Genomic DNA, 72,089 nt, shown 5'->3' with positions numbered 1-72,089 from the left:
ACTACAATGTTACTATCCGGTATTGCAGGTATGATGTCCAAATTTTCACTGGAAAGAAGATTGCATTTATGCTTGCTGCTTATTCGATTAGCCGAAAACTTGAAATTTATACGTATAATGTGTCTATTCTTTAACATGTAGAGGAAATGAACCCCGAGGAAGGTGAGTTGCGGATACTTCCGTATGTGACAGTTTTACCCGTTTTTTATGTTGTGGATCCGTCACTCTAAGCACCTGCTTCCAATAGCATCTGCTTTCAATCCTTCTCTGTTTGTTGTCACGCTGCAACCATATTTTAAGAATCAGGTAATAAGTTATTTTCTGCTAAGTGTTTGTTGTGCATACTCTACATCATTTCGATTGTTTTTGCTTTAAGATTATTTTTGTGATGAGAACTTCAAGAAAACATGTTCATCTATTTATCTTAATTTGATGGTCTAGGTTCCAATGTCTTTTGCAAAAGAAACTGACCTATATTTCTCACAACTCTTATAGATCTATGGAAAAGTAGTAAACATATAAACTATGATTTTGGAAAGTCAGTTATGAAGGGTTTGAAACCATTTGCTTAGGTCATCATACTATGGTCTTCAAAGTAAACTCTTCTCAAAATCTTCACCTCACTTTTTTTACTAAAACAAGTTAAATTTTTATGTCATGGTTCAAGTGGAATACCATTTTTCTTCTGCAGCTCCTTCTCTTCAAATTGAGAGAGCATACTCTCCGTGTTATTCGAACAAAGAATGCGTTTTTGGGTTATCTAACCAAATTAGTGTTGAAGCATCCTAAGTTGAAAAGATTTATTATATACACTCTATGCACTTTCTCTTATATATTTTATTTAAATTTCATTACATTTAACAAGTGACCTTTGTGGGCGCTTAACAGGTTTCTTGACATAAATTGGTGTTTCTATTGTGTTAGCTTTGGTATTTATCTAGAAGATATAAATTATCTTCTATGCTGCTAAATGTTCTTTGCATATCTGTATAAGTCTACTCTGTATAAGTCTATGAAACACTGGCATCAATTTAATTTATCAAGTCTGTCATTTTCACTCCTACAATTAGTCACCACTATTATTTGTTTCATAAATGGCTAATTGGTTCTCACGTCAAATCAGGCTTTTGGTGATGCAATGGGTGGATTGCTACTGGTGTTCAAATTGCAGGCAATTGGTTATTCGGGTGAGGAATTTGAAAGACGAAGTGTCAGACTATCAAGGAAAGAAAAAGTTGCGGGAAGATGGGATCGAAAGCCATCGATGGTATTATGAGAGCAAGCTAACTGTCCTAATTGTCCAATAGTCAAGTAGTATTTTCTTTTTCCTTTTTTGTTGTTGTTGTTCAATATTCTATTCTTTCGTCATCGATTGTTAATCAAATTTTCAGAGTAATGACATTGACGGATAGTAATTCAAGAACGAGGGATGGGGAATTGTTGAAAAATAAAGGTGGTGGAAGATTGGAGCATTGTAGTCATTCTGTCATTGTACCGTGTTAGTATTATATATGTAAATATCCATAACCCTGTAATTTTCAAACAAATATGAATATAATGTTGAGTATTACTTTTAGCTTGCTGATTATAATTGATTGAATTTTTCAATTCAAATTGATACACAAATTATACTAGGCTTGCAGAAACGCGGATAGCTATAGCAAGATTAAGCCCAATAGTATTTTATTAGATGTATAATTAGAGAACATAATGCAAAACAAATCATTGTAAAATTTGAATTGTACATCAATTTAGTTGATTGCAAAAAAACAAAATAATAATTGAAATCAACTTGTACACGGAGTACGAAAAAAGTACAGGAGTAACTGAGTCATTATTTGTAACTACGACAATCGAGCTAAGCATGACTAAAGGGACTAAGATGGTGGAAATTGAATGAAGAAAGAAGGCATGTTGCGAAAATACTAGCAACAAGGTCCTTTATGATCGTTATAATATAAGATTTGAGAGCTAACATATGGGGATTTCTTATAGATGGACTAGTTGTTACTTTTGCATAGGTGATGCAAATCTCCTCACATTTCATGATTATTTAGATGTTCTTGGCATGATTATCTACGTCGAAGAACATGCGCGAACTATTACAACAAGATGATAGTCAGAAACGTGAAATTATGGTCCGCAAAATTAGCATAGTTTGCCCCTTAGTTTTAATTAAGTGTTGCATCTTATGGACCAATGCCTTTTGATACTAGGTTAAGTCCTTGTAATATATATATATATATATATATATATATATATATATATATATATATATATAATATATATATGAATACATACATATATATATATATATATATATATATATATATATATATATATATATATATTATATATGAATACATACATATACATACATACATAAATATATATATGAATACATACATATACATACATACATGAATATATATATATAATAATATATTATATATATATATTATATATATATATATATATTCATGTATGTATGTATATGTATGTATTCATATACATATATATGTATACATATATACACATATATGTATATGTATACATATATATGTATATATATACACACACACATACCAAGGCCATTTTAGAGCTAATTCAATCTATTACTTAGGGCCTGTTCTCCCCGGCTTATTTTCAGTTCAGTTCAATTCAGTTCAGTTCAATTCAGTTAAGTTAAGTTAAGTTAAGTTAAGTTCAGTTTAGTTAAGTTCAGTTCAATTCATTTCAGTTCAATTCAACTCTAGACAATACGTTTACTCTCACATATCACTATTTATTTTAGTTCAATTCAATTCAATTCAGTTCGGTTCAGTTCAATTCAGTTCAGTTCAATTCAGTTCAGTTGTTTTATGCCGAAGAGAACAGGCCCTTAGCTTATATTCTTTTATTTTTGAAGAATACCCAGCTTATGTTCGTAACTATCAAGTTTAGATGCATTTGTTCTCCCTATATAGATTATGCTAATGCTTAACATTTAGTTATTTGAAATTATTTTTGCTATTGCGCGCGGTCCAACAACTAGTTTTAAAAAAAGTGGGGGGGGGGGTTGAGATTTTGACATTAAAAGGTTTGGAATTGAGTGGACCAATTACATTTATGTCCTAAAATTGTTAAAAATTACATTAATAACTAATAAAAGGTACAACAATAGATTATGCACATGTCCTTATTGGTCATTTTACACAACGATGTAGCAATCAGATATCATCAGCTACTTACTAAACACTTTTATACAAACAGCTAGTACAATAAACTAGTCAAATAAGCTAATACAATCAGCTATAAGCTAATACAATCAGCTAACAACTAACAGTTATCCGCTATTTGCCAAACATGGCCTTAATCAAACGAGTCTGAATATTGTGGAGTCTCTAGATCTGATTAATTAAGTGGGTTGAGTGAGTGTTAAAGGTTTCATACACCTTTAATATCTTCATTATACGAATTTGATATTTTTTTCAAAAGTTGGTAAGATAAAAGACGCTACTGAACAGACATCTCGCACAGGTATAAATAGGGTAGTTCAAGGGCGGAACGACCCGCTAAGCCCACCCAAATCGGCCCGGGAAAGTTGTGGATTTGGATAACAAATTTTGGCAATTTTTCTAAATGGATGGGCCAAGCCCGACCTGCTAATATTAATGGGCGGATATGGACAACCTCAAACATATCGCGGGCTAGCCCGTCTGGCCCGTTTATCATAATATCTATTTTCTATGAAATTTAATTTTTTAATTTTACTAATTTAGTGTTGATTTATCTTTTGGAATATATAGTTTATTTGCACTAATATAGCTTTGGAAACACATAAATATCTTTATTCTTACCTTTACAACTTAATTTGTCATCCTTTAACATTTTTTTTACGAAAATTTTTAACTTTATCTTTATCTTACATTGTGATTATCAACCTTTTTTTCTATTTTGACCAAAATTATGTTTTAATCTATATATATTAAAGGAAATTAGCTAGACGTACGCATTTGAAAAAAAAAAGGTATTAATAAGCCTGTTAGGCCACAGGCAAGCCCGCCCATTTATTAGGACGGGTCATGGACAAGTAGTTTATCTCGCATAAAAGGGCTTGGACTAGACATATTAGGCCCGATGGACAAAAAATGAAGGTTAGGACCGGCCCACAACCCGCTCAAGTCCGCAAAAGGTACTCCCTTTGTTTTTTAATTTATTCTTCTCACTTTCTTGTGCGCATCTCTTAATGCACATATTTGAATTTAAATATCTTTTATTATATATTAGTAAAATTATAACGCTTGAATATTAATAAAGTACTAATTGAGAGGAATCAAACAAGACCCCACATGATTATATTTTACCTTCTAAATTGATTTTTTTTTTTGAGAAGATTCCCTTTATATATGAACAGTGCCAAGATTCCATGTGAGAAAAATATAAAAAATAGAGAGAGTGAGAATTAAAGTATCTAGGGATAGAAGAAATATGAATAATTAAATTTTTAGCCTAAATGAAACCTAAGATTTCATCCGATTCGATATAGGGATAGATCATTATTGTTCCTTGCATTAGGAATTTTGATATATAGTAGATTTTTCGCATTCAAAATTTGTTAAAATAAACACTTTTCATATTTCGGTGTTTTATATAGTTGCAACATTTCTTTCTTGGTAAATATTTTTGAACAATTTGACCATTTTATCCTCACATTACCTACCCCATGTGCAAAAAACGTGGACAATTAGGTCAAATTATACTCTTTTTCCTCTTTTCTGAATATTTGTACAAAAAGATATTTATTACAACTAATAAAAAAATAGAAGTAGTATATGATTTCAACCTCTTGAAAGTTTATGATTTTTCAAAATCCAAATTGTGCTAAGGCTCAGTGACTGAGACATTTGAAGTATGACGTTCAGTTTCCATTACAAAATTTACAGAAATTGTCCTTCACTGAAAAAAGAGGAGAAAAATGATTCACTTTATTAACTTGATTCATTTTCATTCCCTTTATAAAATATACTTAGGGAAACTCATAAATTATTTTCATTATTTCTTGTTACATTAGACTCCCAATGACTTTTTCAGTAGCTTTTGATTTTTCAATATAGTCGAATATGACATAATATTATAAAATGTATGATTAATTGCTTTTTTGGCTAGTTATAAAAGCTAGGTTTTCGGGAAAAAAACTAATCTAACTAGCTCTTTAATGTTGAATAGAGGTGATCATGGGCCATGTCGGGTCGCATCACGTCCAAAAAACATTGCCCATTAGTCGAGCCGTATTTGGCCAAAATTTTGTGCCTAAAGCTCGCTATTTCGGGCCAAAATTGGATCGCGCCAAAAAATAGACTAAAAGGTCATTTTTAGTTTGCTTAAGCCCGCCCGAAGCAAAAACAAATTCAGACCAGGCTCGACCGCGGGACAAAAAAATTCTGCCCAAAACCCGCCCCAATAGCGATCTGGGCCAAAATGATCAGCTCTAATGTTGAACTTTTTTTTTCTTTGCAGAATTTTAAAGAAATAATATTATTTTTCAAAGACTACTTTTCATAAAAGAGCAAAAACTGATTTTACCAAACATATTGATGAACATTTAGGGTTGCAAATGAGTTAAATTGAGTTTTTGCATAATCGTGTTAAGCGTGATAATTATTGTAAAAGTGTTCAATTTCGAGCTCAAATTTCATGTTTGGGTTCAATTGATATAAATTTTATTTGCTCAAGCTTGCTTATTCTTTTTTTTTTGGCAAATGTGTAATATATATATACCAAAAAAATGTGCATCATAAACAGATCACATGAGGCAGACAAGCAACAAAACAGAAAACTAGGAGAATTACATCAGTAGTCTACTCGTATCTTCATCAGAGCACCTAGTAGCAACTTTAAAGAAGATTTCTCTAAGTATTACATTAGTATCTTTACAACTTGCTTTAAACACTTTACTATTCCTCTGTCTCCATATGGCATAGATGCATTCAGTAAAGAACATAACAAACAACTTCACTGCCTTTTTTCTTGCATGATTGCACGCAGTAGAAATAGCTTCTTGATAATTACATCCTTAATCATCAAAATCCATCAACCTACAAATTTTCCGCCATATATCAGCTACATATTCACATGAGAAGAATAGATGTTGGATAGACTCGCCATCATTTCTACACAAACTGCATCTAGCATCACAATTGATACCCCATCTACTAATCCTATCCACAGTAGGAAGTCTGTTATGCAGTACTAGCCATAGAATAAATTTACTCTTTGGAGTTGCATAATTATCGCAAATCAGGCGTTTCCACGTCACTCTTTCCACATTTCTAGTCAACAGCTTGTAATCTTATTTTGTAGAAAATTTGTTACCAATGCTCACTGAACTCCAGCCTCCAATGTCACTCAAAACTTCCCTGGTATTTATTATCTTTCTAAGTATCCATGATGTCTGTTACTCAGATTGACAGTAAGCACTCCTTGTCTTTTGATGTAATAGGAGTGAATCTGTTTGACCCAAAGCTTGTCTCTTTTAAACTCAATAGCCCACAAGAGCTTGATCATTGCAGCTTTATTCCAATGCAGCATATTAATAATATTCCACCCTCCACCACTTTTTGGCAACTGAAGAGTTTTCCAAGCAACAAGAGATTTCCTAGATTCCTCAGTACTGCCAGTCCATAGAAACCTCCTGCACACCCTCTCTACATCCTAAATAATTTTCTTTGAGAGAGGAAAGATGTGAGCCCAGTAGTTTTGCATAATACTGAGGATACTTTTAACCAGTTGAAGCCTTCCAACATAGGAGAGAAAATGAGCCATCCAGGTCTGAGCTCTATTGGTGATCTTTTCAACTAAAGGTTTGCTTTGAGCATAAGACAACTTCTTTAAGGTAAGAGGTACCCCAAGATACCTAAAAGGAAGTTCACCAATTTGCATATGCATAATATCAACCAATTCTGTAGTTGTCTCCTCAGAAACACCACACAAATAAATGTTACTTTTTCCCATACTAGCAGCCTACCTAGAAGCTTCAGAGAATGTTTGAAAAGCTTTAAACATATGAGAGAGTGAACTCTCATTAGCTCTACTGAACATCAATAAATCATCTGCAAACATCAGATAAGTTATATTCAACCTCTCACATTTAGGATGGAAATTAAACTCAAGAATGTTCTTCAATTCATTCAAACATCTACTCAGGTATTCCATACTTAAAGCAAAAAAGAAAAGGAGAGAGGGGATCTCCCTGTCTTAGCCCTTTTTTTGCTCTAAAAGGATGGGAAGGAATACCATTCACAAGGACTGCATATGATACTGTAGTTACACATTCCATAATCCAGCACACAAATATTCTAGGGAACCCAAATTCATGCAGCAAAGGTTCTAAAAAGGACCACTCCACAGAGTCATAAGCCCTCCTTATGTCTATCTTCATAACACATCTAGGAGACATGTGTGTCCTAGAGTATCCTCTGATAAGTTCTGTAGCTAGGAGAATATTATCTGTTATATGTCTCCCTGGTATAAACCCTGATTGAGCTTCATTTATAACCTCACTAATAACCCCTTGCATCCTATTAGTCAAAATTTTTATATAATTTTGTATAGCACTGTACAACAAGCAATGGGTCCGAAGTCTTTAACCTTTGTTGCATTCTGGATCTTAGGAATGAGTGTGATGACAGTACAATTCAGAGGTGTATGCATCCTAGAGTTAGTGAAAAACTCTTTGATGCTTGTACATACATTATTCCTAATGATAGGCCAACTTTTCTTAAAAAAGTATAAGTTAAACCCATCCAATTCCAGACAAAGCTTTCTCAATTTCATCATGAGTAACATCCATTATTAGGGAATCTTTAGCCTACATTGAGAGACTTTTACCTGCCCTGACCACATTCAAATCAATCCCTGGCAATGAAGGAGCCTTTGAGCCCAATAACTTCCTGTAAAAGTTAAGAATTTCCTCTTTTATCTCCTGCTCACCTGTGATCATTCTCCCATTCTCAAATCATCATTTAGAACCTTTACGTTACTCTGAGCTTCCCTATTACTGTTAAAATCAACTTGATTTTGTAGATCAGAGAGCTTTTGTCTCAGATATTCCACCTTGTCATGAGCTTTGCCAAACTTATGATTTTGCATCATCTTCAATTCGATCTTGACAGCTTTTAACTTCAACCAGACTGACTGTAACCTATAGCTACCATTAACTGAGCTCCAGGCTTTATCCACAATGTTGATGTGTTTTAAAATATACTGCAAGTGCACGGTGTCTGTTTAGCAGAAACTGGCAAATACGGGTCGATCCACAGGGAGAGGAGTTGTACAGATTTGCGCTCAATTATCTAACTACTTCAAGAGAGGAAATGATTGAATAATTAATAACTAAACTAGAATAAACTAGAATGCAGAAAAATGGAAATTTATCAAATAATTAAAAACCTAGAGCAATCGATCGGTCCACCATGCTTATACCAGTTTAATCAATATAATATAGCTCAACAACACTTAGATTGAGGTTTGAATAAATAAAGTATTTCGTTAATCCTTGGTCAGGCATTAACAAATCTTAGATTAACATATGCCAGTACGGTCGCTCAACATAATCAAATCTACCTATTGTAACAAGCCTCTAATGAATACGATCTTTCGATTCTAATTCTTATTAGCTAAACCTAACTCATGATATTGCGCAATTACATGAATTAAACAAGTATAACAAATCAACAGGAATTATTCTAATTCAATCCAATTATTGAAGAACATCAAACCACAATAAAAAAGGTATAAACATGGCTTCCCTCTCTAAGCCCTAGAAATAGACTACTCACTCATGATAGTAATAAACTCAATAAACATAATCAAACTAAAAGAATTCATTAAATTAAACTAAGAAGAGAAGAATACCGAATGATTGAAGAACAACGAAAACGAAATCAATGATCTTTATAATCTTCCAAATAAAAAGTTAACACAAGGTAGCGAGAGAAAAAGTAAGTATTTAGCCCTAAAAACGTAGAAAATAAGATAGTCTAAATGAAAATACTAAAAACCTATTTATACTCTTTTCAAAACCGGCTAAAAAACCCGAAAAAACGCGTCCCGAGAAACCGCCCGGTCAACTGGGCGAAATCCGCCCGGTCGGGCGACGGTGATTAAGAATCTACGACAAGGGAGCAAATCCGCCCGGTCGGGCGCGTAAGTGAAATTCTTCGTTTGGTCGCCCGGTTGGCCGGGCGAAGTGTATGGTGGAAAGTTAGAGTCTCTTGATTCGCCTGGTCGACCGGGCGAGTCCGCCCGGTCGGGCGCGTGAGCGTCTCCTTTCTCTAATGCTGCAGTGGCTAAGTATGGTGGTTCGCCCGGTCGGGCCACACCGCCCAGTCGACCGGGCGAATATGTTTTCTTGCTTTTTCTTCGTGAAATCCGATCGAATCGCTCGTGCAATCTTCCAGATACTCCTTGGACCTTGTGTGACTGTGGAGTTTCCGTCCGCGACTTAGATAAAGGTAAAAAGTGCCTAATCTGCATCAAAACCTGCAAAACACGACAAGAGCTCCAAACACATCAAATCCACAAGAAACGAGCTCAAAAGAGCCAAATCGACTATCTAAACTAAGGGGATTAGAGTAAATAATCGATGAATAATGAACACATCAAATGTCAAGAAAATCAACCTGATCAGCCATAATATTCATAAATTTGAATGGTATGTCCCCTTGCTGACTATCATCCCGCAAAGTAAACATTAGAGGAGAATGATCAGAGATCCCAGGTGCTAGGTATTGCACAACAAACCCCTGGATACATCCTTAACCAGGCATGGTTCACAAATGCCTTGTCAATTCTGCTAACCGCCCTCTCACTCCCCACACTACTATTAGACTAGGAATAGAAGAGTCATGTACTTCTAGCCTCTATCAAGCTTGATTGGAGTAAGAAGTCTTCAAGGTCCTTAGTTTCAACATCTATTACCAGGGTCCCATTTGCTCTGTCATTAGAGTTACATACTGCATTATAATCTCCAATTATAATCCTAGGTTCCTGGTTTTGCACATGACCTAACAATTCCCTCCATGGACATCTCTTGCCTAAAATGGTATGGAGACCATAAACTGCTATCAGTGTCATCTTATGCAGTCCATTTTGAACAGTGCACACCATATACCGCTCCTGAGTGTGTTCTAGGTGAACTTTCACCCAGACATTCCTCTAACCTATCCAAATTCTCCCCCTTGGAGAGTGAGAGTAGTTACAAACCCACATCTAATTCTTACCAATTTTCTTTTGAACTTTATCAGCATTATGAACCCTGACTCTAGTCTCCAGTAACACACATACTACCACTTTGTGCTTGACAAGAAAGTTTTAAATTTCTTTTATTTTAAAGGCGTCATTCATTTCCCTAACATTCCATGAGATGCAAATCATTATGACAAATAAGGGTTAGGTCCCTTAGCACCCCCAGCACCAGCAGCTGAGCTTACCACTCCAGCCTGTAACTCATATTGCACTGATGTTATTGCTGACTAATAAGCTGCTTGCTTACCCTTATCTTTTGTCTTCCTAGTGACAAGTTTTCAGGCTCCTTCCTCATCTAACTCTTGTCTCTAAGTAGAAGATATTGGCATAACCACAGAGGTTACATTAGAAGGATTAGTGGGATTAGTAGGAACTGCATTCACAGCCCCTGTAATCCTATCATCCCCAACACCAACCTCTAAGACTGAATCTGATGAAGGTAATGGATAAGCCTGGGTAACTGGCACCCATTTTTGAGTTACTTTCCTTTTCTGTTGTCTCTTTTTATCTTCACATACATGACCTATTTTTTTGACATTTAGCACAAAAAGGAGGCAACCAATCATACCCAACCTTCTGCTTAAACACCTTCCCATTAGGATCCTCCACACAAATTTCCTCCCTAATCTTCCCAGTTACATCCATTTCCACTAGGATTCTTGTAAAAGAAATCCTAACTTGCTTCGTGGTGCATTCATCAGCATATATAGATACCCCAAGTGTACTACCTATCCTACTCAATGAATCTGGGCTCCAACAGTTCAATGGGAGATTAGGCAACTTTATCCATATTGGTATCACTTTTAGAATTTCCTGATTAAAACTAAAGCTCGGAGTCCATTGCTTTACTATCATAGCTTTCCCAAAAAACAGATGAGGTCCAGAGTATAACACAACATACATATCCTCCACTATTTCCATTTTCACCACAAAATAATCCTCATCATGTTTATAAATTTTAGGTTCAATCGTAGGTCGTGCCCATTGTGATTTACAGTAGTTTGAAATTGCCATTAGACTAAGATTTTGCCCAATAACATATACTATTAGTGCGTTTTGCCAAATTTTCAGTTGCTCTATCAATATCAGCTTTATCCAACTTTGCAACATTTTCTCAATTAACAACACTAGGAGTAACGAAATTTAAAACCACACTTCTCCGAAATCTTACTTTGTGTCATACTCCTCCAAAAATTGTGACTCTTTTGACCAAGATCGCCTCCATTCACCGGCGTTATAGTCACTAGCGCCATCACCTCTGTCCTTGCAGAGCTCAGCACCGTAGTTACTGTTCCATTGCCTTCCACAAAATCCGCTCCCACAACTTGCTTTTGGTTGGTACCACTAGCCTTGATAGAGTTATCGAACCCTTGTGCCCCTTCTCCGGCACCGGAACTCTTCTTTTTCCGTCCCATCCACTACTTGGCTCACAATAGCACTTCACCTTATCGTGCACCTAGAGAGCATTTAGGAGGAAAAAAAATAGCTTGCTTATTCTTAGTATGAGCTCAAGCTTGAACCAAGCTTTGTAAATCCCATAATAGCTCCTCCATTTTATTTGTATTGCATCATTTTGACTTTTACATTATTTTTGTATTAGTTTTGATCAGAAGTTTTTGACTAATATAAAAAAAGGGGTAATTAAGACCGGCTTGTTGGATTGATCTCAATTTATATTTTTAAAATACCAATTTTTTTTATAATTTTTATTAATATATACTTAAAAAATTTTGTAGTCAAAGACTCAAAATAGTGCATTAGTAAATGTGAAACATCGTATGATGCTGTAGAGAAAACAGAGGAAGTATTATATATATAAAACCAATACTTATATATCTCTACTTAACTTATATAATAATAACTTGCCAAACTAACATAAACTGATAATCTTAAAGAGAAGTGAAGTTGTGATTCCTACCAACAACTTATAATTATTAATAATGGACATATGAATAAATCTTAGTAGAAAATAGATAAGAATTATGAATGAGCTTGATGAACAAGCTACAAACGAGTTAGAACGAGTTTATGAACAAATTATTATAAAAGAATTATAATAGAACACGCATTAGCGAGTCGAATACAAAAGTGTTCGAATTCGTCTAATTAATTAAAGAAGTTTGTATATATATATTAAGTCTATTTGTTCATTTACTTAATAAATTTTGTCCGAGTTTTCATCTAATTTGATTATTTTACGAGTAATTTGTGGATATATCGAATTTTTTGCAATCCTATAAACCATTCATAGTAGAACAATCAACATGAATATATAACTGAGTTAAACAATTACCAACCAATAAACAACACTCAATTGACATACATCTGGGTTTATTTTAAGGTAGGACATTGATTGAGTGACCCTAAGGATTGCCAACCCTCTTATTATTGAATTTTTATTGGTTAGGAATACATTAAAACATTATTTTATATCTCTTTCTCTCCTCATTTATTATATACATATTAATATTTTATTCGTATATGTCTAAGAGGGTTGGCAATCCTAAAAGTTACTCAAACATTTTCCTTTTAAGACATGCTCAATTATAAAGCTCATTGGAAGATCATTTTCTCACAAAAATCTTTGTCGAGGTCCTCAACTCAAGGGCACACATTCCATAGCCGTCAATTGTTAATTGTATATTTTCTTTATATATATATATTGAATCAACCAAAGCAGTTAATCACCACAAAGAAATTCGAAACTGAATTTTGGATTGTTCTTCACAATTTCACATATGTTCTGGCATGTGGGGATCAACTTCAACGTACCATAAGCGTGATAGTTACTTGTACCTAACCACTAACCAGGAAGCGCGGTAAAAATGAAAGGTTAAAAAATTCTAGAAATATTTTATCTGATTAGAAATAATTGTACTATTTGTATAGTGTTTACTCTTTACTATTTACATCTTGTACTTTGGTCGTTTTTGGTGATTTATATTTCAGAAAACATAGTCATATAAGATCTTGTGACGTTTCAATGTATATTATTTTAATATTAATTTTTTATAATTTTTATTTATTGATAATTAGAGATATTAATGTTTGAAATAATGTATTGGCAAACATAAAAACATAAAATGGTGCAACTATTTCGAAATGGAGGAAGTATCACCCAACGACTTATACATCCAAGTTTTTCGTAGCGCGGTAAAATGAAATGTTAATTTTTGCTTGTTTTAGAAGGTTCCAAATAAGTAGAAAATTAGTTTGGACGTACTTTACGCAAGGTGAATACAAGCGTGTAATAGAAATTGCACCCTCAGCTAGCTGCAAGATTTTTAACTCCCTCATCAACCAGCAGATATTTTTGTCGTTTTTACTCGAAGGAAGCAACTACCTCTTAATTTCAGTCGCCTAGAAAAAAAAACCAAATTAAACTTGCGGTTTAAAACACGCTAAATGTTCATGCATGTCATTGCAATAATTGAAGTGATATCGTTTGAAATTGGCAGAGATTTCATGCATTCCCCCATGATATGTGAATTCTTATTATTTGACCTTTTTCTTCATCAATCTGGCTACATGGGATGGGCTAAGATAGCGGTGGGTTTGTACCATTTGGTGTTTTGTCATTTCTCTCAATTTAAGATTTTGTGTGCAAATCTCAAACACATGATCATTCAACGGTTGCAATCATAATAGAGGCATCAAGTATATATGGTGCCATCACAATAGAATTTAATTAAGTGGACGGTGAATAGTGGGGAATTGGATCAAGATTATTCCCTTTACTAATTTTACGGTTAATGAAACTTTCTTTGGATAAATTTTACTTCATTAACTAAGCTAGCAATAGAGATGCTTGAAAATAAACAAAAAAAATAATTAATTAAAGAGTAAGTATATTTGACAAATTTTCTAATACTAGGATTTTTTTTGGCCAATTAGAAAATTTGTCAAATATACTTACTCTTTAATTAATGCAGAGTTAGATAAAAGAGTTGTCCTAATTGGATAAAGGTAACTGACGTACAATTGAGGCAGAGTTTATGACTGTTGGAGAATTGGAACTAGACACGATAGATAGGATGGCTAAATTTTCAGTTAATCCACATATGTTAAAACTATGCATTTGTCAATAAAATTCGAACGAAAGAACGACTAGACTAGGTGGCGAGTAATGGATTTGATCACCCACTATCCATGCGCTAGGTAGACATGTCTAGACCTACTTGAGCCTAGATTTGACCTAAGTAACCTGAATTCTTGGGATCGGTTGGGCTCAAGTCAATTCATTCAATGACCATCTCTACAAATTAGAAATGGCCAACAGTGCGGGCCAATCCGGCCATCTAGCCCAACTCGCCTCTTGGGTTGTGTGGGTTGAGCCCACGAAAAGTCTAGTCAAGCCCAATTCGAACAGTGAAATCGGTGGATGGGCCGTGTGCTAGATTTTTTTGGTCCCAATCCATGAGAGCCCGCTACTGAAATCGCCCAATCCGGTCCATGAAACCGGTTTTGCCCGACCCATAAATTGGACCAGCCCAATCCAAGTAATATTGAACCAAATTGTGTATATAGTAATCAAATTGTATATATTTTAATCAAATTTCATTTATTATAATTCAATCAAATTCAGAAATTATGAAATTACTCATTAATATTAATGATTATATATATTTTATTTGATTTTAAAGGTTGTATGTAACAATAATAAATGATTAAATAATTTTGAAAAAAATTCTCATGTTGGCCTAGCAGTCCAATAGGCTCACGAACCGCTAGAACCACTTCGCAAACCGTGAAAACGGGTAACAGACCGATGTGTGTCAAGATTTTTCAGCCCGTGGACCAACCCGCCCAAACCGTGAATTTCACGGTCCGATCCTGAGCCGTAAAATCTCAACTTGACCCAATAAGACCCACAAACCAGCCCACCTAATAACCTACACCAATGGCCATCTCTACTACAAATTGGTATCATTCAATTGCCAAATAAGGCCTCTATAGGAGGTAGTAATAAACTAAAGGTAAAAGGCAGACTAGCCAAAAGCAAAGATCTCTCTTTAACAAATTTTGGTTCTTGTAGGGCCCGGACTTCATGCATGTTGAATTCATGAAAATGACTACTGCACTTCAATATTGAATTCAAGCCGTCAATTTGTATAGGGTCCAGTGGGAAAAAAAGGTAGGTGCATGTTATAGGATCTTGTTGGTATGCTCATAGCCTCATTTAAGTGTGTAACTATTCCTTACTCAATTGTTTTGTTAACATATTAAGGAGATATTTTGCAATTAGAGTTTTGGAATAAAAATAGAGTTTTAGATTATTTTTAAATTTCTGATTAGTAAAAAATTCTAAAAGAGGTATTTGGTAAAAGAGAATTTTAAATAGAGTTTTGGAATAAAAACTCTCAAAATGAAAAAGCTCCTAATAGAAGTTATTTTTTAGAGGATTAGGTTAAAGAATGTTCAATGACTTTTTTTGCCTCTAATAATAATATTAAATATATGTATTAAAATGTCTATAAATGTGATTTTAAACAAACAAATGACAATAAACTTTTAGCAGTTAATTATTACCAAACACATTTATAAAAAAAAATCATCAAATCAGCAGTCAAAGTGAAAAAAAGAGTTAGAACTCTAAAAACGCACTCTAAACTCTAACAACTAAATTCTAAACTCTATTTGTTAAACAAGGTTTAAATATCCTTTCCTAGCTTCTAATTAATAGTTATTCTGCTGTTAAAAATAGTTTTTGGCACAATAGGTCATAGGTAATAAAACTAACCATTAGATCGCCTAACCGCTTTAAAAAAAGTTGTTACATTCGTAAAAGAATTTTTTTCAAAATTGGAAATTTATTTGAAAGGAACTACAGAAGTTTCATATACCCCAAAAACTATTGTTAAGTTTTCCAAATTATTTTCTCAATCACTAAATATTATCTAAAATACTGATTAGCCAAACAACATCTTTCAACTTTAAGTCAAAAATACTTGAAAAATTACTAACGGATATACCCCTTAGCTTGATATACTTTAACAAGAAAATATGACTAAACATAAGATCTTTTAATATCAAATAAGAAAGATGAGTGACATAAACAAGAAAGATCAGTGACATCTCTTTTCTATTTGGTAACAAAAAATATGATAGCTAAACATTAACGAATCAATCACAAAATCAAAAACAACTAGCTTGCAATAATACTTCCTCAGCTTTTTTTTATATATTAATTTTACCATTTACACCTCCGCTATCGCTTACTAATATATAAAAAGAAATTAATGTACCAAGAAAAATAATATTAGAATTTTTTCAATAATAAATATCGATTTTTATATCTCTTTTTCTGGATTAGTAAGATAAATTACCTTATCAAATCAGAACCTTGCACATGTCAATCCAACTCAAATTAAAGGGCTAAACACTTTGAGAGCAAGGAGGGAAGGTAAGAGAAATCTCTTATCTCAAATTGCGCTAGTGGGCATTAAACCCCCAACTTCAAGATTAGAAGGCGTAATATGAACTACTAAACAAAGCTTAGTTTGGTTTTATTTATTTAATATAAATCTCACGAATATATGAGTTGGTGCATAATACACGTACGGCATAACAAAAAGAAAATGAAGGAAGAAGTATAAATGAAGACTCTCTGCCCAAAAGAACCCCAAATAGAAGAGTAAACACACACATAAACCTAGCCTCCCTCTTTCTTTTTTCTCTCTAAAACCCTAGCCTCCCCTACTTCTTCTTCATCAGTTAGGGGCTGCCATGGATGATTATCCATGTAAGCCCCCTTTTTCCTTTTATTTTCAGTTTTTAGTTTATTTTTGTTTGTTGAATAAATCAGTATCTCTTTATGAGATTTCTTCAAACCCTGTTATGGGGTTTTTAGTCTTTGTTGTGGAGATCTCCTTCTCCCTCTATGGAGTTGTGAGTGTGGTTGTTTTGTTTTTAGGTATGAGAAATTGTTCTTGTTGGTTGAAGTTCAAAACTCAACATGAAGGTATTGGAATCTCGGATGCGGTTAACATGGCTCGATCAAGAAGACTCTTCCCAAACTATGTCAGAATGATAGACTTCCTCATCAATAGCTGTTTGATTCAGCAAATACAAGGGGCTGCGCTGTATTGCTCGATCTGGTTCATTATAGTTTCTTCGAAGACGAATTTGATTTAACCTTGTTTAATTGTATCTTGTTTTTCTTTAATATCTATTGTAGATGCCGTTTGGCCTTCAATTAATGAAATTTCTCTTTCAAAAAAAAAAAAAAAAACACACACATAAAAATTAAAATGATAAAAATGACTCGTACATCCCAATTGCCAAACACGGTAGAGAATGTGTAATGTGGCCTTACCTCTGGTTGAACAGCTGTGCAAAAGTATGGACCTCTTCGACAGTTTGACGAGCCGACTTCAACAACCATTCTCTTAATTTGCACATTTCACAATTTTACTACTACTATTCAAACCCAAACCCCATTTTTCCATTTGTCAATTGTCAAAATTAACAGTTACCACCTATTTCCTCTATATAAACCCACTTCTCAAATATTCTTCTCAACCCATTCTTAAAAACCCATCTTCTCAAGAAAGAAGAAAAAATTTACCCATCTTTGAATTTTTGCAAAACTTGAAAAACCCAGAAATTTTACCCTTTTAATTTACTAAAGTTATTAACTTTATAGCTTCATTCTTTCATTCAAAGCTAATTTTCTCTTAAAATTCAGATTGTACACAAGATGTTTGCTACATTGCGTCAACCAACACAATCTAACTCATTAATCACTCTATCTCTTCAAAAACCAGCATTTTGTAATGCAGAACAACACTCTGTTTCTTCTTTTCCCTTAAAAACTGAATTTTCCAACATTTCTATCACTAAACCTTTGCATGTTTCTTCACTTTCAAATTCTTTGTTGAAACAAAGGAAGAATTTGGTTGAGTGCAATGCATATGAGGCAAACCATTCTCAACCAATAGACATTAACATAGAGTTACCTAGTGTGCAATCTGAGGCTGCTCAGAGGGTTAAAATTGGAATTTACTTTGCAACATGGTGGGCTTTGAATGTGGTTTTCAATATTTACAATAAGAAAGTGTTGAATGCTTTCCCTTACCCTTGGTTAACCTCAACACTTTCTCTTGCTGCTGGTTCACTTATGATGTTGATTTCTTGGGCTACTCGTGTTGCTGACCCACCCAAGACTGACTTGGACTTTTGGAAAACATTGCTCCCTGTAAGTTCATTTGTCATGGAAACGATTTCTTATGATGATTCATGTTAGCTGACTCCAAATCATTTTTGGGACTAAGTTAATTTTGACTATATTTTTGTTTGAAAAAAAGTATGCTAAATTTTGATGGTGTTTTACTTTCTTGGTACTGTTGTAGAATAAGAGGTTTCATATGCATTGCAGAGCCAAATTTAGATGGTTGGATGAGGTTTTGTAGTTGAATTTTTCTCATTTTTGTGGTGTTTGGTGGTAATTTATGATGGGTTTGCATGGGGTAGTATTAATGAGCTTTCGGTCCTAGAAAGTTTATAGCTAAATTTTGATGGAGTTTTGGTGCTGGTAGAGAGTTGAGGTTTTGATATGGCTTTGTGTGCCACGGTGTGGGTTTCTTTTACCTGAAATGAACTGAACTTATTAGATCTTATTGGCTTTAATTTCGCCTTATGCTTACACGTGCTTGGACCTGATGAGGCCGGAAACTTATTATTTGGGGTGAAGATAGGGGGGTTTGGTTCATATAGTGATATGGATTTGAAATTAGGAATAAAATTAAGGTGGCATAGGTTTGGAACTTGATATCTAATACAATGTGTTTAGTTTTATTTGGGAATGAAAATTTTTTAAAGGTATTGGTATGAGTCAAACTCACTTCTCTTGGGTTTCTAAGCCCGATATACCTTAGGGGGCATTTGGTTCTAAAGTGGTATGGGTTTGGAATCAGGAATGAAACCAAGGTGGTATAGGTTTGGAACTTGATATCTGATATCATGTGTTTGGTTTTATTTGGGAAGGGATTTTTTTTCTTCTATTTGATACTTGAGGTATTAGTATGAGCCATACCCACCTACCTTCTTGGGTTTCTAAACCCCATACCTTATGAGTTTAAGGTATTGGTTTTAGATCTTTTAATTTTGTAAACAAACACTAGGTATGGGTTTTGCTCATTCTAAACCCATACCTCATACCAAAATCATATGAACCAAACGCCCCCTTATGGGTTTTAGGTATGGGTTTTAAATCTATCAAACTATTAAACAAATACTAAGTATGAGTTTTGTTCATCCTAAACCCATACCTCATACTAGAATTATATGAACCAAACACCTCCTTAATGAGTTGAATTTTTTTTGTTTTTCTTTTAGGGCTAATGTTAGATGGATTTGCATGGTGTTATTTTTTATTGACGAGCTTTCTGTGCTTAAAAGTTCTTTTTTTAGACATTATAAAACTACATTTTGATGGTTTTTGGGTTGATTTTACAAGTTGGTGAGGTTCTATACTGAATAATTTGGGTTATGCAGGTAGCAGTGGCTCATACAATTGGACATGTAGCAGCAACAATTAGTATGTCTAAAGTTGCGGTTTCATTTACCCATATCATTAAAAGTGGTGAACCAGCTTTTAGTGTATTGGTTTCAAGGTTTTTGCTAGGTGAAGCTTTCCCTATGCCTGTTTATATGTCACTTATTCCAATCATTGGAGGTTGTGCACTTTCTGCTGTCACTGAGCTCAATTTTAACATGACTGGTGAGTTTAAACATCTTAGTTAAGATTTTCAAATTTTTATCTTTGAATTTGTTTTTAGATTAATGCTATTAACCTAATCATTCTCTACCAAACAAAGAGGTATATTGACATTTTTACCCTGATTGGTTCTACCATGTTATAATGTGTAAGAATGTCAATTTACATCTTTTAGTTATAGTGAAAGGTCAGGTGAATAACATTTTTCATGGTTTTAGACTTTAGTATAAAAATTATGAACTAGTTAAATTTTGTAATGTCATGAATTTCATCTATAAAGTCCAATTGTAAGAGTTCTTGTGTTGTTGATAACAGGGTTTATGGGAGCTATGATCTCAAATTTGGCTTTCGTTTTCCGGAATATATTTTCGAAAAAAGGGATGAAAGGGAAGTCTGTTAGTGGGATGAACTACTATGCTTGCCTCTCAATGTTGTCTCTTGTGCTCCTTACACCCTTTGCAATTGCTGTTGAGGGACCGCAAGTATGGGCTGCTGGTTGGCAAAATGCAATCTCTCAAATTGGACCAAACTTCGTATGGTAAATTACAAAAACTCCAGCTTTCATAATTTTCTTAATGCTGCACTTATTTTACATCTCACTAATCACTTGTGACTTGTGAGAAACCTACTAATTTTCATTAGAAAACATCAAAATTTAGCATGTAGTATCACAAATATTAATGCGCCTGACTAAGAAAATTTAGCATATAGTATCACAAATATTAATGCACCTGACTTGGAAATGAGGCATGTTACTTTATCTCTGGAGTGGACAAAAACTGAATTTTGTTTAAAAAATTGAACTAATAATTATGTCAAGATAACCTTGTAAATGGATGATTTTACCCATACTCCGGTTAGGCCTGCCACGGCCAAGGAAAGTTCTCATGCCAATTCTCTACAAGAGGGGACTGTGTTTGGCCCAGCCCACATGCTGCACCGGTGGCCTTTCCTAAGGAAGTTTAGTACACTTTTTCCCCTTTTTGGTTAAAAATGAGAGCATGTCATCCCGCCGTGCTCATGGTGGGCTTATGCTTATTTTCAAAAATGATGTTCATGCACAACCCATCACCGTACCTCTCCTGCCATGCCGGGCCAGTAGCATGCTCGTGTTGGCGTTGCTAGCCCAGCTTGTTACCAGCTCTGTTTAAATATCTAATGTCTAGGCTTTACGAGCTTTGCTACCTGTAGTTTTTCTGCATAAAGGACTGTGTTGCTTGACTGATTCCTCAAAATGATAAAAAACATTATTTTTAGATCTAATTGCATGGCTATCAATTGCCTAGGAAGTACTACTTTATAATTTCACCATTGCTATTCACTCATTTGTTCATGTTACTTAATGAAATCTCCTTTTTAATACTAATAGGTGGGTAGCAGCTCAAAGCATCTTCTACCATTTATACAATCAAGTATCATACATGTCTCTAGACCAAATCTCTCCCCTGACTTTTAGTGTCGGAAACACGATGAAGAGGATATCGGTTATTATTTCCTCTATAATCATCTTCCACACTCCTGTTCAGCCCATCAATGCTCTTGGAGCTGCCATTGCAATTCTTGGAACTTTTCTTTATTCACAGGTAATAAGATACATATCCTCTCCTCAATTGTTGAATTCATGTTGCAAGCTTGACTATGTCTATATAATACTATTCAAAAGATAATAGTTCAAATTCACTTTAAAAAAATATGATTGAAAATGTTAATTAAAAATCTAACTCAGCTGGGTATCTTAACTTTGTGATAGGCCAAACTGTAAGAGAGTAAGCAGGCAAATAGTAAGGAATGTAAATTGGTGAAAGTTCGGTTGAGGTAGTGCAATCGGTGAAGACTATAAACAGAAGACTCGGATGATCGTCTCGTTAAGGTATTAGTCGATGCCTAATATGACTCGATGGAATCCAGATTCTCGGTGGGTCGTTCGCTCTTGAAGTGAAATCTTTTTTTGCACCTATAGGCATTTGTTGAATGGTTCGTCTATATGATCCTCCACAAGTTTCCTGCAATGCTTTGTATATGATCACCATTATGTAGTACTTGAAAGCTGAAGCTGAGCATCTTTGTACTAAACTTGTGGATCTGCAGATTACTAATACAGTGCTCTAATTAATTTAGTGAAATTATGAAAAGAAGCAGAATTTAGTAATATTTTTTCCATTTGCTTCAACTTTTTCATTCTTACTCTTCTTCTTCCTTTGAACTTGTGTGATAAAGTAAGCCAAGTAAAGAGTTATAAGAGTACTTTTGGATGGTCACTATACAGTTCTAATAAGATCTCTTTCGACTTTCCTAGAAAACAAGCACTTTTATTTTCTTATGACATGTTTACAAGCATTTAGACTGCTTTATAACATGGAAAAATCAACAGAAGGTTCATACAATATAATTTCCGATAAAGGAATAGTAATATTAGCAGGTCATTTACTTAGCGACATAAACACTGATACAAACAATCAGCTAATTTGCATGAATCCCTCATAGACTTGATTAGCGAACTACACAGTTGATGAAACGTATTTGCTGGTGTTGCTGCTTGTGAACTTGCACATATTCCTCGACTGATGCCATCACTTCTGAGTCCCGATTGGTTAATTAATAAACACCACCCCGATGCGTTTCTGCAAGACCCTGAGCAAAGTGGAGGCTGAATCCAAGCGGCGTACAATGTAGCCAGGGCTCTGAGGACTAGGAGGGGTTGCATTTCCATCATTTTCTGACAAAATAGCTGCAGTTCCTGCATATATTTACAACATACCTCTGTTTTAATCCTCTTATATGTGGCGTGTGTTTTCGTTACGTTAGTTCGATAAGATCTGTCTAAAATATATTTGTTTACTAACTAGATAAGCTTACTTGGATATGATATATACTTACGAGATTTTTCTGTTGCCTTTCTCCTGAAAAATCTTGCTTGATCTTCTTCATCTTCTACCATCGGTTGTGGAGACAATTCTGGTTTCTCCATGCTGCATGCAAAAATACTTCTCAACTTCCTTATGTAATAGTATTATGACAACATGTTATGCAATCTTATACTTCATAAGTTTGTCACATGAAAGGCTCTTCACCATTGAATGAGGAAATATTTAATTTTAGTAAGTAGGAAACACTTCTAATCAGCAAAAACTTATGTCAGAAAATCAAGTGAAGAGCACAAAGCCTTAAAGGTAGCATACCTCACAAAAGAAACTATGTTTTCAGGCATATCTGCTTCTTCACGTTCAAAATTATGTGAGTCATCCAACTTGAAAGACCTCCCTCTAAGTTTAATCATCGTAGTCGCTTTACTAACCACCAACGGCAAGGTCTTGAGCTTCTTACAGTTCCACACAGAGAACCTACGAAAGGCAGGCCAGTCGAGCTCTTGTTGATCTGGACATATGCTCTTCAGCTTTGGCAAATTAATCAAGACTAATTCTTGTATTTTTAAAAGACGGCATGAGGGTACTGCATGTGGGTTATCAGTATTTGACTTCTCAGCTGGCTTAATTATCCCCACAATTGACCAACATTGCCTGACATATATCTTCTCAAGGTTTTGAAGACACTGCAACATCTCGAAGGAGAATAGATAGGTTAAGCCGCAACAATCAAACAGACTGAGGACTTTTAAGTTCTGAAACTTGATGCCTGAGTTCTCCAATGTGTTGTTTGGACTTAAGTTGCTCCTGCACATACTCAAATATAGCTCCATGGTTCCTTCTGGGAGTTGCTGATCAACAGGGTACCCGTCGATGAATGCTATGCTGTTTTCACCCAAGTTTCCGTTAGTGTTGAAGCCGCCTACACAGAACTTGAAACGAGGTGGTGGCATTGCATTTGGAATGGCTTTGACATATTCTTTGTATGTCTCCTGGTTAAAGAAGTTTACTTGCAGAATCCTTAAGCCGTCTAAGCAAGCGAGCTCCTCAATATAGGCTTCTTTTGCGCTTGACCTTGTTTGTTTCGATCTCCAACTGTAAGCCTCAGCATCATTTATTATGAGTAACAACTCTTCCAAACTGTCTAGTGCACTTACTAAACCAGCCTGGAATTTGGCTAACTTGGTGTAAGAAAGGTCGAGACGTTTCAGTTTTTTCATTTTTTCCATCCCTAAGGGAAGTTCTTTTAGAGGTGTTCCGAAAAGGTCTAGTACAATGAGCTCCTCAAGGTTGGACAAGCGAGGTAGGAATCTCATATTATGGCAGTTGCGTAAACGAAGAACTCGAAGGAATTTCAAGTTACATATTGATGATGGGAGGTCGGAAATATTGGTGTCTGACATATCTAGTAGTTTAAGATTTGGGATTTTGGTGAAAAAGCTATCAGAACAGAAATTAAGTGGGTTATTCTGGAGTAGCAATGTGGACAATGCTGGACAATTTGGTTGATTTTTCAGTACTCTGAGTTTATTATACATCAAAGAGGCTTTTTGTATCTTATCATTAAGACCATCCGTTGCTGGAAAATCTATGACATCATTTCCTGCATTGATAAACACCCCCAAGTCTCGTTTAAACAGAATGTATACTGCCATATCATGAAATAAGCCAAGCATCTTGACTGCCTCTCTGGTACCGCCATCTGAGTCTGCTTTCTCTAGAAGACGCGCACTTTTAAGTGTCGTCAACACAGTCCTCCCATGCTTCCTCTTCTCTTGTAATGTTCCGATAAACCTCTCTAGCAGTCCATCCCAAATCCAGTTATCTATCAATTGGTCTGCTTCAATTGGTAAACCTTTTGGATATAAGGCACAATATAGAAAGCACAGCTGTGCAGTTTCTCCTAGCTTCTTGTAGCTGTGTTTCAGAACTCGTAACCTATAAGTATTAGTTGAAGGTTCAGATGTTGTTCGGCTACTCAATATTTTCTCAAGTGCGGAAACCATCTCATTCGAGCTCTGACCATGCAGTTCTCTTATAAGATGTCCCAGCACGATGATTTCTCCTGGTAATCCTGCACAAGCTTCCACTGCTTTCATCACCAAATTCTTTACCTCGTCGTCTAAACTAGAAAGGTCATATTTAAGAGTTCCTTGGAAAAAATTCCATCCTTCTGAAAGAGGTTTGATTTCAATATATTCGTCTTTTGGGATCCTACCACACATAAATTTTGATCTAGAAGTTAATATAACCTTGCAAAGTACTCCCTCTTCTTTCTCCGGGATTCCAATATCTTCAAGGCTGAAATTCTCCCATAAGGAATCAACAATCACCAAACATTTTTTCCTCCGAACAAACTCATTGCGGATCTTTATAGCTCTATCTTTATCATCATCCGTGTCAGCAATCTCAATTTTGAAAGTCTTCATGATCTTTTCTTGGAGACTCTTGAGTATCATATTGTAGCTAGCATCCACCCATACAACATAGCCAAATTTTTCATGCTTATCCTGCAAAGCTTTATTGCAAACAGCTTTTGCAACCTCTGTCTTGCCTACATATGCAATTCCATGAATGCATATGACTTTGATATCATCCCTTTCGCTTATAAACTTCCATATCATTTCTATATCATCCTTTCTTGTATTAAGAACAATATCATCTCTAGACCACTCATATCCTTTCACCAGCGGCATATATTTTCGCATCAGCTTGTCAACCTTTTCGAGTTCTCCTTGAATCGCCTTCTTTGCAGCCCGACGCCTACGACAGTTAGGCAAGCAGCATGCACAAGTTGCTTCCATGTCTCTTTCTAGGCGCTTTATATTTTGATCTACCTCTTCCAGGGTGACTTCCGCTTCCTTCCTCCATTCTATCGCGTCATTATTCGGAACTGCAGTCCCATCTGTTTCTCCAACTAACTCAGCTAGCTTAGATTTTGCTGCTGTCAGTTTCTCTGTCAACTGGTTCAGTTTCTGTAGTTGTAATGCATAGGTGTAAGGAGCACATGCTTCCCCAATGCAAGGAGCGATGATTCCGTTCATTACCGGAGCACATATTTTTGTTAAACCTACTATAGACAGAGCATAGAGGAACGAAAATTAGTATTTACATAACACAAGTCTTATATGCAGGTGAGAAATCTCTAGATAATGCAGGTAAGCTTAGAATCTTACAGCGTGCAACTGTTTGGTTAGTGTTTATAAATTATGGTGATGGTAATGCATTATATTGTAAATTTGTAAATAAAATTTCATGTCATTATCCATGGTAATGCTACTTCATACCAAAATAACCATTTTCTTCCTAACGTCTCATTACTATTCATGAACACTTGAGAATGTAGTATTGGGTGGTAATGAACCCATGTTTGTGATGAAGTTTGAATACCGTGATCATTGACATGAGAACTTTACAAATTAACACTAAATTATATTACCATGTATGACCTCTATCTAAACAGTCGTTAGCTAGTGACATCTAAAACATCCAACACTAATAAACTATGCTTTGTAAATTGTAATTTAACAACCATCATAAAGTTTTGGGTTCTTTACATCATTTCCTTGTGTTTCTTTAGTTTCTACGTTGTACCCAAACCATTTCAAAAATGCAAATGGTATTCTTAAACTTACATTTTTTAATGCACAACTAGTTATTAGGCCCGGGCTATTCCCGGATAAGAAAAAATTTCATTTATTAGTAAAATACTTTATGACTAAATACAACTTAGTCTAGTGGTTAAGACTTTAGTATATGTACTTGAGGTCTCGGGATCAAACCCCTATACTACGCAATTTCTAAATATTTTAATATACATGGATTACATGAACTAAAACTCTCTAGGGAGAATGCCACGTGACACAATTTCGTTTTTATGCACGCCTTTTAATATATTTGTATAGATATCCTTGTCATTAATTAAACATTATTAATTTTGTTTACGTTCTGTTATCTAGTAGAGCTAATCTAAAGGGTATTGTATGGAACTTTAAGAAGGTTGGGGTGTAACATAGAATCCGAGACCCACATGCCGCAAGGCTATAAGATAAAATAACCTTAAGTTTTTTTTTTCTCCCTTTGAATATTGCTCCTCATAAGACCTTGTGGGACAATTGGTTGTTCATCTTTTGCTAGTTTAACTAATGTTAGGGTCGTGCAATGTCGAGGTATATATTTTGAATTGTGTTAACAAAAAGATGACGAGTTATTTTAATAGTTGGATTTGGAATATGACCTTTCACAAAAAAGATATCGTTTAGTGGTAAGATCATGACATTTGAAGTAAGAGGGTGGGAGTTATAGACTTCTTATGAAAATCTCTTGATTATTTTCAAAGAAAATACCATGCTAGTAAAAAAGAATGAAATTAGGTCATTTGATTCATAATATGTGAAAACATTAGAACTTAACTTTTGGTTGCAATAAAAATCCATAACATAATTAATTTTGATAAAAGAAACAATACATGAAAGATCCTCTCTTCCAAAACTTGAGGTTGTGAATTCAAATTTTACACTAACAATCTTCCAAATAAATAAGTCACAAATGACATGATGTCATGTTAGTGTTTGATGGGGAGGGGGACATGTCACTACCTACTCGCCTACATTTCTTGCTCACAGTTTTACTATTTAAAAATATCATTAATGCATAAAGATTTAAATAGTTGTAATTAAAATTATGGTTAGACATAAGAGATATTGTTTGGTGGTAAAATTATGAATTTATTAAGTAAGAGGACATGAGATCAAGACTTGATCTTAAGCTAATCTTTAAATCAATTTTATGGGGAATGTTAGGTGATACATGATGATTACAATGCTTTTTTTGCCTCCCTTTTAGGAATCCGTGGTAAGATAAATTTCTTCTGGATTATCCTTGCACATGGTCACTTATCCAGAGGTCCAACAAGCCCCAAACCCTCCCTCCCCCAACAATATTGAAATTTTGCTTCCACCAAGATGTAAACCTTGGTCTCCCATGTGGGAAATAAGAAGTCATACCATTAGACTTAAGGGTCCTTGGTATGACGATTACAACGCTTGCTCACACGTTTTAATTATATATATATTATAGCTTGTTTCACCGAGGTTGTCATCATTGTATGTGTACATGCAACTTTTTAGTTATTTAATTTTTTACTTATCTACTATTTATATACTTCACTTTGACCAAATTTTTGAACACATACATACTTCTAAAAAAGGCTACAGAGACCGGATTAAAAAAAGGGCTTTGCTAAACGACGTCCTAGATTTTCCTACTAACGCCCTAAATACAATATTTTTATACTTTGTATTTTTTTTCTCTCTCCTCCCCTTAACCCCTCCTCCACCTTGTCATTCTCTTTTTTAGATACAGGGCAGTGATGATTTTTTTTACCCTCCCTCACCACTCCCTCCACCTTGCCACACCACCACCACCACCACTACCACCACCACCTCATCCCGACAGACACACCACCTTCTTCTCTCTACCTTCTCTCTGTTTTTTCTCCCTTTTTCTGAATTTTTTTTTTTTTTTATAAAAAAGAGGAGGCGTCCACCAAGGACGCCTCCACCGTGCCAAGGACGCCGCCACCGGTGGTGGGGCGTCCTTGGTGGACGCCGCCACCGGCGGTGGGGCGTCCTTGGTGGACGCCTCCCCTTTTTTTTTAAAAAAAAAATTCAAAAAAATAAGGGGGGGCCCACCAAGGACGCCCCACCACCGGTGGAGGCGTCCTTTGCAGGCGCCTCACCATGTGGTGGAGCGCCTGCCAAGGACGCCTCCACCGGTGGTGGGGCGTCCTTGGTGGGCGCCCCCTTATTTTTTTTAAAAAAAAAATTTAGAAAATAGGGAGAAAAAACAGAGAGATACTCGCCGGAATTCGAAGAGGTGTCGCCGGAGGAAGGTCCTTGCCGCCGCAAACCACCATTGTTCCTCGCCGGAATTAACCTTCTCGCCGGAGATACTCGCCGGAATTCTTCTTCTCGCTGGAGTATGAGATCTTTGCAAATGTTTGTTGATGAGAGAGATGGAGTAAGAGAGTGGAGAAAGAGTGAGAAGTGAGGGAGGGTCAAGAGGGTGAAAGAGAGTGGGAAAGTGGTGATGAGAGTGAAGGAGAGTGGGAGTATAAGAATACACAAATACAAATCTATGTATTTATACAGGGCGTTAGTATGAAATTCTAGGGCGGCGTTTAGCAAATGAGTAAAAAAAAAGCTACATAGACAAAGAACTTACATAGTAATGGCATTTCTTCCCTTTTGTGGAGCTATAGATTTGAGATTTTAAGATTATAACAAGCCAGTTTCAAGTCTTCAGCACATTTTCCTCCACGAGATATACAACGGAAAACTCGAGTTGATTTGAGCATAATTTTTCTCGCCTTCGCGCAAATGGGGGAAAAAATCTCCTGTGCCCACCAACCCAACACGTTCATTAAACTAGGTAATATTTGAGTCATATTCAAATTTTCCGATTAATGTATAATTTGAAAATTATTTGAATAGTGGAAAATTAAACTCTAATTTTCAATGTGACTATTTAAATATTCCCTCCAGTCTTTATGAATTTACCCGTATTCCTTTTGGGATATTCCTTATTAGGTTACATCTTTCTTTTGTTTCTATTTTTGGTATAAGACTACTAACTTTTCATCACACATACATTCAACTTAATATAAAATACTTCTAATAGTTTCTCTTTCTTTCTATAATACACAACATTATTTCCCCTAAAACTCTATGCAAAAGAAAAGGGTAAACTAATAAAGACCGAATGGAGTAATTATTATGATGATATACTTCCTCCGTTTCTTTTTACTCGCTACACTTCTCATTTCACGGACTCCTAGGCAATTTTTGGAGAAGAGAGAGGTAGAGAGTAAAAAGAAAAGGGACCCATGTGGGAGGAGAGAGATAGAGAGAGTTTATTGCCCAAAAAAGAAGTGTAGCAAGTAATGTGAAACTTTCCATAATGGAAAGTGTAGCGAGTAAAAAGAAACGGAGGAAGTATATTAAAATGAATTTTAAAAGCTAGGAGTTAGCTAATGTTTAGTGTCTCAATGTTTGAGGTCTAAACTTTAAACTACAACGTCATTCCGACCCATTCAATAAAATGGTTTTGCATAGCGGGTGGTTCCATGAATCTTTTTATTTTTACTCACTTGAAATCTTGACATTACTTACAATTAGAGAAAATTTTCTAATTTTTTCTCAAAATATAAGAAAAAATATAGTCTTTTGAGATCTTAACTTATTTAATTCTAATAGTGAATAGATAAGGGTAATTATGTTAATATGTGTAAACTTATTTATATTATAAATAGAGCCAAGTAAAGTGAGAATAGTCATCAATAAAACAAACATAGTATTTGTAACCCAAATTGGAGAGAACAGGAGATTGCAAAGATCCGAATGAATCAATTGCAATGCTTTATCAGTTATCACAATAATGTATTATATCAGTAAAGGGTAAACGATCAGACTTTCCGAATCGACATGACACACAATAATAATGGCTCACCTTTAAGGAGAGCCTTGACACTCTATTTATAATATAAACTAGTTTTTAAACTCGGGTTGTACCTGGGTATTGAAAATTTTCATTTATCAATATTGTACTTTAAAATAATAATATTAAATACAACTTAGTCTAGTGGTTAAAACTTAAATATATGATCTTGAGGTTGTGGGATCAAAACTTATAACATGCAATTTCTAATTTTACGTGACACTGTTCCTTGATTAGGAACACCTCTTAATATATTTATATAGATGGGTTTACACATATTTACATAATTAACCATATATATCAACTATTAGATTTGTTTCAATAAGCAAAAGATGTATAAAGTCAAAAAAATGCATTGGCAAACATGCAAAATGAGAGTAGAAAAAATAAAGAAAAAAAACAGAACAAATATCAACCAATATTGTTTACTCTTTGAATTATGATCATGACATTTTAGGTGCTCATGGCTGAAGTGTGAGAAGCTAGTTTATATTATATAATGAACGTTTAAAATGAATTTAAACGGACTTGGTAAGATCAAGAAAAACATACCTGGAGAAGCTGATGAACTAAGAACCTCACTGAAATTATACTGACCGTCTGAGCCGAGATAGATGGCAAGAACTTGCACTGGGTGCTACGCAACCGGAGAAGGTTATTTATACTTCCTTGAGACATTGAAGTCTTTATTTTATTATTATAATTTGGTATGGTAACAAGGGGGAAAGTCACCTGCAATACAATTAGAGAAAACCCTTCTTTTGTTTTATTCCACCTTGACATTTCCACGTTCATACACAACCAAAGAAAGAGAAGTCTACGCAATTAAACTAAGTTTAAATACCGTAGTTGGTATAGCCGTATAGTTGATAGGGGACAGAATTGCACCTTACAACCTTTACAAGTTCGTTCATAAATTAAACTATTGTATTATTCGTATGTAATTATTGAGGGTGAAGAACTGGAAATGATTTCTCTATTCTTTTTCCTACTTTTAAGATTTATCAATATATAGATAAAATGAGTAAATCTAAAGAGACCGTCTAATGTTAAAACTGACATGAGATGTGATGATTTACACACGTTTGATTAAGATTTAGCAGTGCAATTTATTAACTAAACTATAAAAAATGATAACTGCCAAAATTGTGCAACTATTTTTACAAAATAACTTTTAGTAAAATTATGTTAACTAATAAAGTAAAACTCATAACTATTAACCAATAAACCATAATCATCAACCCAAAACCATAAAATCAACCAAACGACCATAATCATAACCCGAAGTAATAACTATTAATCTGGAAATATAACAAATAACAAGCAAACTATATTTATTTAATATCCAGCAAATACCATATTCTATCTTGAAATTTATAACTAAATAACATGAAAACTATAACTAATAGCATGTAAACAATTACCAATTATTGAATACCATAACTATTAAAAATTAGAAATATAACTATCTAGCCAGAACCATAACTATAACTAATTAATAATATGAAAATTACAACTAATAACGTGTAAAGAATTATTAATGACTAAAAACCATAACTAGCAACCTTACAAATATAATATTTACTCATACACCATGACTAAATGCATGAAAACGATATTTAATTACCAGGAAACCGTAACTACTTACCCAAAACATATATTACAAAAAAACAGTAACTAACTACCTGAAACACATAACTCAGTATAAGAGATACATTAAAGTTAAACTCATTGATAGAGGAAAACATTGAGTTTTGAGAATTAAGAATATACTTACATGATTTTGATGCAACAATGTTGTTGTTTAAGCGAGAGAAACTAAACTTAGTATCATCAAGTTCTCATCATCAAGATTGAAGAAGAGGCAAAAAGGACGTTAGATAAAGTTTCAAATTTCGAAGAAGATTGCATTCAAATCTGACATGTCTTACTTCAGCTTAATTTTACAAAAAATTAGCAACAATTGAGCTAAAACTCTAACAAATATGGATGATTTTGGTATTTTAGCGCTCAAAGGAAAATGAAAGAAAAAGGAAAAAAGAAAGACAGAAAGGAAAGTAGGTTTTAGATTTCAGATTTGATTATATATATAAATATATATAAATAAATAAACATATATAAATAAATAAATATATATGTTTGGTCAAATGGTCAAAAAATTTCCTATGAAATCGTATTGCTGCGGTTTTCGACGGAAACAACAACAATATAATTACTTTATGTATATATATATATATATATATATAATATATATATAATTATATATATATATAATATATAATATATATATATATATATATATTTACGTGATATATTGCTGTGTATGGGTAAAACCACAACAATATCACCACAGCAATAAATAATTATTCTACTAGTGATTTTGTTCATGGAAGGAATATTATGAATAACATTATGGTGATTCAAGACATTGTGAAACATTAAGGAAGGAAAAATTTTAAACCTAGTTGTCTCATGAAAATAGATCTCCAAAAACCTTATGACACTGTGGATTGGACATTTCTTAAGGAAATCTTAGAAGCATTGGAGTTTCCTAAGAAGTTTGTGGACTTGATCATGGAGTGTGTTACTACTCCAGTTTTCTCTTTGATGCTTAATGGATCTATGCATGGTTTCTTCAAAGCTAAAAGAGGTTTGAGACGAGGATGTTTCTGTCTAGAAATTAAGGTTAATGGTCTGTACTGAGCAAGTCCTTAAGTCTGAGCAGAGCTGGTAATCAGTTAACCGGAAACCTGCAAAACACAGAAAACTACCCCGGGGGTTGTTCCGGGATCGCCCCTCCGACGCTCAAGTCAGTTGATGATTGAGGTAGAGAGAGAGTCTAGAGTGAGAAACTCAAGTTTGTTAGGTGAGAATTCAATACCTTTGCATTGATGTGACAAGGGGTATTTATAGTAGTGAGAATTCCTAGAAAATGGTGTGCTGGATGGGATAGCTCACCTAGGGATTGGAGATACCCTCTTCAAGAATGATTCCTGTGGGACCCATGGATGCCCAAATGCTTACTAGCCATGCTGTAGTTGGTGGGACCCACGGAGCTTAGTTGCCGGTGCCACATGGCATGAGGTTCTTGGGGGATTTAATGGCCCCAAACATTTAGCCCCACGCCAGGAAGGGGCCGAAGAGCCGTCCGACCGGGTGAAGCCCATTCGTGGCGTAGATTTCTTCTCATGATCAAGTGACCGACCTCCATTGGGGAAGATTGGAGGGGGACCAGGTCGGGCAGGCGTCGACCAGGTCCATGTTGCCAGCAGAGCCAAACTATAGCAGCCCGACCAGGTGCCCAATTGATACCGGGTCGGCACAGTGGAGCTCCCTTGATACCTGGTAGGGAAACCATGAAGGGGAACCTGCTCGGATGATGGGTTGAGCACCCAGGCTGACCGACCAGGGTCCTTGAAAAGTAGACCAACTCGGCTGGGGGGCTAAGGAGCCCCTAGATTGTCCGACCAGGTCCTTAATGAGGAGCCCTGCTCGGACGAAGGGTAGTCTCAAGACTGACCGACCAGGTCCTTGAAGAGGAGACCAGCTCGGCTGGGGGGCTAAGGAGCCCTTAGAATGACCGACCATATCCTTGAAGAGGAGACCAGCTAGGCTAGGAGGCTAAGGAGCCCCTTGATTGACCGACCAGGTTCCTGATGGACGGGTGCTGCTCGGACTGGGGCCAACGAACCCTGGAGAGGCCGACCAGGTATCCTCTAGCACTTGTCAAATTTTGGCCAAGTGAAGGGAACCAGCAGAGACCTGGTCGGGCAAGGGGTAAGGGAGCCCCAAGTCGACCGGGTTCTGGATTGACGGGCGCTGCTCGGACAGGGGCTAACGAGCCCTAGAGAGGCCGACCAGGTATCCTCTAGCACTTGTCAAATTTTGGCCAAGTGAAGGGAACTTGCAGAGACCTGGTCGGGCAAAGGGTAAGGGAGCCCCAAGTTGACCGACCGGGTTCTGGATTGACGGGCGCTGCTCGGACAGGGGCTAACGAGCCCTGGAGAGGCCGACCAGGTATCCTCTAGCACTTGTCAAATTTTGGCCAAGTGAAGGGGAGTTGGGCAGTCATCTAGCCCGACCAGCATCTTTGAGGTGGCTGCTGTCATGGCCGAGCGGGTGTCATTGAGCTGGAAACTAGTGTTTTGCCACATGGCATTTCTCAGCTGGGCAGTTGAGTTGGATGGAACTTCCCAAAAATTTTGACGTTTCATCTTCTATGGGATGTGTCTTTTCGAGGCAGAAATGGTGCCATCTGGAGGCTTTTGATAGGCTTGTGAGGGGACGTGTCCCGAGGCACGCCTATATATTGGTACGGAGAGGAGAGAGAAATCATTTGCGCAATATTCTCCACAAATCTTCCAAACTTTCTCTCTCTAAAAGCTCTCGCTTCTCTCTAAGTTTCCAAGCATTTTCTTCGGTTTCAATCGCCCGACCAGGTACGCTCTTGCTTTTTTAGTTTTCGCTTTTTACTTTTTAATAACCTCGGCCGACTCCCTTGTCTATACAATAATGGGAGAATCGTCCGAGTCGGTGACACCTCCGACCTCACCTCCCTACAATCGGTTCGAGGAGCTGAGGGGGATGGGAATAATGCTGGTGTCAACCCTAATAAGTTGTCCCGACCCCTCGGCCGTTCCCGACGCGGTTCTGCTCCCGAGCCCCTCATCGTCAGTAGAGGAAGAGGCCGAGGGCGCTGTTCCCTTCCCCTGGGAACTGTCCCTGGCCTTTCCTTCCAAAGCCAGTTACTTAGACAAATACATTGCTGATGGTGTAGTGAGGGTGACCATGTCGGATAGCGAAGAAGCGTCTACATCAGGCCGACCGGAGTTCCTGGACCCAGATCCGAAAGGAGGGCCTGGATCTAAGTTTCCTCTTCCTTCGCTGATGAAGGCAATTCTTGAAGACCCGAGGGGGCAAGCGGCGAGATTCCAAATAAGAGACCCCTACATGTTGGTCCGACCAGAGGCCGTTCATACAGTTCTCACTCCTCCCCCAGGCTGTACCGCAGTGTACTACAAGTCTATGGAGATGGGGCTCCGATTTCCGCTAACTCCTTTTGTGAAAGACCTCCTCAATGCTTATAATCTGGCTATAAGTCAGATCTCCCCGAACTCCTGGGGAGGGATTATTGCGGTTCAGACAATATGTGCTATGCTGAGCGTCCGACCAACCATCACCTTATGGTGCAACATGTTTAAACTGGTCGAAATGTCGACCGAAGAGAATGGTCCGGGTTGGTGGTACTTCCAAGCCCGACAGGGTTACAAGGTGGTGCTTGACCTACCTACTTCTCAGAAGGGATTCAGGAGAGAGTTTGCATTTGTGTTTTATGGAGGGGACTGGGGGATCCCCACTGTCCGACCGGATGTCGAACCCAATCATGAGCTTAACTTCAGGGTTCCTGAGATGTCCGAGGAGGAAGCAGTTGCAGCTATTTATATGCAAACTGAAGCCCAAATCGTTCAAGGAGGGGAAGTCTATGTAGCCAGCAACTGGATACCGAGCTGCCGCCTTTTCAAGAACGAGCATCTGCTGTCGGCGGTCGGGCTAAGCCGGACATTCCCCAAGGGTAATCGGCCGAGGGGGTTACTTTACTTGCTTTATGCTTATGTTTACAATTTTTTAACTTGGTTTTTTCTGCAGCTTGTTCTTTAACATATCTCCTTGAATCCGACCCTGACATGGCTGAAAATTTGAACTATGCGGCAATGAGGGCTGCTCAGCTGAAAGCCGAACTGAAGGCTAAGAAGCTCAGCGTCCCCCCTCAACCTAAGGTAAAGGTTTTGGTGATGTGAAACTCTTTGGCCTTTTTGTAGCCGACTAACCCCTTTGCTGTCTTGTAGGATCCTTCGAAGCCCAAGGCCTTGAAGAAAAGGAAGGAAAGGGCTCCTGAGAAGGTTGCCATGACCGCTAAAGCGCTGGCCAAGGCCCAGGCTGAAAAATCAAAGAAGGCCTGGTCGGTGGAAGTCAATAACCCCCAGCCTGAGGTGCATGCTGAACAGACCGAGGGGACTCGGATATCCCTTCACTCGGATGATTTTCGTCCGACGAGCAGCCCTCAATATACTCCGTCCACTCCTCCTGGTCCTAATGGCGACCCTGAAGAGCTCGGCGTGAACTTGTCCAAATCCTTCGCCGACCTGAACATTCGTGAGTTGGACATGCGCTGGACAAATGCGATGGACTCCCTTTATGGCCCTACTGACCAGGAGCATATCAATACTATAAGTGGTCCTCGGGAAACTGACGACCTATTTCGCTGCTGGGTCGAGGTGAGCTTTGATCAGGTTTCTACCCTTTGCTTTTTTGTTGTGAAAATTTTCTAACTGTTTCTACCCTTGTGATTATGTTTCTCCAGATAAAGGCTTGGACTTGCTTGTCAGTGATGGAGGCGAGGGGCTCGGCCTCTGTCCACTTGGTGAAGTAATCTATGGCAACTATTAGAAACTTGCGCTAACCTGATGCTGGGGGAAAGGGGCCGAGTAGATCCATGCTCCATTTGTCGAATGGCAGAACTGCTTGAATGGAAGTGAGAGGGGTGGCTGGGGCTCTGGGGATATCTGAATGGATTTGGCAAGATGGGCATCTATTCACCAGTTCTTGTGCATCTGCCTTGAGAGTAGGCCAGTAGTATCCAGCCCTTAGAGCTTTTCCAGCTATAGTTCTCCCCCCTTGATGGCTGCCAGATGCCCCTTGGTGTATTTCCCTTAGGATGTAGTTTCCTTCCTCGGGAGTTACACACTTCAGAAGTGGGTGCGTGTACGATTTTTTGTAGAGCTGCTCATCGTGCCATAGGAACCAACCTGCTCGGTGCTTGATCCTTTCGGCTTCCTTGGCATCTGCTGGGAGGATTCCCTCCCTTAAATATCCGACCACTTCATCCATCCAAGTAGATGTTCGGTCTAGAATCAACTGTTCTTTGGCATTTATGCTTGGCTGGCGAAGTACCTCCCACATGATGGTCCGAGGAGCTGACCCCTCTGCCGAGCTGGCCATGCGAGCTAGAGCATCGACTTGTTGATTTTCCGACCTGGGTATGTGGCTGATATGGAAATGGGAGAGCTTTTTGATGAACTCTTGGGCTTTGGCCAGGTACATTCTCATGTTATCCTCCTTGGCTTCGTACTCTCCTGAGACCCGACCCACTATAAGTTGAGAGTCTGATCGGGCCTCAATGGCTGTAGCTCCTGCCAAAATGCAAAGCTGAAGTCCTAGGATGAGAGCTTCATATTCTGCTTCATTGTTTGACCCCAGGAATTCGAACTTGATTTCATACTCCATTTTCTCTCCGATCGGGGGTTTGAGCACTAGCCCCGCTCCGCATCCCGACTTGGTGGAGGAACCATCCACATACAATTCCCACTCTTCTCTCTGGCCGACCGGGGGCCGAGTTGTGCATTCAGTTGTAAAATCTGCCAATGCTTGAGCTTTTATGGCTCTTCTGGGTTCATATTCCAAACCAAAATCGGCCAATTGGTCTGCCCAGTCTGTCATCCGACTGGAGTGGTTCCTGCTTTCTATCACCTTAGGAAGGAGTTGTCCGGTGAGGACTTTGATCTGGTGGGCCTGAAAATAAGGTTTCAGCTTTCTACTAGCCATGACGAGGGCAAAGACCATTTTTTCCACCTCGTTGTATTTTGCTTCTGCCCCTCGAAAGGCATGGCTAATGAAGTAGATCGGGTGTTGTGTCCTTTCCCTTTCGGCCACTAGCATGGCACTTAGGGTGTATTTCGATACGGCCAGGTATATGAACAATGTTTCCCCCGGTAAGGGGGACATAAGTTTTGGGAGTGTTGAAAGATCAAGTTTGAGGGAGGTGAAGGCTTGCTCAGCCTCCTCGTCCCAGGTGAACTCTTTTCTCTTAAGGGCCTTGAAGAAGAAGAGGCTCTTATCAGCCGACCGTGATAGGAATCGTCCGAGAGCAGCTAGACAACCGGTTAGGCGCTGCACTTCCCTGACATTCCGAGGGGATTTCATCTCCAGTACTGCTTTTATCTTATCGGGGTTGGCTTCAATACCCCTTTCATCAACCAGAAATCCGAGGCACTTGCCCCCTTTTACCCCAAAGACGCACTTCTTAGGGTTGAGCATCATACGATACTTCCTCAGTGTGCTCAGCGTCTCCCTTAGGTCGGCTGGGTGATCAGAATGGGCCTTGCTTTTGACTATCATGTCGTCAACATATACCTCTATGTTCCGACCCAATTGATCGCTGAAAATTTTGTTGACGGTCCGCTGGTAGGTGGCTCCGACATTTTTCAGTCCGAATGGCATCATTTTGTAGCAATAGACCCCTTAGGGGGTAGTGAAAGCGGTATGAACCCGATCATGTTCTGCCATCGGGATCTGATGATAGCCTGCATTTGCATCCATGAAGCTTAAGAGGGCATAACCAGCCGTGGAATCGACCAGCCTTCAATTTTGGGCAGTGGGTGGTTATCTTTTGGACATGCCTTGTTCAGGTCTGTGAAATCCACACACATGCGCCAAGCCCCGCTCGACTTCTTCATAAGTACTACGTTGGCTAACCGTTCCGAGTACTGGCATTCCTCGATGAATCCTACTTCGAGCAGCTTCTTCACCTCGACCGTCGCAGCCTTTCATCTTTCTGGGCCTTGATGCCTCAGTTTTTGCTTGACTGGTTTGTACCCCTCCTTGATGTTCAGTTCATGGCACATGATTTTGGGGTCAAGACCGGGCATCTCTGAGGCCTCATAGGCGAACACGTCTTGGTATTCCCGGAGCACCTCCACTACCTGTGCTCTTGTTTCTGGGTTTAGGGCCTTGCCCACCCTCACAGTCCGACCGGGCTCTGCCCCGATCTCTACTTCTTCATCTTCCTCAGCTGGCTGAGGTCGTTCATACTGCTTGGGGTTCTCTGTGATGTAGACCCCCAGGTTTTTTGGTGAGCCTTCTCTTTTCCTCTTCTTCGAGTCCTCTTGGACGTCGACTTCAGTTCTGCTCTTCAAGGTGTTAACATAGCATTCTCGCCCGGCCTGCTGATCCCCTTGAATTTTTCCGACCTTCCCCTCATCTGTTTCGAACTGCATGAGGAGTTGGTACGTGGAGATAGCAGCTTTTGTTTTGTTCAGAGTGGGTCGTCCCATTATTATGTTGTATGGTAGGGGAATGTCGACCACTAGGAAGTCGATCGGTAGGCTTCTGCCCTTGCCTTTCTCACCCATCCGAGTGGGGAGCTTTATCGATCCGACAGGCTGGACAGAGTTACCCCCGAAGCCTATGAGTGGCTGGTCGAGTGGTGTGACATCCTTCTCACTGTACTTCAGCTTCTTCAAGCATTCTAGAGTTATGATATCAGCGGATGACCCACTATCAACCAGGACACGCCTTACCCGGGAGTTGGCTACTTTGAGCTCGATGACCAGGGGGCCATCATGGGGTACACTGACTGGCCGACTGGACTCCCTGAATGTCATTATGGGGCAGTCCGACCGGCTTGGCTTGACCTCTAGCACTTGGTGCTTGAGGTTTTGGAGGTGGGCTTTCCTAGCTCGACCGGTTAGGCCTCCTGAGGCGAAGCCACCTGCGATGACTCCAATGAAACCCTCCGTATCCCCACTATTGGACTGACCGACCTTCTGTTTCCCTTCTCTCGCTTGTGTGCTTGAGATAGCGGTTCAGCTTGCCCTGGTCAGCCAGGTTATCCAATCCTTTCTTCAGCTCTCTACAATCTTTTGTGGTATGACCACATTCTCGGTGGTACTCACACCACTGGCTTTTGTCTCTTCGGTAGGCTGAAGTCCTGATGGGTGGGGATTGGGTAGCATGGATTTATGTTTGATGTCCAGGTAGATCTCTCTCCGATTTTTGTTAAAACGAGGGTCGTTTCCATGATCTGTAAATCTATCCGACCTACCGCCCGTTTTTTGCTGTTTGGGCTGACATCTGTTGCTGCCTTCTTCCTTTCTCTTCTTACTACCTTCTTCCGAATGACGGCAGATATCTGCCGCTTGGATGAATCTCTGGGCCTTAGCCATGGCCTCGGAAAAAGTTTTGACTTCACTTTCTGCCAATGTCCATCTGAGCCGGCCAGGCTGCAATCCGGACATGAGAGCAGCAAACGCCACAGCATCCTGGAGGTCGGATACTTTCAAGGATTCTTATTGAACCTTTTATGTAGTCGGCTAGACTTTCGTTTTTCTCCTGTTTGACTCCCATGAGATGTAAACTCGTCTTCTTTTGCCTCTTTCCGGCCACAAATTGATGGGTAAACATGTCCTCGAGTACCGCGAAATCGGTGATGATTCCGGCTGGCAGCTCTTGGAACCAGTTTAGCGTGAGCCCCTTCAGAGTGGTGGGGAAGAATCGACACCATGTGGCCTCGCAACTGGTCTGTACACTCATCTGGGCCTTGTATGTGGCCATATGATCTTCTAGGTCGGTTAGGCCCGCAAATTGCTCGATCAACGGTGTTATAACTTTCCCTTGGGAAGGGGTGTCAATGATCTCTCGACTGAATGGGGTCATGAACTTTAAGCTTCCATTGCCCAGTTTTAGAGGTTTGGACTGCGCCGAGTCGCCTTACCCTTCTCGCTGAGCTGCCTTGCGATCTAAGAACTGACGGGCATCATACCCCTGACTGCGACGCTTCTCGTTAAGAATGTTCCTAGCATCCTCCGGCTTGCGACTAGGATTTCCCCTTGGCGACCTGGAGACGTGAGTCTCTTCTCTTCGGAGGGCAGTTTCCCGATGGGCCGACCTCTCCCCAGGTGGAGGGCGCTCATCTTGCCGAGAGGGTGCCCTGTGAGACCGACCAGGTTCTCGACCTACTGACCTTTGCCGGTTAGCCTGGCCCTGATTGTGTTCTTCCCTGTAAGATTGTCTTGGGACATTGTTGTCGCGTTGCTGGAGGTTGAGTTGATTCTGACCTTGTCCTTGTTGGAGGGTGGTCAGCATCTGCGTGATGCTTTGTTGCAGGGTTTGTTGCAGCTGGGCTGCTATGAGTGCTATATCAGCTGTGAGTATGGGTTGGGGGTCAACATGTTGTATTTCCCGAGAGGGGGATGGCTGCTGTTCTTGAGAGAGTTCTAAGTTAGGGTCCAGTGTATGAACTGAGGGGGATCGAGTTCGTGCAGATCTCCTCTGTTGGGATGAAGGTTCCCTCTCGGTTCGTTGGGGTTGGGCAGACTGTTTGTTACGGGCGTTCTTGGATGGTGCCATAGCTGACTAGCACTGAGGTTAAGTCCTGCTGAGTAGCTAATCAACTTTTTGAGTGGTGGCGAAGTAACTTTCTGTACTATCCCCACAGACGGCGCCAAACTGTTTCTGTCTAGAAATTAAGGTTAATGGTCTGGCTGAGCAAGTCCTTAAGTCTGAGCAGAGCTGGTAATCAGTTCACCGGAAACCTGCAAAACACAAAAAACTACCCCGGGGGTTGTTCCGGGATCGCCCCTCCGACGCTCAAGTCAGTTGATGATTGAGGTGAGAGAGTCTAGAGTGAGAAACTCAAGTTTGTTAGGTGAGAATTCAATACCTTTGCATTGATGTGACAAGGGGTATTTATAGTAGTGAGAATTCCTAGAAAATGGTGTGTTGGATGGGACAGCTCACCTAGGGATTGGAGATACCCTCTTCAAGAATGATTCCTGTGGGACCCATGGATCCCCAAATGCTTACTAGCCATGCTGTAGTTGGTGGGACCCACGGAGCTTAGGTGCTGGTGCCACATGGCATGAGGTTCTTGGGGGATTTAATGGGCCCAAACAGAGGAGATCCTATGTTTCCTCTTCTCTTGTTATATGTAAGTAGTATATATCTAGAAGCCTGCAGAAAATGAGTGAACTTCCTCAATATAATTAGTTTCATCCAAGGTGTAAAAATGTCAAACTTAGTCACGTACATGTGTTTGCTGATGATCTGACCATATGTTGTAAACGTGACTATGCTTCCATATATCTTATGATTCAAACTTTCAAGCTATTTTCTAATTCCTCTGGGTTAGTGGCAAACAAGCAGAAGTCTTCCATTCATTGTCATGGTATGCAAGATGAGGATGTGAATAGGGTTGTTGATGCTTCTGGTTTTATTAGGAGTAATTTACCTTTTAAATAACCGGGTGTCCCTATAAGCTCTAGAAGGATATCTACTGCTCAGTGTGGTGTCGTGGTTGATAAAATGACAGTTAGGCTTAAGGTATGGAGCACTAGGAGCCTATCTTACACAACTAGTGTATAGTTGATTAATTCAGTGCTGCTAAGTTTGCATATGTATTGGTCTCAGATCTTTATTTTACTAGAAGTGTGCTGCGTGACATAGTGAAGATCTGTAGATCTTACTTGTGGAGTGGTCAGGCTTTTAGCTCTAAGTCTGGTAATATAGCCTAGAGCAAGCTATGTTATGACAAGAAAGCGGGAGGGTTAGGCTTAGAGATGTATTTATTTGGAACACTACAAATATGGGAAGGTATGTGGCTACCAAACAAGACAATGTTTGGATAAAATGGATTAACTCAGTCTATTTACCTTAGCATGATTGATGGGATTACCATCCAAGAGTTACTGCTAGCTGGTACTGGGAATAAATTTGTGAGACAAAGGAAAGATTGAAGCATGTTTATTCTCAAGTTGAGTTATGTGCTATGACTACCTATTATGTGAAGCAAGTTTATGAAAAGCTTACTGGTACAAGGCCATTGATGCATTGGGGAAGCTTGGTGTGGAATAGACTTAACACTCCCAGGCATAGATTTATTGGATCGCTTGCAATTTACTCTAGGATACAGACAACAGAGAAGTTGACTAAAATAAGTGTTAGAAACTCTGATGCTTGTTTGATTTGTGGGCAGGGGTCTGAAGATCATGCTCATTTGTTTTTTGCTTGTCAGTATAATAGGCCTTGTCTTACGCTTGTGAAGCAGTGGCTGGGGATTCATTCTTCTTCATATAGCTTGCAGTAATTGTTTAGAGGCATAAGTCACGGCAAAAGTTCGAAGTTTAGGAAACAAGTGTATCTAGCAGCTTTGCTAGTATCTCCGTATTTTATTTGGTGTTATAGGAATAAGGGCTACTAGAAACTTTTCAGTTCCTGTAGTCAATCAGACTGTTTCTAGGTTGGAATAAGATATTAGAGGGAGAACTAATGCAGTTATGCCACAAAAAGTTAGTGGGAGAGATCTTGTTTGGCTTAGAACTTTGTAAGTTGGTTGTGTTTTTGCTAGCTTTCCCTTTAAGGAAGGATCCAACGTAGTTGGTTCGTTCCGCTTTGGGTTTAGCTTTGGGTGTAATCCGATTTTATGAGCAATAAAATTCTTACTTAATTAGCAAAAAAAAAAAAAAAAAACAAGAAGAAAGAGAAACGGAAGTTGGGTGGAGGAGAGGGAAATAATAGTGCGCAGGAGAGAGAAATGAGAGTTGGTAGAGGAGTGGAGCATAGGAGATAGAAAATATAAATTGAGGGAAAAATGTGATAGTCTTAGTAGAATAACTAATACTTTCTCCGGTACACTAGTAGAAAAAAGTCATTTGCTATTTAAAAAGGGTTGCGGTTTTGAGCTTGACTGCAGCCTTTCACGGAAGGGTTGTGGTTTTCACCCCAACCGCAACCCTCTTTTTATTTTTTGATCTATGTCTTTCCCTATTATAAACTGCGCTGGAATATTTTGTTTGCCTCCATCCTAAATTCACTCCGTCTCCTCTCTACTATAAGCGAAAGTTAAGCCCTAACCCACCGCACGCACCACCACCACCCACCGCTCACCTCCGGCCAGCGAGCAGCACACCTTACGAGCAGCATTAGGTGCACCTCTCCCCTCCCTTTCATTGCGCATAAAAAGAAACTAACTCTCTTCAAGTTGCGGACCACCACACCTCACCTACGCACCACCCACTGCGCACCACCCCCAATGGTCAAGACGCCCACCTCCGGGCCACCCACTGCACGCAAACTCCTCTCTCCTCCCCTCATTACGAAAACCGTCACCACACCCACCTGAGCGCCACCCAATGGCACTCCACTCACCTCCTCTCACGCAGCAGCGCGCCACTACCCGGGCCAGCGACCATCGTACGCATTCGTAGCTAGGTGAATTTTGCAATTAGTTTATAAATTAGGTTAAATTTAATTATTGTGATTTAAGAGGTTAAATTTTTTTTGGAGGTTATAAACTTACAATAGAGTTATAGGAGGTTAAATTGTTGGATTTTTGTAATTTGAAACTAGTGAATTGTTGTGATTTTGGGATTTTTATGATAGTTTGAATCATTTGATGAGCTACATTAGCTATTAACTTAGTTGAATGCGAACATATTTCATTTATAATTTGTTAATAGTTTAAATTAATGAGAAAAGTTAGTTGTAATGTGTTTCAATGTGGGTGAGATATGATATATATATATATATATATATATATATATATATATATATATATATAGTTGGGATCCGTTGAAAACAGCTCTTAATCTGAAAACTGAAAACACGGGTAACTTTTAACCCCTTTAGGGTAACTTTTAACACTTTTAGGGTAACTTTTGCCGATTTTGGGGTAACTTTATTATATTAAGGGTAGTTCTATATATTTCAAGGGTAACTTTATTTATTATAAGAGTAACTATTACCACTTTTAGGGTAACTTTTACCATTTTTAGGATAACTTTTACTACTTTAAAGATAACTTTATTATGTTAAGGCCTTAAGGTAACTTTATACTAAGAGTAGCTTTGAATTTTTTTACAGTAACTAGCTTTTAGAATTATTAAAGTAACTTTTATTACAGTAACTAATAACTTTAGCTATTGATACTTTTTTTCCAATACTGCCATCTTCTTCCTCAACCTGCATCTTCTTCCTATTTCTTTGCCAAACTTTGTGTGTTTCAACAACAACGGCAATAGAACTCAAGTATACCCATCAATTTATCAACAACCTCTTACCTTATGTTCCCAATGCAGATTATCCATGTTTGATTTTAAAAATCAATATTAATCAACAACAGTAACATCCTTATGAGAGGATCCGAATTGAAAGGAAGAACAGAAGCTAGGGTATTGGGAAACAAGTATCTCTAGAATGTTTGGAGAGATTTTAAGGATGTTGGAGATGGCTGACGAGTCGACTCGGAATGAATCGGAAGAAGAGGATTGTGGTGCCATCGGTGAAAATAAACTTAGAAATCAGAAGGAGGTCGTACTTGAAAGGTTTTCGACGAGCGTAGACTATGATTGAATCTTTGGTTGAAGATGGAGGTGTTGATGATGGTGGCGCTCGGTGTTTTTCTGCCATTGATGAAGGAGGAAAGAGAAAAAAAATGGAAGGGGTCAAATGTGGGTTGGATCTTTAGAGGAGAGAGAGAGAGGTGGATTTTTATGAACAGATCAGAGGGAGAGTGTCAGCGTTGGATAAAGGAAATTGAGAATATAAGCCGCACGATCAAAATCAACGATCCAGATGTCTTGTTTTCAGTTTTCATATTAAGAGTTGTTTTCACAAGATCTTGTTCCTATATATATATATATATATATATATATATATATATATATATATATTTGTTATAATAATATGTAATTTGCAATTACTATATGCTATTTTTTTGTTGGTTTTATGTGTCTTAGATATTAGCATATTGGAAGCGACAAATGAACTAGGAGATAGTGCAGAGTATATATAAAGATCGATCTCCATATTAGTTGTTATTGGTATGTATTTATGATAAAGACAATTCATTATATCTTCCTTTATTGTGTATATATGTATATTAATTCAATTCATGTGTATGCATATTTTTCCTATGAGATCAGATGCAAACAATTTAATTAAGCTATGAAATGTAAAAGTCATATGATATGAATCATCATCATCAATCATATGCCTAGATATCCGTTCAAGACTTACTCATAATGAGTAAGTCTTGAATAGTTCCCTGTTTGGGATTGTCCCTGGACGTTTGATCTCACTTATGTGGTGAATGCATGTCTTTTTGTCAATTCTAAGGAATGTAATAGAGTACATCGTAAAAATTATAACAATATTTAGAGCGATTAAATTATACTCCCTCTGTCCTTAAATAAAGTGTCCATTTTTTCATTATTTATGTTTGTCTTAAATAGATTTTCCATTTTCTTATTTGGTATGGGTCCACCAATTAAAATATTATTTTGCTTTCAACTTTTATGATATCAACTACTTTTCCATATGACCCTACATTCTCTCTCCTTAAGAAATAATTCATAAAAAGTATATAAACTTCTATATTTAATTATGATTTAATACAACTAAGGTCCTACACATAATTTTTTTTAATACTTCTACCCAAATGAAATGGACATTCAATTTAGAAATGGAGGTAGTACATCGTAAAAATTACTCCATTCGTTTCCTAAAGATCTTCCCACTTACTGTTCCTACAAATACCAAGGAAAATCAAGTTGTGTGGGGCATGGTGTGAGTAAAGTAGGAGAGAGAAAGGGGTTAAGATAAATAAACAAATAAAAAGGGGTTGAAGTAGGAGAGAGAAAGAGAGTAAAATTGAATTAATAATGTAATGGTGGATCATATGATAGTGACATGAGAGGGTAAATAGGGAAATTTGTTTTGCCAAATAAGGAATAAAGCAAAAGAGGAAAGATCTTCTAGAAACACTCTTAAACGGAAAGAGGAAAAATCTTTAGAAAACGGAGGGAGTATAGCAATAAAAAGTGTTACATTATAAATTTATAATTTCGTCTGTCACATAGCTTACATTGGTTGTGGTCACGAGTAACAACCATGTGTTTCCACCTGACTATTAAATAAGTAATGTATTAGTAGTTGTCTAGTTGATTAGGTGGTTTTTTTCTTAAACAAGGTAAGTTCTTTAATGAAATGAAGGGATGAGTAGGAATTATAAATCTATAATAATCCTTTCTACTCTCATTCGGTAGTTCGTCACTATCTAGCCTCGTAGAAGTCAATACCTATCCCCTTAAAAAAAGATACCAATATCCAAATACCTAACATCCCCTCAAACAATATCAATATCCAAATACCTAACATCCGATGATTTATTTAGAGTGATTAAATAATACATTGTAAAAATTATAGCAATAAAAAGTGTTACATTATAAATTTATAATCTCGTCTGTCAGACTGTCACATAGCTTTCATTGCTTGAGGTGACGAGTAACAACCATGTATTTCCACCTGACTATTGAATAAGTAATGTATTAGTAAATTTATAATGGGTTTCACTAAACTTTTCTGGTGTATGTAGTTTAGTAAACTTTTTTGTTTTTGTTTCGGATTTAGGGGGTGTTTGGTATGAATACCGTAAACGGAATGGAAAAGATTTTGATAAGGAGGGGAAAGGGTAATAATAAGTGTTACCCTTATTAGTTGTTTGGTATCCTAATGGAATAGAAACAAATATAACCCACTCCCTTTCCTCTTGTTTGAGGAGTGAAACGTTATTTGTTTCCTTAGGTTTTTGAGTGGAAACAACTTGGGGGATGTGTTTCCCTCAAGTAACGATAATTGTTACTTTACACACTAACCAAACAAGTAGAAACGGATTTTGTTATTTGATTCCGTTTCTTTTGTGAAAAAACATGATACCAAACATCAGTCCTTTAGGTTCAAGTTAATTAAAAAGGTACTATATAACTTCTGCATCCATATTATGTAATATATACGCACTCTCTTTAAAGATAATAAAATCGTTCCTTTGCATGTTGATGTAGCTAACACATTGTTAGTGAACCATGTTAATTATTGTATCAATTATTTTGTAATTATACGTTGCTTTATTGCATTCGTTATAACATATCACATATATAAAGTGTTAAACAGGTCCGCCCAAATCCAACACGTCTAAAAAACGAGTTGGGTTAGGTCAAAGATTTTTGATCCGTTTAATTAAACGAGTCGAGTAAGGGTCATGGCCTCATGGCCCATGGGGAGCCAACCAGCTAAGTTGTGAACCCATCATGAATTTCGATGGGAGCCGAGCATTTGCCAGCTCTACTGGTACATACTACATAAGACTATAGTTAAAGATTCAATGTTGCATTCACGATCTTTTTATTGGGTATTTCTTGTCCAGCCATGTGAATTTCAACTAATTATTGGACTTGAGTAATATCTCGAGTTATTTGATAATATAAAATAAACGATTTTTTAATCAGGTAATTCTGAGGTTTTGTTTTTTAAATTTACCAGGCATCATCTTGTTTTCAAACATGCACCTGGTGTCCATGTGGATTTAATAAAATTGTCAATAAAAGTCCTTAATGATGACGTTAGCTCATCCTAATCAATTTTTTTTCCTTCTCCAATACTCCCTCCGTTTCCTAAAAATCTTCCCTCTTTCCATTTAGGTGCATTTTCAAAATATCTTACCTCTTTTACTTTATTCCTTATTTGGAATTTTTTTTCCTTTTTACCCTCTCGTGTCCCAATCATATGGTCCACCATTACATTATTAATTCAATTTTGAGAACTTATTGTGTCGGACTCGTCCGACGCAATATTCTTGTCGGACGACTTCAGTTAGAAGCACTTGTGCTTCAGTTAGACTTACTTGGGTTTCAGTTGGTCTTTATTTTATTTTTTTTCAGGTAGTTTTCATTTTGTTTTCAGTTAGTCTTCTTTTTTTTTTTCAGTTGGTTTTTGTGCTTCAGTTAGACTTACTTTGGGTTTCAGTTGGTCTTTATTCTTTTTCAGGTAGTCTTCATTTTTTTTCAGGTAGTCTTCATTTTTTTTCAGGTAGTCTTCGTTTTTTTTCAGGTAGTCCATTATTTCTTTTAGTTGGCCTATTATTTCTTTCAGTTGGTCCATTTTTTGTTTCAGTTGGTCCATTATTTGTTTCAGTTGGTATACATATTACGAAACAAAGTCAACTGAAACAAAAGTCTACAAAACAAAGTCCTGAACAAAACAAAGTCAACTGAAAATGGAAATGTCCAACTGTAATGGATATAGTAACTGAAATGGAAAATAGTCCAACTGAAAATGGAAAATACCAACTGAAAGAATAAATGGGGAAGATGCCAAGAAGATCTGATTTTCTGGCATGGCTCTAGTCTTCTTTTCTCCTCTTTGATGTACTCGAAAATACATAAAACACGAAATCAAACTACCTCTGATCATCTACTCTTTTCCTTTTCGCCATAATCACTAACAACAACAAAAAACGATGTGCAAAAACGATATATGAAAAGGAACTTCTGAGAAATAAGAGAGAGAGAATTCAAGAATTTAATTGATCATAATGCGAGATTGTTTTGGAATGAAATAACCTCCAATGACAGCATCTTCAGCAGTCTCGTGGAGTAAGAGAGGTATTGGTGGGTGTAGACGTAGGGTTTCTTTTATGCAACATCGGAAGAATGGTAGTTTGTCAAGATCTGATTCTTTAACTCGTTGATCCAAGCCAATAAGCAAATTGGAAAAAGCCGCGCGTTTTTGATGGGCTAAGCCCGTCCGACAGAAGGTATTGGGTCAGACGGTCTGACCCAATACTTTCACTTCAATTTTACTCTCTTTCTCTCTCCTATTTTAACTCTTTTTATGTTTATTATCTTTTTTTCTATACTTTACTCATACCACACCCACACAAATTGATTCTCTTTGGTATCTGTAGTCATAATAACAAGGAAAATCTTTAGGAAACAGGGGGAGTATAACACTATAAACCTTTAAAACAAATTAAAGTTCCAATTTTCAAAAAAACCTCTTTAGCTTCACTTTTATGTTCCTCTGTCCTTCCCTTTAATCATCTCGATTCTCATACCCAAAATCGTTGCCTAAATTATTCCATCGTTAAGGAAATTAGGACTTCGTCACGTATTGTGGTAGTGAAATTGTTAGGGTTGGAGTAGGATTAAACAAAGGGGTGCAAGTAAGGAAAATAAACGAGTTATCTAGAATTACTCTTGCTTTTTTCATCGGGTATTGTTTTGTAACTTGTTATCATTTTATTGTTTTGAACCATTTTGTCATTTATGTTATTAAGGGTTAGGATTATCGATATTCTATATCTAGCTGGGTTTCACATGGATCTCTTATTGTTAATATGATTTCTTGTTTTGAATTTCAGTTATTTATGAATATCAATCTGTGTGTTTGGAATTTAGGATGAAGGGTAAGGGTGGGCATGGGGCGGGCCAGCACGCGCTGGCCAGCGCGGCCCGACCCTACCCATTGTCCGCTACGTGGGCCGTGGGTCTGTCACATTCAGGCTCGCAGCGACACGAACCCGCCTAGATGGTCTGTGGCCGTCCCGCAGGCCGAACACCCCTTTAATTTCCTTTGTTTTTTAGCCTAAAACTGTCAAAACTTTTAAAAAACAACACAAAACACGGGCCAGGTTTGCAGGAGGCACGAGTCTGGCCCATGAGCTCACGAGTTTGGGCCGGGCCATGGACAAAATCTGGAAATTTCAGGCTTGGCACGACCTGCCACTCACGGGCTTGGGTCCGACCGAACACGTCATTTTCCTAAGCCTGGCCCATGGTCAGGTCTAATGACAGGTTTATGAGACAATGAAAAGTGCAAAGCCTAAGACTGAATGGTCTAACTTCTAAGTGTGTGGAATTGCCTGAGCATTCCTAGACACAAATTTATTCAGTGGCTTGCAATGCAGGGGAGGCTTCAAACAAAAGCCAAGTTGGCATAGATAGGAATCAATAATTGTGATTTATGCTTGTTGTGTGGTGCCCAAGATGAAACTCACCAATACTTGCTGTTTAATTATGTGTACAGAAATGCTTGCTTTACTCAGATCAAGTAGTGGTTAGATTTCAGAACAGGTGCAACAGAACTAATTATGATTTGCAGAAGGATTAGAACAAGCAAACTCCAAATTTCGTAAACAAGTGATTATGGATGGCATAGCTGATGTGGTGTATCAGGTCCGGAAAAGCAGAAATACTAGTTTTTGGGAGCATGTTGTTCCTTGTATTAGTTGAGTTGTTGAAAGAATTAAAACTGATGTTAAGATGAGAATTACGATTATAATGCCTATGAATATTTCTAGGGAGGATCAGAGGTGGTTTATGAATCTGTAAGATGATGTAGCATGTTGAACATCTCTTGGCTCAAATGGTCTAACCTAGTTGGTTTGTTTGTCCTTGAGTTTGTTTTGGTTGTAAATGGTTTGGATTAAAAACATTACTACTTACTTAGCGCAAAAAAAAAAAAAAAAAAAAGAGGATGGCTGGTGGAATTTTGTTGTTGTGTGACCACATGAGGGTATAATTTGATCTCAAGGTTGATGATATTGATGAAACAACTTTCATGGATATGCTTAATGACATGCATGATGGGTCTATAAAGCAAAGTGTATGGTTAGTTACAAATTTCAAATATGTACTACAAGAATTCTAGGACAAAATAGTTAGTAGAATTGTATGATGATGTATATTGCAAATATGCGGGATGGCTTTTCTGGTGAGGATGCCTTAGAGATATTCATAGAGGAAACTAATCAACCTCCTAGGTATTTCTTCAAATTAGTATTGGAACTGAGAGAGCAAAAAAAGCTTAATAATGCTGAAAAACATAGAAAAATACAGGAGCAAGCAAAAAAAGAGAGAGAGGAGAGAGAAGAAGGCAAGGGGAAGAGAGGAAAAATCAAGAGGAAGAGGAGAAGTTATTAAGAGAGCTAGAGAATCAAGGGGAAAATGTGGCCATTAAGATTCTAGTTTATAATGTTGATGACCTTAGTGTCATGGAATGGTACCAGGTATATTTATAAGAGGAGGTCTCGTTGGGGCAGTCCCAATAACCCCAACCAGTGGATACAAAACCTGAAAATGTCCAAGAACCACCTCATTCTCCACCTCAACAACCTCCTCAATCTCCACCTCAATCCCCTCCTCCTTCTCCACCTCAACATCCCGATTCACCTGAACACCCTTCATTCCCCATTCTTCCCCTGCCAGATAGCAATCCCAACTTGCCGCACAGCCCCATCCTGCCACACAACAACCACAACCTACCAGACAACAACTAAAACCTACCACACAACAACCTAGACCTCCAAAGCCTGAACCTGTTCCTGCATTTCAAAAGAAAGGGTTCAGAATGTCAAAAACGAGTGCCAACTTCCAAGAGATATGGTACCTATGTACCAAAGAAGAGTATTACAAGGGATCATGTAAGTTGCCAAAAGAGAGCCCAACGGTGTCTTCTTAGTGGCTGTGTAGACACTTATTGGGTGATTCGCAAGCAAACAATGACTACCTTGTTGAGTTATTGTAGAGAATTTGTTTAGATAGGTATAGGTTAAGAGTGAAATGTAGGTTATTGTACAAAGTGAGGTGGTTTTTCAAAAGAGAGGATTTATAGGGGGGTTGAGCAGGGGTGGGGCTATCATTATCGAGGCCCTGTTTAAAGTCTCAAATTTGGGCCTTGACTGGTACTTAAAAAAAGTACTACATTTCATTCACTAAAAGAAATCAATAAACTACAATAACTAAGGATTAAATCATGAAAATCAAAGAACCATCTATGAGTATACTGGTTTAGTTTCAAATAAATAACTCAATTACAAAGTTGAATTGTTGATGATGGGTATTAATGGGACTATTTCTTGGGGGAGGTGATGACATTAATAGGAATTTATATTTATAATTTCGATTAGAAGTAAATATTTTAGATCTTTAAAATCTGGAGAAAGGGAAGAACGAAAAGATGGAGACTTCAACATGGAAATTGAAGGAGACTTCAAGAGAAAAGCAATTAAAAGCTTGTATATTTAATGTTCAAAGAAGAAAAAAAAAAAGAAAAAAAAAACAAAGAAGAAGGACATACAATTGTCACACATATTTTTTGTAGAAAAAAAAATCATCAGGGTTCACGCTTGCATCGCATGTCAAGAGAGCTCGTTACCTTACCAACTGCTCCAGATTGTTTTTCTTTCAACTTGATGGGATACTAGTACTTATTTAATATTTTTGGGCCCTTTAATTTGGAGGCCTTATGATGTCGCCTAGCTCGCATAGGCCAAGAATCGCGTCTGGGGTTTAGTGAGTCTTATGCCCTTTTACTAGCCTATGCAGAGATGCTTAAGATAATAATCATGGGAGTTATTGTCTTGTAACTTGTAGTAAACCTGATTGGCATAGATGGGGCTCACTTGTCACGACATTACAAGGGTAAAATGTTCACTCTTGTCGTCATAGATGGGAACAATTAGATATTTCCCCTTTGCTTATGGCATTGCTGACACGTAGGAGTTGGCCATATTTTTTTGGAATAATTACTTTAATTAACTTAACCTTTAAACCATCTTTCTAAAATAAGTAATTTTTTTTTACTATTCTAAAGTAAGCTAAGCTTTTAGGGGTATTTTTCCAAAATAAGTGTTGACCTGATGGTAACCTATTTTATAGGTTAAGTACGACACATGTTGCCAATTGGTTGGTCTAAATTATTTATTGTACACATAAGTTTTTAACTTTATTTTAATAAAATTAAACTGTATATTTTAGTTTTCTATAATTTTATAAAGGAAAAAACTATTGCTCTATCCTCCACCTAACTCTCTTCATGACATTATTCTTTTCTTTGCTCCAACACTCTATTTAATGGCCAAATCATCAAACCCACCTACTGAATTTTCTTCAATTCAACGTTAGAAAATCAAAACTCATATCCCTATATTCAACCGTTGAATTCAATCACTCACTCACCTCTTTTCTTCGCTCAACAAATAAAACCACAAAAAACCCCTCTTTTGAACGCAAAAAAGGGATAAAAAAAATAAAACAAATGTATCCAAAAATAACAGCTTCAAAACTTCCAAAACTTTTGAACGCAAGAACTGAAGAAGGAGAAAAAAGGCAATATTAGAGAATTTTGAAGCTCACACAAATATAATACAAGAAGAGGAAAGTGAAAGGATACTGGAAGAAGCACTAGACAAAGCTGAAGGAGAAAATCATGTTCAGCGAAAAAGACTTGAAAGAACTACTGCTGAAGTTGAAAACACTACTGCTGAACTAAATAGTATTATGCTGAACAAAATCATTCTCCATTTTATGCTGAACAAAAAGCGTTGAGAATGATGAATTGGCACAAACGAAGGCTAATTTGTGTTTTGTATGTCTTCAGATTTTTGTAGAGATGGTATGAGATTTTAGTATTTCTAGTAAAGAGATTTAGATGTATTTTTATATCTGAACAGGTTTTTATAATTTGCATGTAGATGTGCATCCACTCAAAATAGATTCATTGGCTTAATGAATTGTAACAATTTGGGATGTATTTAGTTTTAAGTAATGACACATTTTAATGTTCTTTTTTGTTCATGAATTTACTTCAAATAATTTTATAATTTAAACTTTTCACTTTTTCTTATTAATTATTTGGTTCAATGTACTAATTATTATGGATTTGAGTATTTGTAGTCATAAGATTTAGATGTATTTGTATATCATAATAGGTTTTAGAATTTGTAGATGTGCATTCACTCTAAATAGATTCATTGGCTTAATGAATTGTAACACTTTAATTAAAGAGATGTATTTAGTTTTAAATAATGATACATTTTAATTTTAATGTTCATGAAATTACTTCAGATAATTTTCTAATTTAAACTGTTCATTTTTTGTTATTAGTTATTTTTTTAAATGTATTTTGTTGGAATGGATATCAAAGTATTAAAAATTATACAAGTATTTGATTAAGGTATCCATACTCCTTGAATGGTTTATTATAAGTTATACCACCTTTGATGGTTGTGCCTTCTCAGATTCACATGTATTTCAATTAACTTTTTTTTTTCCAGCTGCCTGTATATTTGATGGTTTTATGGCCATGTGGTGCGCTTTTTGACATTTCTTCAAGTAGTCTTACTACAACAGGTATGTACAATATCTTCTTTCATTTTGTACTTCTTTGACCTCGTGTTATTAAATTATTACACCACTTCTTTGTGGTTAACAGAGACTAGGATTTGGTGTATGAAGAAGGTTAGAGCCACATTTGACCAGACACTTGAAATTGGTTTAAACCAAGTCATTGCACATGCTACGAAAATTTTGGAAGAGAGAGGTCAAGAGTCTAGGTTTTGTCGAGTGATAAATGTTGGAGGTGGAGAGTTTGAAGTAGGATATGGAAATGTGAAGTTCCCTATATACCCGAGAACTGGAAACTGTGCATGTGAAATGGGACAAGGGTCTTGTATGCCATGTAAGCATGCCCCTAGGTTATTTTCCACCAAAGAATTTCCCCAACTCATTTTATCTCTCTATACTTCAAAGGGGAAACATACAAAATGACTTACTCAGCTACATTCACCCCATGCCAAACCCCCACCCAATGACCTTCATTTGATTTGTCGAACGTTAAGCCTCCACCAACTAAAATGGTTGCTGGTAGACTCCCAAACTAAGAAAACGAGGGGAAAATGATTGAAAGACGGGGAAGAGAAATAACACTATGAGATACAACAAGTCAATGAGGTGGGTCATAATGCAGGGAGTTGTAAAGGTGGAGCCACATCATGAAAATGCTTCTATACTGCTACTGCAGCTGCTGATTCTGGTGCCGGAACAAGTGTTGGCCTAAGTGGAACCAAGAGAAAGCATGCTTCTTGTGCAAGTTCTTCCAAAGGTAGTGCGAAGAAAGGGAAGAAAAAGTAAACGACTACCTGTATCTGGAAAAAAAAGGGTTCATACACTAGTGGAAAAATGAAGAAGGGCTGCGCTGAAAAAGGCCTGTAGGGCTGCGCTTTTTGACAGCAGCCCTTTCAGTAACAGCCCTTTACTTTTTAAGTAGGGATGCGCTAGAAAAGCGCAGCCCTTAAGCTAGAAGGGCTGCGCTAGTTAGGAAAAAGCGCAGCCCTTCTGAGCTAGAAGGGCTGCGCTTTTTCCTAACTAGCGCAGCCCTTCCTACCAAAAAAAATAAAAAAAAAAATTTTTTTTTGACATTTTTTTACTCATAATCTCACATTTTCTGAAATTAAACAGAAGAGAAAGAAAGAAACGAAATACTAAACCCAAAACAAAAAAAGAATGAAACGAAAATGAAAAAAGGAACAAAAACTAATATACAAAGAGAAGTATACAAGAAGTATACAAGAACATTAATCAAAACAAAGATGAAAATACAAGAAATTATATACAAAGAGAAGTATACAAAAACATTAATCAAAATAAACAAAGAGAAGTATACAAGAACATTAATCAAAACAAAGAGAAGTATACAAGAACATTAATCAAAACAAAGAGAAGTATACAAGAACATTAATCAAAATATAAACAAAGAGAAGTATACAAGAACATTATAGATCTGAAAATACAAGAAACCTCCAAACATTAACCTAATAATGTTTAAATACATAAAACAAAACCCTAATACATAATTTAAGGGAAAAAAAAATTTTCGGAAAAACTTAAAATGCCTATTTGGAGGCTTAAACGAACTCGGATGGCTTAAAAAGCCTAAACGTCACAGCATAGCGGTGAGTTTGACTCGTTGGCTCGTTCCGCTTCCGAAAAGGTATCACAATAGGCAATCGGACTCCGTCGGCATGATTGTGCAAATCATTTCAGCGTTTTTGTCGCAACATTTCTGGGAGTTTTTGAGAGGAGAAGGAGGAGAGGGAGGAGGGAGTGAGAGAAGGAGGAAAAGGAATAATGAGGGACGTGAGAGAGGAGAGAGAATGAGGGATAATATATCTGAATCCCCGCTCAATATTTCAAAGCCCGCGTATCGAAATTTCAAAATTTTTCAGGAAGGGCTGCGCTAGTTTTAAAAAAGCGCAGACCCTCTCAAGTGAAGGGCTGCGCTTTTTAAAAGCGCAGCCCTTCCAATTGAAGGGCTGCGCTTTTTTGAAAAAGCGCAGCCCTTCTTATTTGTAAGGCTGCGCTTTTCCAAAAAGGCGCAGCCCTTCAACCATAGGGCTGCGCTTTTATTAAAAGCGCAACCCTTCTTGCGCAGCCCTTCTGTTTTTTTTCCCCTAGTGATAATTTTTTCTTGGAAGTATGACCGATTAAGCTAGCCTTTTGTGGTGCAAAAACATTTCCTTATCTTTTGCTTGTTAGTGGGTGTTTATTTTGTAAAGCTACATCTATATGTACTGATGCATTATTTTTTAAAGCTACTAATATTTTGTTAAGAAACTGAACCAAAATGTGATTGCTCAACTTTTATTACATTAATCACTTCATCTTTACATATATGAGCAATAAAATTATGAGTATGCCTATTTTGTTGGTTACTTTCTTTTGTTGTTTTAGTTTCTTCTTCATATGTTGGATCTCCTCCTTTAAACTTTTGTTCTCTGTAAAATTCTCAGTTCCGATGTTGCCTTTTCTGCTTTTTAAGTTCTTGCATTCAAAAGTTTTTGAAGTTCTGAAGCTGTTATTTTTGGATACATTTGTTTTGTTTTTTTCCTCCCTTTTTGTGTTTGATTTTTTTGGTTGTAATATTTGTGTTTTGTATGTTTTCAGATTTTTGTACAGATGGTTTGAGATTTAGTATTTGTAGTAATGAAATTTAGATGTATTTGTAAATCTGAACATGTTTTTTGAATTTGTAGATGTACATTCACTCTAAATAGATTCATTGGCTTAATGAATTGTAACACTTTGGGATGTATTTAGTTTTAAATAATGATACATTTTAATGTTCTTTTTTGTTCATGCACTAGTAGAAAAAACCTCAAATGCTTCGATTTTTTAGGCCACAAATGCTCCGTATTTGACGCGTAGCAGATGTTGCCCGAGGATTTGAGACTTTTACAAATGCTCCGGTTGCAACCGCAGCATTTGTAACACAAATGCTCCGGTTTTAACTTAAAAACCGGAGCATTTATGTTACAAATGCTCCGGTTTTTAAGATAAAACCGGAGCATTTGAGCCCCTAAAAATTTAAAAAAAAAAATTTTTTTTTTTGCTTTTTTTATCCTAAATTGATGGACAATCATTTACATGTAGATAAAAGTTTCATTTCTAATATTTTTGTTCATAAATACAAGATATAGTACAAATAAATAACAATTAACATTAAGGTAAACTAATATATCCATATGAACATATTCCTTAAATGTTATAAGGACATTAGATTTTTTGGAATCCCATGCACCAAACTGCAGCACCAGCCTGCAATGCAAACCAAATACTGCAATAAGGTACAACTACAGCTGAAGTAAGCAACAAGCAACAAGCACTCATCTTCAATCTTCTCCATTAAATCATAGTGCATAGTTGGTGAATCTTCTCTCTGGATTCTGTAATACACTTTTTACCTATAATAATCTAAATACTGCCATCTAAGTTTTCATCATGCTATCAAGTAAAGTTACACCTCTGGTCTTCTGCTATTTTTATGCATCACACAGTGAAGTATATGATCATATATAGCTTGATTTGGTATCATTGTCATCCTACATTCCTAACATGAAAATTAGTTAAAACTTAAAAAACATTCTTCATTTTTTTATGATAGACAAACAGAGTTCTTATTTCTGTACCTACCAACATGCCTTATAAAAAATCAAAAGCCACCATTACAAATGCAAGAGCACAAGGTCAATATGCTATTAGCTCTTAGTAAGCACAACTTTCACACCACACCCAAAATTGTGTATAACTATACATAAAGTGTACCAACTAAGCAAAAGCATAAGGTAAAAAGAAAGTAGAGAAAAGGAGCATTTAAATAAGATCCAGCTCTGTAGCCAGAAAATTGATAGCAAAGTTCAAAGAAAACAGCATACCTCAGTGAGCTCCTTCATACATTTAGTGGCTCATTAGCTAATGGGGACCATAACATACATCACAGTAGATTAAAATGAACCTCATATTTCTGTCCTTTCTTTTCATGAGATGTAAATCATTACAATAAACAACATTGATACAATTTTTTGAGTTGAAGTTGAAACAACTTGAACTAAGCATAAAAGGCAATCTGAAGGGTTAGTCCTAAGTCCTAACCAATAGATATGGGTGAATTAGGTGACCATCAAACAAGAGAATGTTGAAAGCATGCATACATTCAAGTACCTGATTCTGAGTCACTAGGTCCCAAGCAAGTGCAAAGGGCAACTTGAGATTCTGGCTTCTCGCTCACCAATTCAACAAAAAAGAGTTCTGGCTTAGCTTCCATATCATTTTTCGACTTAGCCTTAAAGTTGGCATGGTAGTGTAATTTGAAACTTGTAGTCACAAATGATAAACTAGACACCGGCTCGACAAGCTCATACTCTGTACCACCCTGAGAAAATTTGAAGAATAAAAAGTTCCAAACATGGTAGATTACCTAACATTGCAGGAATCAAGAGTACATAACAGAGAAAAAAAAAAGAAATAAAGCTATAACCAACCTATCGTATTTCTTATATTATCTATCACATTCAAATATTGATGCAATAAAATTGTCATTTTGAAAAATATTACTGCACTGTTCAATTTGATTTTTCGAAATCAAGCGTGTCGTCAATCTATGTGCATAAACAAAACAAGACAGAAGACAGCTAATATGGAGTTATGGGAGTAATATGTTTTTTCTATCAGACATTCTTTTCAGCATACCCGTTGCATATTGTAGTATTTAGATTTTTATATTCTCAAAAATTATAAGCAGAACAAGTTGATGCTAATTTTCAAATTATGAAGTATGCGAAGCTGAAATACGTTTTGTTGCACTACAGCAATTAAAATTTTTAATATCAACTCACAAAAAAATGAGCATATATTTTTCTTATCTCAAAAAGAAATGAACACAGCGACATGGCGTTACTTAGCCTAGGTGAAAACCACCATGTCTTCCCTCACAGCCAGGGACCAACACCTTAAGCACTTTGAGACAGCACTGATTCAAAAAATTCAGGGGAAAAAATTACAATTGACACATGCCATTTGACATATATGACACTTGCAAACTTCAAGAAATCTTCAACTAGCAGCTATATTTTCAGAAAGTGAACAAAGTCTGCAGTTCAAGTTAAGAGCATTACCCTTATTTTTGCCTCAATGACGCATTTGCACTGCCCACAAACAATTACTTTCAGAAGAGGACATTCACATATCTCCTTTGTCACCTTACCACAAGCAGTGGAGAAGAACTTCTCATATACATTTTCTAGAGATGTGGCAACCTTCATAGCTTCATTACCAATTTCTTGAGCAAAGAGATCTTCCTCTACTACCATGTCATTTGCCTCACGCGAATCTAGAAAATTACAATTCGGAGTTTGAGTTTCACTATCACTCTCCAGAATACCAGTTCGACTTCTCTTAGCTTCATGGTCCAGCTCTTCATCTTCACAGGCACGCTTGCAGCCACAAGAAGGTTCATTTGGCTGACGCTCAGATGAATCACCACTTGGACTATTATTTTCCTCTAGATCATCAGCAGAAAGTCCACAATTACCAAGCTAAATTTCGGAAAAAATAAATATAGTCGTTTTAAAGATAGAAGTATGCGAGGCTCTTTTGCAATTTCGGACAAATAACGTGTGTTCTTATCTCAAAAAGAAATGAATAAGTAATCTGGGAAATTATTTTACTATAAATTACAAAAAAGGCCATTGATTTATGCAAATACTGCACATAGCTTTGCCAATTTTCTATCCTTCAAATACAATAGTGCATATATGGGATGAAGAGTTCAAGAGAAAAGTAGACAAAGGACACAGGTAAGAACCATATCATATTGGGGCACCTTTAAAATAGGGAAAATAGAACACAACAGAAGTACTCTTGTTCTATGAAGAAACAAGCTGTTCAAAAATATAGACACAAATCTTTTGTAAAGGCAAATTCACATATTAACCGGCGTAATTCACACAAGCCAATGAAGTTCAACTCATGAGCAATTCTAATAATTTTTTCTTGAATGATACATATTACAGAATGATACAAGTCAACTCATGAGCAAGTAAAGCAAGAAGTGGTAACTGATAAATGTACCTCCGGCAAATCTTGTCTTGGTAAGTCTGTAAGGTTAACTTCTTTTATGTTTCTCGCAAGCTCCTACAATTCCATTCCAAGCAATACGTAAAAATACTTGACATAATTAGAGGCAGCAAGTTGAAGCAGAACAAGAAAGCTAACAACAGTCCACACCTTGAAGAAATTTAGAGTGAACTTGATAGAGAGGCAAATGATGGATGAAATAAAATCACAAACCCTAAACCATGCAACAGCAGGAACTTACATTCATAATTCAGCACACATCAAGTAAGACCAAGGACAAATGGAAACGATGACAACCTTGGGATGCTCGTTGCGGCGCCTGAAGAGCCCAGGAGGCTCAACTCTAAAGTTACCCAACTATAAAAATATACCACTTTGCAGACTAATACGCCAGCAATAAATGAAGTGTAAGGAATTACAAAATCAGACAGCAAACGATTCTTCACCATGTTTTCAGCGTGATTCTGATAAGACTTGATAGCCATAACTGTTTGCTTTATAACCTAGAAATCTTACTCGACAAATTCAGCATGATTATGACAGAGAAGGAGGCGAAATTTCCAAAATACAGACAATTTAGAGTATATACGCAAGCTTATATCCCTAACTTTAACTAGAAATGCAATCTTAACCCTAATTAGAATAAAATTCGAGAAAAAATTTAACCTAGAAATGTAATCTTAACCCTAAGTCAGTAGAGTGAACAATGAACTTGAAGTAGCACGAGCAGTGAATTGAACCCTAGAACCATAGATTCTAGGGCTACTGCTGCTCCAAATTGCGCGAGTCTAGCATCGGAGCGGAGCAGCCAGCGAGAGAGCAGCAAGAGATATAGGAGAGAGAGTGAAATTGGGGAAGTTGAGAGATATCTGTACCTCGCAATTCATCTACGTTCGCACCTCGCAATTCTTCTACTCTTCTTTGTGGCTCATATTATGTAACTTCGTCTTCATTTTCAGTCTTTTCGGCATCTTCCATGTCTTTGTCGTCGTCATCTTGGTACAAGTTCAACAAATTAAAAACCTCCGATGCAATTTGAGAAATTCTAGTGTTTGTGAGAGAAGCAAGGTTCGAATTGGAAATGAGAAATTAGGGTTTATAGGAGAGAGTGAAATTGGGGAAGCTCATTGTTGAGAGGGTTTTAACGATTAAGATCGAAGAAGAAGGAAATAGGATTTGGGAGGGATGAACGACAAAATGTTTGTTTGAGACTTCCACAGGGTAGATGAGAGAGATCGAGAGTGGAGAGGGTAAGAAAGAGAAAGGGAGAAAGAGAACCAAGAGAAAAATCAAAAGGGGGAGAGCAGTAATTAGAATTGAGGAGAGGAGGGGAGCGAGTGAAAAAAAAAGTGGTAGGAATAACAAATGCTCCGGTCAAACGGAGCATTTGTGAATCTTTTATATTAAAATATTAAAGGAACTAATCAAATGCTCCGTTTGTGAAACAACCAAAGCATTTGATAAGTAGCAAAAGAACTTTTTTCCACTAGTGATGACTTTACTTCAGGTAATTTTATAATTCAAACTTTTCACTTTTTGTTATTAATTATTTGGTTCAATGTACTGATTATTATGGATTTGGGTATTTGTAGTCATAAGATTTAGATGTATTTGTATATCTGAACAGGTTTTTAGAATTTGTAGATGTGCATTCACTCTAAATAGATTCATTGGCTTAAGGAATTGTAACACTTTAATGAAATGGGTGTATTTAGTTTCTAAGTAATGATACCTTTTAATTTTAAAGTTCATGAATTTACTTCAGATAATTTTAGAATTTAAACTGTTCATTTTTTGTTATTAATTATTTGGTTCAGTTTATTTGGTTGGAATGGATGTCATACTATAAAAAAATCATACAAGTGTTTGATTAAGATATCTCATACTCCTTGGATGGTTTATTACAAGTTACCACCTTTGATGGTTGTGCCTTCTTAGATTCACATGTATTTCAAGTGACTTTTTTTTTCAGCTGACTTTATATTTGATGGTTTTATGGCCGTAAGGTGCGCTTTTTGACCTTTCTTCAAGTAGTGTTACTACAACAGGTATGTACAATATCTTCTTTCATTTTGCACTTCTTTGACCCTAGATGCCTTTTGTTAGCGAATAAATTATGAAACTGATTCTAATTAAATTACGTTTAAAATATAAAAATGTTTTTGTAACATATAAAAAATAGTTTTGTATTTATTGAATAACTCTGAAACAATTTCTAATTAAATTACATATAAAACTGCTTCTCTAACATGTAAAAATAGCTTTGTATTTAACACCATTCTCTTGTTGTGCTACTGCTGAAAGTTTCATCTTCTCAATTCTAGGGCAAAGTCAACCACAACAAGAAAAATGTTCAAGTCAAAATTGCAAGAGTATTGCCAACTAAAAAAGTGTAATTTACCTGAATATGAAACAACAAAAGAAGGGCACGATCATTGTCCGTTGTTTAATGCTTCTATATGTTATTGTGAATGGGTCCGTTTTTGAAACTAAATATCCATGCATTTTTCCTAAGAAAGCCCAGGATTCAGTTGCTCGAATTGCATATGTTCATTTTGGTGGTAAACTTCAATTATTTTGTCTATCAAATCATCAATTTTTTTTGCTTTTGTTATTTTGTTGTGGCATTTACCTTTTGATGTTTATCTTTAGTTGAGAATAACAAACTAAACTAGTTTTGGCCGATTCTTTTTATTGTACATAAAAGATATATTAGTTTTTTTGTATTTCTTTATTATTATTAGTAGTAACAGTGTTACATGTTAATGAACATGGCATAAGTACTAAGATAAAAATTTTGATTTTTTTTTCTTGAAATTTTTTTTTTATCTTATCAACGGTTATGATGAGTCAATGTATATGTACGATTGGAATTGAGCCTGTTACAATGGATACATTTTGGTAGTAGCCACCCAAATATCATCCTTAAAATGTACTGGAATTGAGCATTAAAATTGTATGTATATTATATGAAATATCCATTAAAATTTGTCATTTGTACTTATGCTAATTTCTACAATTTATCCTGCTTATTAGTGTGCTTAGTGTGGGAGATATCAACTTAAAAGACATGAAATTTGCTCTAGGTTATGCATAATTGTTTGGGTGAGAAATAAAGGAAAAGAAACGATAAAAATATATAAAAATCTAATTTAAATGTGTCTTTTGTTGTTTGCGGCTTGGACACTAGATATTTCCCCTTTGCTTATGGCATTGTTGACACGTAGGAGTTGGCCATATTTTTTTGGAATAATTACTTTAATTAACTTAACCTTTAAACCATCTTTCTAAAATAAGTAATTTTTTTTACTATTCTAAAGTAAGCTAAACTTTTAGGGGTATTTTTCCAAAATAAGTGTTGACCTGATGGTAACCTATTTTATAGGTTAAGTACGACACATGTTGCCAATTGGTTGGTCTAAATTATTTATTGTACACATAAGTTTTTAACTTTATTTTAATAAAATTAAACTGTATATTTTAGTTTTCTATAATTTTATAAAGGAAAAAACTATTGCTCTATCCTCCACCTAACTCTCTTCATGACATTATTCTTTTCTTTGCTCCAACACTCTATTTAATGGCCAAATCATCAAACCCACCTACTGAATTTTCTTCAATTCAACATTAGAAAATCAAAACTCATATCCCTATATTCAACCGTTGAATTCAATCACTCACTCGTCTCTTTTCTTCGCTCAACAAATAAAACCACAAAAAACCCCTCTTTTGAACGCAAAAAAGGGAGAAAAAAAATAAAACAAATGTATCCAAAAATAACAGCTTCAAAACTTCCAAAACTTTTGAACGCAAGAACTGAAGAAGGAGAAAAAAAGGCAATATTAGAGAATTTTGAAGCTCACACAAATATAATACAAGAAGAGGAAAGTGAAAGGATACTGGAAGAAGCACTAGACAAAGCTGAAGGAGAAAATCATGTTCAGCGAAAAAGACTTGAAAGAACTACTGCTGAACTAAATAGTATTATGCTGAACAAAATCATTCTCCATTTTATGCTGAACAAAAAGCATTGAGAATGATGAATTGGCACAAACGAAGGCCAATTTGTGTTTTGTTGTCTTCAGATTTTTGTAGAGATGGTATGAGATTTTAGTATTTCTAGTAAAGAGATTTAGATGTATTTTTATATCTGAACAGGTTTTTATAATTTGCAGGTAGATGTGCATTCACTCAAAATAGATTCATTGGCTTAATGAATTGTAATAATTTGGGATGTATTTAGTTTTAAGTAATGACACATTTTAATGTTCTTTTTTGTTCATGAATTTACTTCAAATAATTTTATAATTTAAACTTTTCACTTTTTCTTATTAATTATTTGGTTCAATGTACTAATTATTATGGATTTGATTATTTGTAGTCATAAGATTTAGATGTATTTGTATATCATAATAGGTTTTAGAATTTGTAGATGTGCATTCACTCTAAATAGATTCATTGGCTTAATGAATTGTAACACTTTAATTAAAGAGATGTATTTAGTTTTAAATAATGATACATTATGAAATTACTTCAGATAATTTTATAATTTAAACTGTTCATTTTTTGTTATTAATTATTTTTTTCAATGTATTTTGTTGGAATGGATATCATAGTATTAAAAATTATACAAGTATTTGATTAAGGTATCCATACTCCTTGAATGGTTTATTATAAGTTACCACCTTTGATGGTTGTGCCTTCTCAGATTCACATGTATTTCAATTGACTTTTTTTTTCCAGCTGCTTGTATATTTGATGGTTTTATGGCCATGTGGTGCGCTTTTTGACATTTCTTCAAGTAGTCTTACTACAACAGGTATGTACAATATCTTCTTTCATTTTGTACTTCTTTGACCTCGTGTTATTAAATTATTACACCACTTCTTTGACCCTAGATGCCTTCTGTTAGTGAATAAATTGCGAAACTGATCCTAATTAAATTACATTTAAAATATAAATTTTTTTCTGTAACATATAAAAAACAACTTTGTATTTATTGAATAAATCTAAAACGATTTCTAATTAAATTACGTATAAAACTCCTTTTGTAACATATAAAAAAACAACTTTGTATTTAACATCATTCTCTTGTTGTGCTACTGCTGAAAGTTTCATTTTCTCAATTCTAGGGCAAACTCAACCACAAAAAGAAAAATGTTCAAGTCATAATTGCAAGAATATTGCCAACTAAAAAAGTTGAATATACCTGAATTTGAAACAACAAAAGAAGGACATGATCTTTGTCCGTTGTTTAAAGCATCTGTTATTGTGAATGGGCCTGCTTTTGAAACTAAATATCCATGCATTTCTTCTAAGAAAGCCCAGGAGTCAGTTCTCGAATTGCATATTACATTTTGGTGGTAAACTTATTCAATTATTTTGTCTATCAAATCATCAATTTTTTTTGCTCTTGTTATTTTGTTGTGGCATTTACCTTTTCATGTTTATCTTTAGTTGACAATAACAAATTAAACTAGTTTTGGCCCATGTGCAAAGCACATATTCATTTTATTGTACAGAAAAGATTAATTAGTTTTGTATTTCTTTATTATTATTAGTAGTTATAGTGTTACATGTTAATGAACATGGCATAAGTACTAAGATAAAAATTATGATTTTTTTTTTTAAAAAAATTAAGTCTATCTTATCAGCAGTTACGATGAGTCAAAGAATATGTACGGTTTGGATTGAGCCTGTTATAATGGCTACAGCCTGTTATATGGCTACATTTTGGTGGTAGCCACCCAAATATCATCCTTTAAACTTACTGGAATTGAGCATTAAAATTGTATGTATATTGTATGAAAGATCCATTAAAATTTGTCATTTGTACTTGTGCTTATTTCTACAATTTGTTCTGCTTACTGTGCTTAGTGTTGAAGATATCAACTTAAAAGACATGAAATTTTCTCTAGAGTATGCATAATTGTTTGGGTGAGAAAGAAAAACCAAAGGAAAAGAAACAATAAAAATATACAAAAAATTTAATTTAAACATTGTCTTTTGTTGTTTGGGGTTTGGACACTAGATTCGCTTTCTTATGCCTTTGGTCTTCGTTTGTACCAATTGATCATTCTCAGCGCTTTTTGTTCAGAAGAAAATGGAGAACTATCTTGTTCAGCATAACACTGTTTAGTTGCATTACTCCATCTATAAATTATTGTTCAATGTCAGCTTCTGTCTATTTTTTGATCTGTAGTTGTCGTCTGCAAATTTATTTTGTCTTAACAATAGCTAGTTCAACAGTAGTGTTTTCAAGTTCAGCAGTAGTTCTTTCAAGTCTTTTTCGCAGAACATGATTTTCTGCCTCAACTTTGTCTAGTGCTTTTTCCAGTATCCTTTCATTTTCCTGTACTCTTATTATATTTATGTGAGCTTAAAAATTTCCTAATATTTTCTCTTCTGCTTCTTAGTTCTTGCGTTTAAAAGTTTTTGAAGTTCTGAAGCTGTTATTTTTGGATACATTTGTTTTGTTTTTTTCTTCCTTTTTTGTGTTTGAATTTTTTTGGTTGTAATATTTGTGTTTTATATGTCTTCAGATATTTGTAGAGATGGTTTGAGATTTTAGTATTTCTTGTAATCTGATTTAGATGTATTTGTATATCTCAACAGGTTTTTAGAATTTCTAGATGTGAATTCACTCTAAATAGATTCATTGGCTTAATGAACTGTAACACTTTGGGATATATTTAGTTTTAAGTAATGATACATTTTATGTTCTTTTTTCTTCATGAATTGATTTTGGATAATTTTATAACTTAAACTTTTCACTTTTTGTTATTAATTATTTGGTTATGGATTTGAGTAATTGTAGTCATAAGATTTAGATGTATTTGTATATCTGAACAAGTTTTTAGAATTTCTAGATGTGCATTAACTCTAATTAGATTCATTGGCTTAATGAATTGTAACATTTTAATAAAAAGGGATGTATTTAGTTTTAAGTAATGATACATTTTAATTTTAATGTTCATGAATTTACTTCAGATAATTTTATAATTTAAACAGTTCATTTTTTGTTACTAATTATTTGGTTCAATGTATTTGGTTGGAATGGATGTCATACTATTAAAAATTATACAAATGTTTGATTAAGGTATCTCATACTCCTTGGATGGTTTATTACAAGTTACCACCTTTGATGGTTGTGCCTGCTCGGATTCACATGTATTTCAATTGACTTTTTTGTTTTTTTTTTTTCCAGTTGCCTGTATATTTGATGTTTTTACGGCCTTGTGGTGCGCTTTTTTTACCTTTTTTCAAGTAGTCTTACTACAACATGTATGTACAATATCTTTTTTCATTTTGCACTTCTTTGACCTCATGTTTTCAAATTATAATACCACTTCTTTGACCCGAGATGCCTTTTGTTAGTGAATAAACTCTGAAACTGATCCTAATTAAATTATGTTTAAAATAGAAAAATGTTTTTGTAACATATAAAAAACTTCTTTTTATTTATTATATAAATCTGAAACGATTTCCAATAATTACATATAAAACTGATGATTTTTTGTAACATGTAAAAAAACAACTTTGTATTTAGCACCATTCTCTTTTTGTGCTACTGCTGAAAGTTTCATCTTCTTAATTCTAGGGCAAACTCAACCACAATAAGAAAAATGTTCAAGTCAAAATTGCAAGAGTATTACCAACTAAAAAAGTGTAATTTACCAGAATATGAAATAACAACTGAAGGGTCTGATCATTGTCCGATCCGTTGTTTAAATTTTCTGTTATTATGAATGGGTCTGCTTTTGAAACTAAATATCCATGCATTTCTTCTAAGAAAGCCCAGGATTCAGTTGCTTTAATTGCATATGTTCATTTTGCTGGTAAACTTCTTCAATTATTTTGTCAAATAAATCATCAATTTTTTTGCTTTTGTTATTTTGTTGTGGCATTTACCTTTTGATGTTCATCTTCAGTTGAGAATAAGGAATTAAACTAGTTTTTGGCCCGTGCAAAGCACGTAGTCTTTTTATTGTAAAGAAAAGATTAATTAGTTTTTGTATTTCTTTATTATTACTAGTAGTAGTAGTGTTAATTGTTAATGAACATGACATAAGTACTAAGATAAAAATTATGATTTTTTTTCTTAAAAAAATTAAGTCGATGTTATCAACAGTTATTATGAGTCAATGTATATGTACGGTTTCAATTGAGCCTGTTACAATGGCTACATTTTGGTGGTAGCCACCCAAATATCATCCTTTAAACTTACTGGAATTGAGCATTAAAAATGTATGTATATTGTATGAAATATCCATTAAAATTTGTCATTTTTTACTTGTCCTTATTTCCACAATTTGTTCTGCTTAGTGTGCTTAGTGTAGAAGATATCAACTTAAAAAATATGAAATTTGCTCTAGGGAATGCATAATTGTTTGGTTGAGAAAGAAAAAATAAAGGAAAATAAACAAAAAAAATATATTTTAAAAAAAATCTAATTTAAACGTTGTCTTTTATTGTTTGGGGCTTGCACACTAGATTCGCTTTCTTCTGCCCTTGGTCTTCGTTTGTACCAATTCATCATTCTCAGCGCTTTTTGTTCAGCATAAAATTGAGAACGATTTTGTTCAGCATAACACTGTTTAGTTGCATATACTCCGTCTATAAATTATTATTCCATGTCAGCTTCTGTGTATTTTTTGATCTGTAGTTATCGTCTGCAAATTTTTTTTTGTCCTAACAACAGCTAGTTCAGCAGTAGTTCTTTCAAGTCTTTTTCACAGAACATGATTTTTCTCCTTCAGGTTTGTCTAGTGCTTCTTCTAATATCCTTTCACTTTTCTCTGCTCTCATTTTTATATGCGTGAGCTTCAAAATTCTCTAATATTGCCTTTTCTGCTTCTTCATTACTTGAGTTCAAAAGTTTTGGAAGTTCTGAAGCTGTTATTTTTGGATACATTTTTTTTTTCACCCTTTTTTGTGTTTGCTTTTTTTGTTGTAATATTTGTGTTTTGTATGTCCTTAGATTTTTGTAGAGATGGTTTGAGATTTTAGTATTTGTAGTAATGATATTTAGATGTATTTATATATATGAACAGGATTTTAGAATTAGTTGATGTGCATTCACTCTAAATAGATTCATTGGCTTAATGAATTGTAACACTTTAGGATGTATTTAGTTTTAAGTAATGATACATTTTAATGTTTAATTTTGTTCATGAATTTATTTCAGACAATTTAATAATTTAAACTTTTCACTTTTTGTTATTAATTATTTGGTTCAATGTACAAATTATTATGGATTTGAGTATTTGTAGTCATAAGATTTAGATGTATTTGTATATCTGAACAGGTTTATAGAATTTGTAGATGTGCATTCACTCTAAATAGATCCATTGGCTTAATGAATTGTAACATTTTAATGAAAGGGTTGTATTTAGTTTTAAGTAATGATACATTTTAATTTTAATGTTCATGAATTTACAAAAGATAGTTTTATAATTTAAACTGTTTACTTTTTGTTATTAATTATTTGGTTCAATGTATTTCATTGGAATGGATGTCATACTATTAAAAATCATACAAGTGTTTGATTAAGATATCTCATACTCCGTGGATGGTTTATTACAAGTTACCACCTTTGATGGTTGTGGCTAGAGCTGGCCATGGGTCAGGCCGGCACGAAGGCCGGCACAGCACGACACGATTTGAGCCCCGCCTAGCACGAGCCCGCTATGAGCACGGCACGGCACGCCGGCACGAGTGGTGGGCCGTGGGCCATGCATGAACAACATTCTAAAAGTTTGGCACGAACCCGGCACGAGCACGACGGGTTGGCCCACAAGTTGGCACGCTTATTTTGGTTAAAATTTCATATATAAATTAAAATTTGTATAAGGCACGATGGCACGGCACGAGCCGGCCCGGCACGACACGTGGGCCGGGTCGTGCATGGGCCTTAGATTTTACAACTTGGCACGTGCCCGGCACGACACCAGCATTTCTTGGCCCGTTTCGGCACGGCACGTTGTGGCACGAGGCACGTGGGCCGTCCCGGCATGGCCCGTGGCCATCTCTAGTTGTGCCTTCTCATATTCACATATATTTCAATTGACTTTTTTGTTTTTTTTTCCAGCTACCTGTATATTTGATGGTTTTATGGCCTTCTGTTGCGCTTTTTGACCTTTCTTCAAGTAGTGTTACTACAACAGGTATGTACAATATCTTCGTTCATTTTGCACTTCTTTGACCTCACATTATTAAATTATAACACCACTTCTTTGACCCTAGATGCCTTTTGTTAGTGAATAAATTCTGAAACTGATTCTAATTAAATTACATATAAAATATAAAAATATTTTCGTCGCATATAAAAAACAGCTTTGTATTTATTGAATAAATCTGAAACGATTTCTAATTAAATTACGTATAGAACTGCTTTTGTAACATGTAAAAAACAGCTTTGTATTTAACACTATTCTCTTGTTGTGCTACTGCTGAAAGTTTCATCTCCTTAATTCTAGGGCAAACTCAGCCACAACAAGAAAAATGTTCAAGTCAAAATTGCAAGAGTATTGCCAACTAAAAAAGTAGAATTTACTAGAATATGAAACAACAAAAGAAGGGCCTGGTCATTGTTCGTTGTTTGAATCTTCTGTTATTGTGAATGGGTCTGCTTTTGAAACCAAATATTCATGCATTTCTTCTAAGAAAGCCCAGGATTCAGTTGCTCGAATTGCATATGTTCATTTTCCTGGTAAACTTCTTCAATCATTTTGTCTATCAAATCATCGATTTTTTTTGCTTTTGTTATTTTGTTGTGGCCTTTACCTTTTGATGTTTATCTTCAGCGGAGAATAACTAATTAAACTAGTTTTTGGCCCGTGCAAAGCACATATTCTTTTTATT

The 72,089-nt window shown here is 36.2% G+C and overlaps 4 protein-coding genes across 9 annotated transcripts; 1 reads left to right on the top strand and 3 right to left on the bottom strand.

Moving 5' to 3' along the window:
- Nucleotides 1-17,156: 17,156 nt before the first annotated feature.
- On the top strand, nucleotides 17,157-22,175 carry LOC104882826 (glucose-6-phosphate/phosphate translocator 2, chloroplastic). Its single transcript, XM_010667231.4, has 5 exons — nucleotides 17,157-18,484; nucleotides 19,783-20,008; nucleotides 20,321-20,543; nucleotides 21,375-21,588; nucleotides 21,756-22,175. Exons 1-5 carry the CDS (start codon nucleotides 17,987-17,989, stop codon nucleotides 21,765-21,767), a joined length of 1,173 nt encoding a protein of 390 aa, XP_010665533.1. The 5' UTR covers nucleotides 17,157-17,986; the 3' UTR covers nucleotides 21,768-22,175.
- Nucleotides 22,176-22,369: 194 nt separating this feature from the next.
- On the bottom strand, nucleotides 22,370-31,075 carry LOC104882827 (probable disease resistance protein At4g27220). Of its 4 annotated transcripts, none has more exons than XM_010667232.4 (5): nucleotides 30,919-31,075; nucleotides 29,095-29,266; nucleotides 23,185-25,942; nucleotides 22,883-22,974; nucleotides 22,370-22,742 (listed from the first exon to the last, which is right to left on the bottom strand). In XM_010667232.4, the coding sequence occupies exons 2-5, from the start codon at nucleotides 29,105-29,107 to the stop codon at nucleotides 22,597-22,599; spliced, it is 3,009 nt and encodes a 1,002-aa protein (XP_010665534.1). In that variant the 5' UTR covers nucleotides 29,108-29,266; nucleotides 30,919-31,075; the 3' UTR covers nucleotides 22,370-22,596. The 4 variants fall into 4 exon arrangements, with proteins under 4 accessions (XP_010665534.1, XP_010665535.1, XP_010665536.1 ...); XM_010667233.4 differs by having other exon boundaries at nucleotides 23,185-25,939; XM_010667234.4 differs by lacking the exon at nucleotides 29,095-29,266 and having other exon boundaries at nucleotides 30,919-31,074.
- A 5,747-nt stretch (nucleotides 31,076-36,822) lies between these two features.
- On the bottom strand, nucleotides 36,823-38,541 carry LOC104882874 (uncharacterized). The gene has a single exon (XM_010667290.2). The coding sequence runs from the start codon at nucleotides 38,539-38,541 to the stop codon at nucleotides 36,823-36,825; it is 1,719 nt and encodes a 572-aa protein (XP_010665592.2).
- A 19,692-nt stretch (nucleotides 38,542-58,233) lies between these two features.
- LOC104882828 (hypothetical protein) lies at nucleotides 58,234-62,578 on the bottom strand. Of its 3 annotated transcripts, none has more exons than XM_010667237.3 (5): nucleotides 62,102-62,574; nucleotides 61,221-61,283; nucleotides 60,266-60,685; nucleotides 59,313-59,523; nucleotides 58,234-58,409 (listed from the first exon to the last, which is right to left on the bottom strand). In XM_010667237.3, exons 1-5 carry the CDS (start codon nucleotides 62,111-62,113, stop codon nucleotides 58,357-58,359), a joined length of 759 nt encoding a protein of 252 aa, XP_010665539.2. In that variant the 5' UTR covers nucleotides 62,114-62,574; the 3' UTR covers nucleotides 58,234-58,356. The 3 variants fall into 3 exon arrangements, with proteins under 3 accessions (XP_010665539.2, XP_019102767.1, XP_048490875.1); XM_019247222.2 differs by lacking the exon at nucleotides 62,102-62,574 and adding an exon at nucleotides 61,468-62,094; XM_048634918.2 differs by lacking the exon at nucleotides 58,234-58,409 and adding an exon at nucleotides 58,420-58,693 and having other exon boundaries at nucleotides 62,102-62,578.
- Between the last annotated feature and the right edge of the window lie 9,511 nt (nucleotides 62,579-72,089).

This window comes from Beta vulgaris, chromosome 8 (genome assembly GCF_026745355.1).
Source record: "Beta vulgaris subsp. vulgaris cultivar EL10 chromosome 8, EL10.2, whole genome shotgun sequence".
In the NCBI taxonomy this organism is placed as follows: domain Eukaryota; kingdom Viridiplantae; phylum Streptophyta; class Magnoliopsida; order Caryophyllales; family Amaranthaceae; genus Beta; species Beta vulgaris.
This window is presented reverse-complemented; position numbering and strand designations above follow the sequence as displayed.

What these genes read in the sequence shown, in the direction of transcription:
- LOC104882874 (XM_010667290.2), bottom strand. Translation starts at nt 38,541, where the DNA reads ATGATAGTCAAAAGCAAGGCCCATTCTGATCACCCAGCCGACCTAAGG.
- LOC104882827 (XM_010667232.4), bottom strand. An exon ending in AACATAGTTTCTTTTGTGAG is followed by an intron (nt 22,975 to 23,184) that starts GTATGCTACCTT and finishes TTTTGCATGCAG; the next exon opens with CATGGAGAAACCAGAATTGT. An exon ending in AAAGGCAACAGAAAAATCTC is followed by an intron (nt 22,743 to 22,882) that starts GTAAGTATATAT and finishes AAATATATGCAG; the next exon opens with GAACTGCAGCTATTTTGTCA.
- LOC104882826 (XM_010667231.4), top strand. Translation starts at nt 17,987, where the DNA reads ATGTTTGCTACATTGCGTCAACCAACACAATCTAACTCATTAATCACT. An exon ending in GCTCAATTTTAACATGACTG is followed by an intron (nt 20,009 to 20,320) that starts GTGAGTTTAAAC and finishes TGTTGATAACAG; the next exon opens with GGTTTATGGGAGCTATGATC. An exon ending in ATTGGACCAAACTTCGTATG is followed by an intron (nt 20,544 to 21,374) that starts GTAAATTACAAA and finishes TAATACTAATAG; the next exon opens with GTGGGTAGCAGCTCAAAGCA.
- LOC104882828 (XM_010667237.3), bottom strand. An exon ending in CAAGACAAGATTTGCCGGAG is followed by an intron (nt 60,686 to 61,220) that starts GTACATTTATCA and finishes TCCGAAATTTAG; the next exon opens with CTTGGTAATTGTGGACTTTC. An exon ending in ACCTAGTGACTCAGAATCAG is followed by an intron (nt 58,410 to 59,312) that starts GTACTTGAATGT and finishes TTTGCATTGCAG; the next exon opens with GCTGGTGCTGCAGTTTGGTG.